At 39.4% G+C, this 72,089-nt stretch overlaps 1 protein-coding gene and 1 pseudogene across 1 annotated transcript; one reads left to right on the top strand and one right to left on the bottom strand.

The window, feature by feature from the left end:
• Positions 1 to 17,984: 17,984 nt before the first annotated feature.
• Positions 17,985 to 19,630, bottom strand: LOC111020777 (uncharacterized; annotated as a pseudogene).
• A 6,553-nt stretch (positions 19,631 to 26,183) lies between these two features.
• Positions 26,184 to 71,796, top strand: LOC111017472 (PH, RCC1 and FYVE domains-containing protein 1). The gene is made up of 9 exons (XM_088125731.1): positions 26,184 to 26,821; positions 29,634 to 29,720; positions 36,016 to 36,105; positions 58,878 to 58,958; positions 59,078 to 59,272; positions 59,356 to 61,494; positions 62,791 to 62,937; positions 70,347 to 70,726; positions 71,330 to 71,796. Exons 1-9 carry the CDS (start codon positions 26,762 to 26,764, stop codon positions 71,460 to 71,462), a joined length of 3,312 nt encoding a protein of 1,103 aa, XP_087981857.1. The 5' UTR covers positions 26,184 to 26,761; the 3' UTR covers positions 71,463 to 71,796.
• Positions 71,797 to 72,089: the final 293 nt, after the last annotated feature.

Raw genomic sequence — 72,089 nt, 5'->3', positions numbered from 1 at the left:
TTTTCGCTTTGGCCATCCTCTTTTGGCTACGAGCTCGGGATAGTGAGGAGGCCGAGCTGTTGGACGTAGACCGGCTCCTCGCGTGCTTCGAGGCGAAAAGGATAGCTAAGAAGCCCGGTCGGTTCTATATGTGCGCAAGGAAAGGCGCAGGCGGTATGGTTAAGGGGCCGACCTCCATCAAGGGATGGGTGAGGAAGTGGTTCTACGCTTCCGGGGAATGGCTCGCAAAGGACGAGTCAGGTCGTTCCTTCTTTGACGTTCCCACTAGGTTTGGGAACCTAGGTACGGAGTAGTTCTTACTTTTCGTAATTTTCTTCTGTCATTCAGGTCTAACTCGGATTTTGTCTTCGTGCAGTTTCAATCCGACCAGTCCCCGAGCTTACGCAAGCCTCCTTCGATACGCTGAAATACTACAAGGAGCGCTTTCCGAGGGGTAGGAAGGTCGGAACCCTGGTGACTGACGAACTGCTGCTTGAGTCCGGGCTGCTAGATTACAACCCTGTGGTTCATCCCATTGAATCCTCAAGGCCGAACTCTGAACTTGGTATGCCGAGCTTGCCTTCCCCCTTTTTCCTCTAACCTTGTGTTGACCCTTGTTTTTATCTCGCAGCCATGGTTTGCGGATTTGCAAGCGGCGTGAAGCGCAAGTCTAAGGGTCGAGCCCATGCTCTTGAGGCCGCCCAAAGCTCGAAACCTGCCACCCCTGCCGTGGCAGGGCCTGCCTCGGAAGATCCAGCCCCGGTGATCGAGCTGGAGTCTTTTGGGGGTCCCTCGAGGGAGAAGCGCCCCAGGGATCAGACCGAGGCGGTGGACGCCCAGACCGAGGCGGCGGACGCCCCGCCTTTGGGCGAGGAGGCGAGGGAGGAAACCCCTCTGAAGCGAAGAAGGAAGAAAAAGAAGGCGATCTCCCCCTCGGAGGTCGGGGCTTGCAGGGTCTTGCCTGCAAGTTTCGCAGATCGGGTGGACAATCCTGCGGCCAGGATGGGCGGGACGTCCGACGTGACGGCACGGTTTAGAATTGAGCCGTCAAGTTCTGGGGTGAGGGACCAGGTGTCCCACATCTCCGCTGCAAGTTTGGACCGCTGCCTAAGGAGGGCGTCCAAATTTGTGAGCGCCCTTGGGTCCGTTCTACAGAGGACCATCGACTACGCCGCCGAGGTAAGACTAGTGCCCCATTTTTGCTTGATTTCGCCCAACAGGTAGTTCGATCTAACTTTTTCCTTGTACCATTTCTCAGGCGTTCGTTGCTTCCATTCAATCGGCTCTGGCTGTAAAGGCCGAGCTGGATGGGAGGGAAGTTCTAGCAGCGAGGGAGAAAGAGGAGTTCTCCGCTGCCTTGGAGGCTGCTTCCTCCACGATGAAGGATGAGCTGCTGAAGGCTCACTCTGAGGTGGAGACTTTGAAGGCCGAGGTGGAGTCTCAGGCCGAGTTGCTGAAGAAGAAGGAGGACAGGCGCAAGGCCCAACTCCGAGCTGCCCACGCTATCACCAGGGGCTTGGAGAGGGAGAAGTTCCAGCTCCTGAAGGAGAAGGACGACATGCTCCAGGCGCTTGAAGCGAAGGATAAGGAGTTGGAGCATGCGACTGCCGAGCTGGAGACGGCGAAGGAGCGCCTCAGCAATGGAGTCCTGCTGGAGGAATCGTTTAGGCAACATCTTGACTTCGATGGATTTGCCAAAGATTTTTCTGACGCGGGCTTCAAGTTCCTCATGAAGGGCATTGCTTCCGACATGCCCGACCTTCAGATCGATCTCAGCGGTTTGAAAAGGAGGTATGCCGAGAAGTGGGCGTCTGGTCCTGGCGGCACCCCTGGCCCCCAAGCATTGGTGGATCAGTATGTTAGGGATCTGGACTCTGACTACTCTGATCCCGAAGAGGACCAGGTCGGCTCCACTCAAGAGGGCGCTCCCCCAGCAGGCCTTTAGGCGACCACCCTTTACAAGGCCTTTCGCTGTTCTCCCCCCCCCCCCTTTTCTTTTTTGTTTGTAAGTGTCAGGGCAGAGCTGCAAGGTCTATAAGCCTTGGCTCTGCTCTTCATTCAATAAAGAGACTCCCATTTGCTTCTACTTTGTTGTTAGCAACCTCTTTTCTTTGCCCTTCCTTTGAACTGCAGCTAATGTCACCTCGCACCTCTTACTTTTGTAGTCGCGCCTTTAATTAACATAATTTGAAAGTTTGAGTTTGAATCTCTTGATGTTCAATACATTGCACCAACTCTGGATTTTTAACATTTCACCCTTAACTTAAAAAGGTAAAAAGGCTAAAATCATAAGTCCGTACCTATTCCTCATATCGTTCCTCGTACCCCCAAGTTCGGAGGCTTGATCATTTTGAACTTTCCACATCGCCCCCTTTGCCTTGAAGGTTTGAATTTTAACTTCGTCAGTGGTTTTGGCATCGCACCTCATACCCTTAGGCTTCGAAGGATTGAATTTGAACCAACTGCTGGAATGCGATCGCGTGGGAGTCCGTGGCCCCCATTTAATTTCTTGTCGAACTCGGAAGCATGAAATTAAATCATCACATTTATTCCGATCATAATGCTTTTGGAACAGTCGTTACAAGTTCATTGAAAACCCTTTTGGCATTTCAAGGATAATAACGCTTCAGGTGTTCCGCGTTCCACGGGTGCGCGAGGACATCTCCTTTCAGATCGACCAATACGTACGTCCCAGGTCGGACTATGCCATTGATCTCAAATGGGCCTTCCCAGGCCGGATCAAGGGCACCCACATGCGTTTGGACCCTCCTTAAGACCAGATGTCCGACCTGAAAGGCCCGAGGTCGAACGCGGGCATTGTAATGTCTGGCCATCCTGCCCTGATATTCCGCCAGGCGTAGCTGGGCCATTGCTCTTCTTTCTTCCAACAAGTCGAGGTTGAGGAGCAACTCTTCCTCATTTGTCGAAGGCTCGTAATGCTCTACTCTGTCAGATGGCATGCCGATCTCAACCGGGACTACAGCTTCGGAGCCGAAGGCCAGGGAGAACGGGGTCTCACCCGTCGACTCTCGTTGGGTGGTCCGGTACGACCATAGAACCTCTGGTAGCTCCTCGGCCCACCTGCCTTTCTTGGAGTCCAGTCTAAGTTTGATGTCTCGCTTAATGATCTTGTTGACCGCCTCCACCTGCCCATTTGCTTGCGGATGTGCGGGGGACGAGCTGAGATGACTCATGCCGAGTTTACTGCAAAAGTCTTTGAACTTGGCGTTGTCAAACTGCTTCCCATTGTCTGTCACTTGGCCTGCGGTATACCAAAGCGACATATGATATTCGTCCATACGAAGGACGTGACCCTGGATTCCGTTATGTGGGAGAGTGCTTCGGCCTCGGCCCACTTGGTGAAGTAATCCACAGCAACCACAGCGAACTTGGTCTGGCCCTTGCCCAAAGGGAAATGACCAATGATATCAACCCTCCACTGCGCGAATGGCCACGGGGCTGAGATGGGGGTGAGCAGCTCGGGAGGTTGGTGGATTATGGTTCTGTAGCGTTGGCAATTGTCACAAGTTCTAACGAACTTCTTGGCGTCCTGGCTGAGGGTCGGCCAATAGTATCCTTGCCGGATCACTTTGGCTGACAGCGACCGGGCGCTTGAATGATTGCCGCACACTCCTTCGTGGATCTCTCTGAGGACGTACAGGCCCTATTCAGGGGTTAGGCATTTCAATAGAGGTAGGGAAAAGCCACGTCGGTACAATGCCCCATCTCGGACCACGAACCGAGCTGCCCGCCTTGCCAACTTTCTGCGCTCCTTGGGGTCTTGTGGTGAGTTGCCCCTAATGAAGTCCGCGATCGGGTCCATCCATGAGGGTTCTGGAGCGCCGATCTCCATCAGATCTGGCTCTAAGATCGAGGGATTATCTAGGATCTCGACGGGGACCGACCTGGCCAGGTCGGTTTCGTACGCCGATGCTTACTTGGCCAAGGCGTCAGCATTAGAATTTTCTGCCCGCGGAATCCGGCTTACTTCGTAAGTTCGAAACTGGGCGAGGTACGATCTGACCTTGCCTAAATACTTCTCCATTCGGGTGTCTTTGGCTTAGTACTCGTCCTTGATCTGGCTCACAACCAGCTGGGAGTCACTGAAGACCTTGACACAAGAGGCCCCCAATGCTCGAGCGATTCGCAGGCCGGCAATAAATGCTTCATACTCAGCCTCGTTGTTAGAAGTCCGGACGCTGAACCGCAAGGCATACTCAAATCGCTCACCCCCTGGTCCGAGCAAGAGGACCCCGGCTCCGCACCCCTTCTCATTGGAGGATCCGTCGACATAGACTGTCCAAGGTAGGTCGGACTCGCTCAGCTCGGAAGGTGGTGTGAGCTCGGCTATGAAATCTGCCGCTGCTTGTCCTTTCAACGCAGTTCTGGGTTCGAACTGGATGTCGTACTCACTTAGCTCTATTGCCCACTTCATTAGGCGTCCGGAAGCTTCCGGCTTGTGGAAGATACTTTTAAGGGGCAAGTTAGTGAGCACCACCACCGTATGGGCTTGGAAGTATGGTCTAAGTCGTCGGGCCGAGGTGACCAAAGCGAGAGCCAACTTCTCCATCTGAGGGTATCTAGTCTCGGCTTCGGTCATAGCCTTGCTTGTGTAGTAGACCGGGTTTTGCCGCGCTTCCTCTTGCCTGATTAGGGCCGAGCTGACGACACTGTCAGACACTGCTAGGTACAATTGGAGCTTGTCCCCCGGCATGGGCTTGGCAAGCAAGGGTGCCGAACGGTGGTAGCTCTTCAATTGCTGAAACGCTTGCTCGCACTCCGATGTCCATTCAAACGACCCTTTCTTTCGTAAGACCTTGAAGAAAGGGAGGCACTTATCTATCGACCTTGAAACAAACCGGTTCAGGGCCGCAATCCCGCCATTGAGGCACTGAAGCTGCTTCAGCGTTTTAGGTGTCTCCATCTCGATTACGGCTTTAATCTTTTCGGGGTTGGCCTCGATTCCCCGGTTGTTTACCATGAAGCCAAGGAATTTTCCCGAGGAGACTCCAAAGGCACACTTAGCAGGGTTGAGCTTCATTTGATATGCCCTCAGGACCTCGAAGGCTTCGGCCAGGTCGGAGAGATGCGACTTAGACTGCTTGCTCTTGACAAGCATGTCGTCCACATACACCTCCATATTTCGGCCGATCTGCTTGGCGAACATTTTGTTCACCATTCTCTGGTAGGTCGCTCCTGCATTCTTTAACCCGAAGGGCATGACCTTGTAGCAATACGGACCTTGGTCTGTTATGAAAGCGGTATGACCTTCATCTGGGACATGCATCTTGATTTGGTTGTACCCAGAGTAGGCGTCCATGAAGGTGAGCAGTTCGTGCCCGGCTGTGGCGTCCACGAGCTGATCAATCATCGGCAGTGGGAAGCAATCTTTCGTACATGCCTTATTTAAGTTCGTAAAATCTACGCACATTCTCCACTTGCCGTTAGATTTTTTAACTAATACAACATTGGAGAGCCACTCGGGATACGACATTTCTCTTATGTATTCAGCTTTCAAAAGTTTGTTAACTTCCTCAACAATTACATCACTCCTCTCCTTGTTTATAGGTCTTCTCTTTTGTTTCACAGGTAGGAATGATGGATCTATGCTGAGGCGATGCGTCATAATTCGCGGGTCAATGCCAGGCATGTCCTCATGGGACCATGCAAAGACGTCCGAGTTAGATCTGAGGAAGTGGATTAGCTCCTCTCTGTCGGTGGCCCCCAGATTGGTTCCTATGCTTACCTGCTTCTCGGGACTAAGCAGAGGAACAAGCTCGAGCTCCTTAGTGGGTGCGGCAAACTCCTTCCTCGGCAGGTCGGCCTCGAACTCGAGCGTCCCATCCCTGAGAGTTTCGAGGGCGCAGACCGATGAGCCTTTGAGTGTGGTGGCATACACTCCCTCGAAGCGGTCTGTTCTCCTCGGACCGTGCCCACGCCATTGGGGGTGGAATACTTCAAAATTTGATGAAGTGTTGAGGGAATGGCCCGAAATGAGTGGATGATGGGTCTCCCAAAGATGGCGTTATAGGCCGATCTACCGTCAACTACCACGAACTCGGCCATTTGAGTGACCCGAGTTTGGTCCTGCCCCAGCGTGACCGGCAGGTCGATGCAACCCTCTGGGATGACCGATTCTCCAGAGAACCCAACCAGCGGCGTCGGGCTTCTCTTCAATTGCGACCTCGTCCAGCCCAAGGCGAGGTAGGTCGGTAAGGACAGGATGTTAGCGGATGCGCCCCCGTCTACCAGCACTCTCCTGACCACCACATGATCAATCGAGGGAGCAATCACAAGGGCATCATTGTGGGGCAGGTGGACCTCCTCCAAGTCTGCACCGTCGAAGGTGATTGGGCAGGTCGGCCCCTGCTCTCTGATGATGCACACCTCGCGCCTGGCTGCCCAGGCTAACTCCTTTCTTTTATGTCCGGATTGACCCCCGCTTGGCCCTCCGAAAATGGTATTGATGACCGCAGGTCGGTCGGTGCGCCGGGGTGGCGTCCTTGAACACTTTCGCTCTTCCTTTTTCTCTGCTGAGCTGGTCCTGGGCTTTCCCACAAACTTCTTAAAGTAGCCGTCTTGAATTAGATCCTCAATTTGGCGCTTCAATTCCCAGCAGTCCGACGTGTTGTGGCCGTGCTCCCGATGGAAGCGGCAATACTTGTCCTTGCTGCGCCTCTCCGGGGCTCCCCGAAGTTTCTCCGGACGCTTGAGTAGTTTTTCCATTCCAGAATCCTCGATGTTCGTTAGGATCTCGGAAATTGGAATCGTGGTTGGGGTGAAGCGCTCGTAAGGTCGGCTCCTGGTAGGTCCGTTCTCCGCCCTTCGATACTCAGCTCGGCCGCTGGAGAAGGATCCCTTGTCCTTGGACTTGGGATCTGCCCTTTCATCTTTCCCACTTCTGCCCCGGCCGATCTTTCGTTCAGGTCGGCCGGTTTTGGTTCGGAGGAGCTCCTGTCCATCGATGACTTTCTTCGCCTTCTGGAGCACCTCGGCGAAGGTGGCCGGGGCCTCCTCTCCAAGTTTCACCGTGAGGGCTTCGTCGGCTAGACCGGTGAGGAAATAGCACATGGCCGAGTCATCGGAGCAGTGTGCAACCTTCAACTGCTCCTCCTGGAATCTGGTGACATACTCCCGTAGCGTCTCACCCTCCTTCTGCCTGATGGTGGCGAGATGGGTCGCTGTCTTTTTGTCATAGTGCCGAGAAGAGAACTGGGCGAGGAACTCCCTTCTCAGTTGAGAGTAGGTCGAGATCGACCTGGCTGGCAGTCTCCGGTACCACAATCGCGCGCTGCCAGTAAGCGCGATCTGAAAGGCGCGGCATTTGATTGCGTCTGATGCCGCTTGGAAGTCCATGAGGCCTTCAAAGACTTCAACATAGTCCTTGGGGTCCTTCGTCCCGTCATAAGGCTTCGCGGTAGGAGCTTTGAACTTCGGAGGGATTGGTGCTTCCAAAACGTCCGAGGTGAAAGGCGATTCTCCCAAGTCGCCATCGTTCAGTGAATCGTCTTTCTACTCACATTTGACCTTTAAGGCCTCCACCTGAGCATCGAGCTCCCCCCTCAGCTGGTCGAACTCCTCCCTTGTGATTATCCCCGCGGGATTGTGAGAGGATTTAGCCTGCTGGTTGGAGCTCCTGTGGGAGCGGGATGGTGACTGCCCTTTTCGGAGAGACGAGCCTCTCTTTCTGTTGAGATGCTCACGGAGGTCTCCCCTCTGGCGAGTGTACCTCTCACTCTCGTTGTCTTCGGGACGTTCTTCCTCGGCCGGGCCGAGGTGGGAACCCCTTTGCTCGCGTACGTCCATGCGCGTCACTCGATTTTCAGATCGGGACCCTGCGCCTGCAGCCAGCACCATTTCGTTATACATTGCCTCCATGGAGCGCATTTGTGTGCGCATTGCCTCCATCTCTCTCTGGAGCGCATCAAAGTTCTCGCTTGTTGGAGCCGGGGCTGGACCCCGGGCGCCCTTCTTAGAGGTCCCACCTCGGCCACGGGTGGCCTTAGACGTCCTCGGGTGCGCAGGCGGTAGGGCAGGCGCGGTGATCCGTGCCGACCTGCGAAGGGGTTCCGTTGCTAGGCCGTCGTGACCTTGCCCTTCTACCGCCGCTGCTCCGGCCTCCCTATGGTGGGCATCGCTGGCAGCTAGAGTCCTTCGATCTGCCGTATTAGTCGAATTCGCTGGTTGAACCATGTTCGCTCACGTGTTGGTTTAAAGGAATTGGGATGACTTAGATTGTCAGTCGTTTTTCCCACAGACGGCGCCAAATGTTTATGCAGAGATGTGCACAACAGTGTGTTCCTGATTGTAGCTCGAACTCGGCCTCCGAACCGACCTGAACACTTGGGGGGACCTGCACAAAAAGGTGAGCACTCCGACGATCAAGTCAGTATAGGTCGGATTCCAAGTTTAGTTCGGAGCCAGAAATCATCGTACCTGATCGGGGAGTGAGGTCCTCTACTTATGGGTGGTGGTCCCGCTAATCTCGCGACGGTTACATTCGGTAATCTCGGGAGCGTCGGTTACACCCGGTGATCTCGGGACCGACGGTTACGCCCGATAATCACGCCGCAGACAGTTGCTCACATCGGCCCCTACCGAGCTCCCCGGTAGGTCAGACCTGGGCCAGGTTCACATCGGCCCTCATACTTAGCTTTCGTCGACGTTGGTGGCAGCCATCTCGGCTATCCGAGCTGGGCATGACTCATGAGCCATCTTGGAGCACCAATAGGGGTCCTCCACGTGTCCAGGGTATTCCCTTCCCCAAACAAATAACATTAAATTTTAGTGGTGCATGTGATTAATTCAACAACTTCCAATATTAAAGAAAAGAAAAAAAAACAGAAAATTTCATATGCTGCCGGCAGAGAGGATTGCCCCCGGTGGGTTGTTCATAGAGAGAGAGGAGAGGGACGCCTAGGCCGCGTGTTGCTCCCGGTAGAGAGGGTTGCCGCGGGTGAATTGTGCATGGAGAGAGAGGAGAGAGACGCCTGGGTTGAGTCGTGAAAGGGAAGAGGAGGTGGAGGGGGGTTGCATAGGTATGAAAGGAGGGAAACGACTACGCTTATAATTAGGTATGAAATCTTAATATCTGTTAAAACCGAACCGAACTCAATAATATCAGCTCGGTTCGAGTAATCTTTATTTTCAACCGAATCAACCTGATTCGATTCGATTCGGTTCGATTTTTGGGTCGGGTCGGTTTCTTTCACTCATATTTTACTAAATGTGAATGATAAATTACTCAAGAAATTTGGTGAGAAGAGCTACGAGATCGACTTCCTACTGGTATTCTTCATCAACTTCTTCATCAACTTCCTCATGACGCTGGTTTATAAAAATAATATAAAATAATAATAATAATAATAATTTTTCAAACATCTCTAAATTAAAGTTTATAAAAGATATTATATAAAGATATTTGGTAATTTAGACGGTTGATATATATATATATGCATATGGAATTTTGTGTTATTGAGATAAATTGCCTGTCAAAAAGGGAACCCAGAGCTGAAGATTTCAACCAACTCAATAGAATAAAAACCACTCATTCTTGAATAAGTATCTCCTTTGTACATTAATTTAATATGATTATTAAAGACTTGGCCAAATAAAAAAGATGAATTTTGCTAATTTTTTTATAACCCTTTAGTTAATTATCAAAGTAGTCAACTAAATTAGTTCAATTGGGGCCAAGTCTATAATCTATTTGGTTGTTTCTTCTTCAATCTTCTTTTTTTTAGAAAAATATATATTTCTAATTAATAACCACATTTCTAGGTCACTTTTATTTTTTAGACAGCGTTATTGAAATTTTAGCCTAAAATTAAGCATGAAAATGGGTGTTAGCTCGATCTAAGAATAATTCAATGGCTAGACATTAATGTTTCTTTGATTCGAACTATCTCCTTTATTTATAATTGCAATGTTGTAAAGAGAAAACAGATTTTTTTTGTTTTTTATTTTTTAGTTACTAAACCACTTGTTTTTCAAACTAGAAGTAAAATGAACTGATTCCAAATGAGTTTTCAAGTAAAAAAAAAAAGTTGAAAACGGTAGCATGAAACCAGAAGCTTTTGTTGTTTCCAAAATTTGTGTCCAATTTTAGAAATGTTTTTTAAAATTGAAATTAATTAGAAACATAAATAATTACCGAACACTTATATTTCTCAAAAACTAGAAACAAATAACAAAACAACAAAAACATTGTGCCAAACGGATTATTTATAACTTCATCTTTTAATTTTACGTAATTTCTTAGTGAATTTTGATTTTTAACCTTGATTTTATTACTCACAATGTTGAAAATTGACTCAATCAAGTTAATGAGTTTTTTTTTAAATAAATAAATTTCAATTTACATATAGAAAAAATGCCGACATGGCCAATCAACCAATAAGGTCACGTCACGGTGGTTGTCACGTAGGAGATATGTAACCATCGGTGACTGTTTAATTTCCCTCCTTACAACATTATTACAAATAGTTGACTTTGACCACCCCACAAAAATAAAATAAATAAATCATATTAGATTTTAAAGTATAAAAAGTTCCAAATATTAGAAAAAAGAAAAGATTTAATTTCAAATTTCACACTACCATTATTTTTGGAAATGTCAAACCATAGTTAATGTATTTTCAAAACTTATTGAAAACATTTTCAATATAGTTTTGTGCAATCTTTAAATAGTGCTTTTTTTTTCTTTTTCCTTCCTTTGATCGGTCTTTTCATTTGTTGTCTTAATAATAAAATTAGTTCACATGGATTATTTTCCACGTTTTATGTGCACTATGTGCACTCTAGGTTTGCCGCTTATAAATTTTAAGTGTCGGCTTAGTATAATTTAATAGATCAAGATTGAATAGTCCTAATTACAATTTATTATAAGTTACGGTAATGAAAGGATTATTAGACTCTTTTTTATTATTTATTTTATAATTGTAGTAACGTTTGTGGAGGATTAAAATGTTCTAAAAGATGTGGCATTAAATTTTTATTTTATTATTTATAATATTAATTAATTATAGAAGCACAATAAATAAACAATTTAGAAGTATGCATGAGATGATGTATCATTTATCAAGAACCACGCGTTCTCATCGAGGATATATATATACTTTATAGATTATAAGTTTGAATATCTTTTCTTTTATTGATAAGGTAATACTTAAAATATATATATATATAAAATCTTATCAAATTTCCTATGACGCAAAGTTACTATATTTTTTAGCTTACCATATTTCTCGGCATTATATCACATGAAACGTAATAAGTATTGGGTACCAAATATGGTATTTTGTTTTAAATAATAAGAATAAATAAGATATTACTTCATAAATAATGCCGACACGCATGTGTTCTAATAAAATAAAACGTTTTTCAGCTTCAAATGATTAATGAATTTATTTATTTTTATTATTATTTTTTTTTTTTGGTCGATGTGAATTGTGAAGCTTCATTTTAGAGCTGCCTTTTTTGTCTCAGAAAAGAAAAAAAAAATAGAGCTGCCCTTTAGGTCATGACAAAAAAATTTAAATAAAGTTGGTTTAAGTTTCATTTGGAGTCCCTCGAATCTTTCATTTTGGTTCCTTTTAACTTACAAAAAAATATTTTAATTTCTCAACTTATAAAATATTCTTTTATCTTAGTTATTGATTTCTCAACTCTTTTAAGTTCAACAATGGCATAATTGAGGATCAAACCATCAATTTTTTGGTGAAATAAGTGTTTTATTCAATATTAGAATGTAGAACATGCTACCTACCACATGATGTAATGAGAAAAGACAAAGACCATGTCAAGTAATTTTCCCTATTAACTACTTCTAAAATACACAATGGTCTAGCTATTGAATTCGTCTAATTTTCCCTATAACTATTTCGAAAATACATAATGGTCCAGCTATTGAACTCATCTAGATACACCTAGATAGCTCAAGAGCCTACTGATAACCTAGATATATAAGGTTGATAACAAAGTATCTTAGAGCAACTTTTGTAACTGCTTATTAACTCATTCTAGAAACGGCTTAATCCTTCGAAGTTGTAGGATCTATGCTATCATTCTTTTATAGATAGACAATTATTTTTCGTACGCAAGTATGCAATTCTGATTCTTTGTAATCAGAGCTACAGGTCGAATTCTTACTGACTTTTGAACGTCGGACCAAATAGCTTTACCTATCCCACCTCGTATGTGTTCTCAAGGTAGTTGAATTTGGGTATAATAGCGTGTTAAAATAATTGAGCAGTGTTTTTCCACCCAAAAAAGAAAAAAATTAGTATTTAATGGGGCCGTATAAATTAGAATATTGCCACTCCTTTCAATTGAAAGGAACACACTATAACACAAGAAAATAAATTAAGAAGTTAATTAATCATAGCACACAATTTGCTGACATACACATGTTGACCTTTTGAGCTTTTTCTTTTAAAATATTTAATCACGTTTTTCATATGAGAGTTGAAATTTAAACAGGCTCGCAACAAAAAAAAAATTAACAAAAAATCCACGTAGAGAAAAGAGGAAAAAATGTTGGGTCTGTCTATAAGTTCCATATTTGAGAATTATATATATATATATATCTTATATTTTTTGTTCGGGTCAGTTGCCACTTGTAATCTCTATATTCTTATATTTGTTATGGGTATTGGCATTTATCCAGATATTAATTTCTCGCTATAAGTATTGGATAATGTCGAAAGGGCTATTTTATCTAATTATCTTTCTAGATAGTTTTTATTAAAATAAATGAAACAACAATGTTATAATAGTTGTTTTTAATCTCGAATGTTGCACAATTTAAAAAAGAAAAATTTTCTTTTTAAATTAAATATAAAAATTGAATTGGACTTCCTCATATATTTGGCTTATGTCAAAACCATTTGAATCAAATGTAGTGATTCAAAGGACTTTCGGGTCCTTCGGAAGAAATTATATATGTATATATTTTCTTGTTATTTTTCACAGCTTATACAAGTAGCAAAAATTACTTAATAAATTATTGGAAAATATTATAAAAATTATCGAAGCTAACGTGTCAAATTCTTTTTTTTTTGTTTGTTTGTTTGATAAAAATGTAATTCTTAACTAAAAGATATTTAATAATTTGATATACTTTCACAAGATAATATATCGTTGGTTCAGTGTCATATCTGTTATGGTTAATTTGATGATTTTTTTTAGTATTAAGGTAGAGATTCTAGCTCGGGAAATCGGATGTCTTAACTAGTGATTTATGTTCATGTTGACCTATTATGGTTAAGTATTGGTTTAAATTCTATTTTGTTTCTTATAACTTTTAGGCTTATTCCATTTGCTACTTCAATTTTTAGAATGTCTACTTTAGTTTCTAATTTTTTTTCCTAAAAAATAATTATTTTGGGACTTTATGTTATTATTCTGCCCACCTAATACTCACCTCAATCAATCTATGTCTATACACATCTTCAAAACCAACACTATATATATCAGGATCAACTTAAGATACAAGCAAGTGAGACGATCTTCTACGTCCTCCAATTCTATAAAGGCTCATATTTTCCATATAATATGTTAGATATATACTATAATATTGTTATCTAATTTTTTTAATTTTTAATTATAAATGTATTTTAGAGTATAAAATAAAATATTTTCCATAAAATTTTTCCCTATAATATTAAGGGTAATTGCACAAACTACCAGTATATACTTGCACCACTAAATTTTTAATTGTAAAAATTAAACTCTCAAACTTTTATAAGTGAAGAAAGATCTTTAATCACTGAACTAATTAAGCTCGTGTTGACATTAATATAGCTTCCTTAAACTCTGCGAAGGTTATGTTACCAGATCTTATTCTTTTTTTTTTCACAATTAAAACTTTTCAAATCCTTTTTAAAAACTATAGGTAGGTTAGACTAATTTTAATTAACTTATTTACTTATTTATGGCCTCCCAACCCACGTGTAATAATCAATTGCTGGAGCATGAATAAAAACTTCAAATTTGTTATTTGCCAAATCAATATAGTGGCTTCAAAGTTTCAACTTTTTTCGGTTTTTTTTTTAGCATTTTTAATTTTATTTTATATTGTTCCATACGTCAATATTTGAGATTTACTTGCTTGATCAATATAGAATATTAATATGTCTACAAGAAAATATGAATCGATATGAAAACCTTAAAATAAAAAAATAGAAAAATTGATTGAATCGCAAAAAGTTAACCAGTTAACCTCGATAAATTTGTTATTAGTGGGAGTAAAAGTAATAAAAAATATGAAATAAGAGAATAAAGGGTGGATATCGACAAATCAAAACATGAAAGAAGCTTCTTCGTATAAATATATTGCTTATATAATATTATTAACTCATATACTGATAATACAAATCCTAGTTCTTGTTCAGGTCAACTACGTCACAAATTAGTAAATATTAGTCATTAAAAAAGATTATTAATGCATTTATCAAAATTTAATACATAATTTTACCTCTCAAAATTAGAAAAATAAAATTTAGATAATATATTCAATATTAAGGTCTTACCTATCAAAATTTTGTCTAAAGCTCCGTATCATCTCGAGCCAGCCTTGTTATCGATCAATTAAAAAATTAACGACAAACTAGTGATAATGACCAAAATGATTATTTTAAAAAAGTTTGTGACTAAAATGAAACAAATTTAAAGGTTTAGGGATAAAAATAGATATTTTTTAAATTCAAGGACCAAGATAAAATAATCCCAAAAAAGTTTAGAGACAAAATGTGACTTAAACCTTAATTATTTAGTTGAGTAAGGCTCATCAATAATTCGTCAATCCGAACATATCTCATTTAGATAAGATATTTATTATCTACTCACCAGATCAACTAAAATATTTATATTTTATTCATTCTCGTATTTCAAAGAAAAATTAAACCAACTATTATGGAAAGAAATTTTCAGTCCAAGTGCAAATTACTTTAATACCCTAGCTACATGTTTGGATGGGTGTGGGTCAAAAATGTCACACTTTGAATTTCTTTTTCAGGTCCCATAAATTCTCCCATTCAATTATATTTATGGTAGTGGGTGTGAGTTCTAAGAAAATAGTATGGTTTTTTAGAGTCACATCCATGGAAAAGTAAAACTTCTTTATATCCTTCCAAAATTTATTGCACATTCTAGAACAACACATTTTATAGGCTTTCTTTTAAGGTCAAACTTACTTTTATTAGAGGTGGACAAATAAATTGAAACCAAAATATTCGAGAGCAAGTTTTAGAAATATTATTACTTCAGCGATAATTGGCACCAGTCTCTGACTAAAAGGTTATGAGTTCAAATCTTTCACCCCTACTTGTACTATGTTTTAAGTATTAGGTGTGCAAGATAAACGATTGATGAGATAGGTAGCACTTTGCATAACTTCTTTTCAAAAATATTTTTGAATGTTTGAGATGAACATAGCTCAAAAATTTCATTTTCCTAACAAATACTAAAGCAAAAATGTTAAGGATCCCATGTTGAAAAGATAAAAAATATAACAAAGATTTATAATATAAGTGAGTTAATCATCTTATTGCCAATTAATTTTGAGATGAACTCTATGAATATTGAAATGGTATTAGCACCCAAAACGCTCAAAATCTGATACTTGCTCTTTCTCTTGAGGTCAGAGATTCAAACTCTCATCATATTTTCCCAATTTATTATACTAAAATTAAGTCTCTTTACATTGTGTCAATTTATAGATTTGGACTTTACTATCTTTTTGGAAAGTTTAAAATGTTTTCATAACCTCAAGTTTCTATTTGATTAGCAAGATTCAAATGATTATTGTATGGTTATTAATAGAAGATACAAAAACCATCAAGCTCCAACCCCCAAACACCACTATAACTATAGAAAAGGAAAAAAAAATTATAATGTTGCAATAATATAGGTCCACTTAGTTACGTTTTTTCTTATTTCTTGTTTTAATTTCCTATTTCTTATTTTTAGTTTATTCTTTTTAATTAGAAAATAATATAATTATGTTTGGAAACTATTTTTTGTTTATTATTATTTTTATTTAAAAAATAAACAAAAATGTATTTGATAACTACTTGGTGTTGTTGTTCTCCACAATTTTAAATTAAAAAAGAAAAGTAAAAGTTTTATATGAAAATAAAATTTTAAATATTCATTATGCATTTTAAATAATAAAATAATATTTTTATCTACATTTTGAAAAAAAATAAAAATGAGAACAATAAATAAGAAACTTGATTTTGTTTTTTCAAAATTGGGTTTGATCTTTTGTTTCAAAATCAGGTTTGATCTAGTAGTTAATAAGAGCCAATGTAAATAGTAAGAAGAAGAATAAGAATATTGTTCCCTATTTTTCTTTATTAAAAATAGAGAAACGGAAACGTTACCGAACAGACTTTAATGTGATGCTCCTTACTTAAAAATAAAATGAAGTTTGGATATGTTTGACTTTCTACTAGAAAGAAAGAGTTGTATAGCAATTTGGTTTTTGGCAATTCTTTTGAAAGATTTGGTTGCCCATATTAAGTTTCCTTGTGTTTATTTTACTTAGAAGTTACAAGTCATCGACTGCTTTTTCCAATTACTTCATTTTTCATGTATTTCACATCACATTTGTCCCTCATAGTCTTCCATTCTAGTTTGAAGAGATATTCTAGTTTGAATAGATGGTCGAAAACTAAGGGCGAGCGGTCTAAGTTACTCGAGCTAAATGAGCCTCTAACAGATTTTCTCCTAACATGTTTCCATTCAATTCAAAAAGTAATTAAATATTAATCGAGAAATTTTTCCTACAACAAATTCAATCCCCTTTCTCGACTCTTACAAATAGGACAGAGACAGGGATAAAAAAAATCCTTGTGGAGATAAGTATGGGAGAAGACATCTCTACATCGCTGACCCGTCCTATTATCATCCCTACTTGCTATGTAGCTGAAAAACGTAAAATGAAAGCTTCTCTCCAAACAATCCGTGAAATTTGAATCTCCAATATTTTCTAGAATTGCATAGCATCACTTTTTAAGATTCCCATTATGCAGTCCCATTAGAGATCACATTGCTCCCACTTATAAGCAAGGATGTTGAAGTATTGGGGCTAGTGCCATTTTCATTTTCATTTCCCCTTGAAGGTGTTCTCAAGGTTAGAAATGGCTGTTTGGGCTCCAAAGAAAAGAAAACTTTCCCTTGATGAACTATAGCATTACCTTATCACTCTTTTGCCTTCCACATTTTGGTGACCCGAATCAGAGGAAGTTGGCCTTATCATTTCCACATAACTTCGTTCTTTCATTGAGCTAATTATGGCTCCATGCCTTCTTTTTCCTTGGCTCCTTTCTCGGATGCATCTGGTTTTTTCGCCCGATCTGCCAAGCGACAAGCCAACTGGTCTCTCCCTGTGACACAAATGGCAAATTCTGTTTGCAACAATTCCAGTGCCGATTACTAGTAATCACCTTTGATAAATAGCTAACAAGTTAGTAACTACAATAGTCAAGGAAAATTAGAAATGATAAGATGTCAATTTAACAGAGTAAGATTTATACACAGCCAGAGGTATACCGAGAATATATATATATATATTTTAATATTAATAAACCGAGCTTTAATTGAGAAATGTGAAAAAATATACAAGGCACGAGAAATTATATGGAGAAAGTAGAAGGAACAGTAATTAACAAGGCTAAAAATGTAGGCGAGAAAGTGGGAAGTATATAAACAAAAAAGACATTAATTTACCCTTTTGGGTTTAATGATAAGTTAATTAACATTGTATCAGCGTCAAAGTTCCTGTGTTCAAATCACATATCAATGCCATTTTCTCTCCCTTTAACATCGATCATATCAATAATTATGAGTTGTTGAGTATTAAGTTAATAATATTAAGCCCACAAGTGAAGAAAAGGGTGAAGAATATGAACTAAAGATTAAATTTCTTGTAAACTATTAGAATCATGAAGTATTCTGTATGGATAGCATATAGCTGAAATGCGTATAGCTGCAGACACAAATTTAAAATCTATCATCTGGCACAAATCCTCTTTATAGCATTTCATCATGGAAACGAAATGCATCCAACATCTGACTTGAGGTTTGTATGAATCATCGTTCCAAAAAAACTTAGCGCTTTATTCATATTGTCATCCTTGCAATATCCATTTACGAGTGTGGTGAAACTATAAAAGTCTGGAAACACATCCCTCTCAACCATTTCATGAAACAATATATATGCGTCAGCGTACATCTTTTTCTTGCATAACCCATTCGAAGTAGTATTGTACGCAACCACATCCATAATACAACCCCGAGCAAGCATATCATACCGCATTTCCAAAGCATCTGAAATGACACCATTTTGACAAAACCCATCTATAAGTGTAGTATGAATTACATTATCAGGCACTACACCAACACTTTTCATTTCTCTAAAACACATTCAAGCCCGATTAAGATTCTCATTCCTCGAAAGCACACCAATCATAGAACTAAAGCTAATTAGATCAGGATGCATGCCATGACGTGACATTTCGTCAAAGATCTCTCGAGCTTTTGAAATATCATCTCTTCAACAAATCTTAACAAGCAAAGTGTTGTATGTAGTAGTATCAAGCCTTAACCCAAGTTGCAACATCTCATTCAAAACGTGCTTTGTGCTGCTATACTTATCTGTCTTGCACATGCCATGTATGAGAGCATTATAATTTAGAATGCATGCTTTCATACCCTTACTAGAGACTGAATTCAATAGCTCAAATGTTTCTTCAACGAGTCCTTCACAATAGTAAGCACTAATTAGAGTATTGTACGTCACAATTTCGGGAAAAATTCCTTTCTTTTCCATATCTGATAAGAACATATTCACATTCTCAATTTTTCGATCTTTATATAAAGCATTGACCATTATATTCAGTGCATAAGTATTCAACTTAATACCCCAACTTCGCAATATATTTCCCAAGCTAAATCGACCCACCCAATCTTCTCAAGACCACTTAGGAGATTATTACAAGCATTTATAGAAACAGAAACTCCTTTGCTCCTCAATATTTGAAATGCTTCGGATCCTTCTCTTAACTTTCTAGTTTGCACATAAGTCCTTACCAACAATTTGAAACCTAAGGAATCAACCCAAAGCTATTACACGTCAAAACTAAAGATTTGACGACCTCAACCCATGAGACACCGCTACTCTTCCTCACCATCCTTAGAATCAAAGGTTGAGCTTCGGAGAGCCTCCCACCGCACACTAAAAAATGAATCATAACACGCAAAGAAAGTGAGGAATGCTCGAAATTCGGCGGTTAGAAGAAACTAAACCGATAAATTGTATGCCCAAACTGTACATTTTCACGATACAGAAAAAGAACATCGACTAACTACGAAGCGTTGAGGCGAAACAGAGAAATGGACAAAGAACTTACCTTATTCTGCTTTAGTCTGAATAGAGTCTTTTCCACTAGGAACAAATTCGAGGGAGAGACTAGAGAAGAGACAGGTTGATGATCAGAAGGTCCCGGATCAGTATGAAGTTGTGATAGCGAATAGATAGAGTGAAGTCTGAGAGGATTGAAATCAGGATGAACTCAAAGTAATGGCTTTGCATATGTAAATGTTAATGTGAGGGTTTTGGTTATGAAAATGAAATTTAGTTGAGGAAGTCGATGAGAAGCCATTTGAGTGCAGCTCGTAACATGGAAAATGGTTCAAAAACTGTGTTGCCAGAGAAACGAGAAGCGACTCTGGGGGTTGAGGCAATCAACTATTCAATTTGTTAAGGCTTAACATTGTTCGAGCAGCAAAGTGAATCAAGTTCCAACTCGGTGAGGTCGGGCGATAGCTCATGTCTCAGGATAAAGGGAATACCTCCACAAGGGGATCAGATACTCAACGTTCAAGTTAGTCTTAGGTTCAACTTGGTATGAGAAGTCGAGCTAAAATACGATACGCTGCAGTCTCCTATTTATAGGTTTTTGAATCTTGACAAGCAATTGAGGTTAGGTGTAACCTACGGGTGATCGAGAGAAGGTACACCTAACTGCACGTCGTTTAATCTGGGGTGACATGTGGTTGGAGGGTTTCCCATGACCTTTTATTCATCTCGTCTCTCCTGGATCATTCTCTTTCGACCCTCTAGGAGGAGACTGCAGACATCGACCCACTCCTCCACGTGGCGTGGTTCTGGTCAACGTTTTCGAACAAACATTTTGGTACTTTCACCTTCAAAACTTTCATTTTCGTTCCTTTGTTGGTGTTTTTTTTTTAATTTTAATCGATGTACTTTCAAAACTTGTTAATACATTTTAAAGAAATTTAGTGAATGAAATGTCATGTTAAAATCATCGAGAGGAAAATAATGATAAATGAACAAAAAAAATAGTTGCTTTTTAAAAGTATAGAGACAAAAACATATATTTTGAATGTATAGGGATTGAAATGAACAAAAGTTTAAATTAGAGAGACCAAAATTGATGTTTTGAAACTATGATTAGGGTGTTCAAAAAATTCAGTTACCGGAAAAACCCAAAAAACCTAACCTAAATCGTAAGGGTTGGATTTGATTGGTTTTTTATAGAATCGAAAATTCATTTTGGTTCTCAGTTTAGACAAAAAAAAATTGGTCGGTTCAATTCGAACCAAACCCAATACCAGCCGCCTCACCCCCTCCTCTCTCCTCCCTTCCCTTCCCTTTGGTTTTGGTCTCCTTATTGCTCCCCCTCCCCTCGTCTCATTCTTTGGTTTCCCCATCCCCTCTTCTCCCTTCGTCCTTCGTCCCCCATCTTCATAAAATGCAAAATTCTCCTCAACTTACGTGCAATCAAGGCCACCTTATAGAAACCTACACCGCGGGAAACCCCAATAATCGAAGTAAGATGCGAGAAAACCTGATCTTCCCCCTTTTCTCCCTCCGCCCTTCGTCTCCCTACTCTTCTCAGATGATGGCTATTGAGGCGTGACGATGATACCAAGTCGAAAATATAAGGGTTGGGATGTTCAGTTCCGTCGGTTCTCTGATTTGACCAACATTTCGAATTGGTCCAAAAAATTCCCCAAACCCAACCCAACCCAACCCGTGAACACCCCTAACTATGATGACCAAAATGAACTAAATTTGAAAAATATAAGAACCAAAATAATATTTAAACCATTTGTCAACCTACTCCTTTGATTTCTCTCTCTAAATAGTTGGATTATCTTTCAATTTAATCTCTCTTATTAAAAAAGTTTCAATTTAATTTTTTATATTAACATTTTCTTAATTATACCCTAAAAGTTATAGAGTACATAGTTTACTGAGACGAATATTGAGTGAGCTAATGTATATTGTATGACAAAAGAATAGCAACAACAAATATAAATAAATAAATATATATATATATATATTTACGTGAAAGTTAGATATAAAAAGATATCAAAGTAGTTATTTTTTAAAAATTAAAGGACTAGAATGAATTATTTTTTCAAAATTACATTATTGAGAGAGCTTTGAAGTTTGAATTACTACAAAGATATTAATAATTTTTTAGTTCAATATAATTAAATACAAAATAAAAAACACTTATTACTTATTACTTCAGCGCACTTAGGAATGCACTCAGCTTATCTCCTCACTGTGGATTTTCTGTTGGAATTTCGAATTGGAAAGTTCAGAAAATTTCAAGACCGTGAATAAAATGCACAAAATCCAATGGTGGGAAAAACACAACACACTCGCACTCAACCTTATTGAGCAATTACTCAATAATTCTAAAAAAGAAGAAATAATAATAATAAAATTGTGGTTTCCAATTTTTCTGTACATTCTCACGCATGTAATTAATTTTCTAAATAATTTTCTCATCAAAATCTTCAATCAAAGGGTGAAGATAAGGGATCCACGTTTCAAAAGAGGTGAAGAATTTTAAGTATCTTGAGTAGTGGACCATTGATGGATGTCATCGTGATAATTGAATGGCAACATGATATGTGAGTAAGCCCGTATTATCATTACCTATACTCTTTGTCACTTTGAGATGCCTACCACCTACAAAGTAGAAGACGATATTTCATAAGAGACAAAAGATCATTGTAACAGTTATTCAAAAAAGATGATGAAGAAAAGATGTGGGCACGTGTTTGTAATTTTTAGTTTAGTAAATTGTAATTTATTGTTTTCATACTTACTAAAAAAGTAAATTGTTTTTACTTTAGTAAAATGTTTTTTACTTTTACTGTATGTTTTTACTTTACCAATGTTGTTTGTCTTCCATGATTGTATATATCATCTTTATGTTAAAAAATATATTCGAAATAGATAAGAAGTCAGTGAATCCTGTCCAGACAGTCAATCCTTATCTTATCTACTACTTTCTCAATTATTGTCTCGAATAAGTGACTATATGGAAAGCCATCAAGGTGTATAAATGATTCAAAATAGATAGGTACTTTCGACCTTCAAAATTTCCATTTTCGTTCTTAGGTATGATTTTTTTTCGTTCATTTTAATTGATGTACTTTCAAGGCTTTTTAATACATTTATAAGAAATTTAGTGAATTACCTGTCATGTTAAAATCGTTGAGAGAAAAATAATAATAAATTAAAAAAAATAGTCACTTTTTAAAAAGTAGAGAGACAAAAACATATATTTTGAATGTATAGGGACTCAAATGAACATAATTTTAAAGTTGAGAGACCAAAATTGACGTTTTAAAGTTATAATGACCAACGTCAAAATATTTTTTTCTTTTTTGCTCTCTCTCTCAATATATGTTTTAGTCTGTGATTGGATTATCTTCTCAGTTTAGTCTTGTTATTAAAAGGTTTCAATTTAATTTTTTATGTTTTTTATATAAGATACTAAAAGTTATAGAGCACATCATTTACTAAGGCGAGGCAAGTATTGAGTGAGTGAATATTATATGAAAAATGAATAACAACGACAAAAAAAGAAAAAAAAATTATGTAAAAGTTAGATAACCGGATATAGATCAAATAGTTATTTGTTAAAAGTTAAAGGACTACGATGAATTATTTTTTCAAAATTACATTATGGAGAGAATTTTGAGGTTTGAATATCTTTAACTTTAACGTGGTAATGAATGTAAAATAAAAAACACTTATTACTTAAGATACACTTTGAATTGCACTTTGTTTCTTTATTAAATGAGTAGTCCAACACGAACCTAAGCATAACTAATTAGAATTGTCAACTTATATATAGGTTAACTAATAAGGCATCCATCAAAATGCAGTAGATTTGAATTCTGAAAATATCAATTACAATATTTTCATTCTTAACGTGGGGAATAAATCATTTATTATCCTTTTACTTGGTTTATTCGGTCAATTTAATTATAAAATTTTTATTTTGATTAAGAAAAACTATATACCACGACAAGTTAATTTCTTTTTTGTAAATTAGATGTTGCTACTTACAAGCAGATATTTTTTCTTTTAATATGAAGACTAATTTTGCGTGTTAGTTTTACTATTTTTACAAGTATTAGTTAATTTAGGTATATTTTTTGGTTTAATTTAGATATTTTATTGCCGAGTTTAGGACACATTTTTTACTTTTTGATTTAATTCGGTGGTTACGACTTAGTATTTCGCTGTTAGATAGAAGAGCATGCAAGTTCATTGTTTTTTTTTTACTGCAACATGGTAGGTGGAGATCGAACTCAACATCTTAATTGGAGATATATGTCAATCATCGCTTATCTATATTCGTTTTGAATCATCTAATAAACAACTTGTTTAGGAAAATTTAGAATTTTAAATAATTGAATCCATTATTTTTCATCATAAGAAACAATTTAATTGATGGTACGAAATTACAAAAAGAGGAAAAACTCTGATTCAATAGAGCTACAAAAGACTTCCCTAATTAAAATACACGCTGAATTTAGAGAATATTTGAATTTCTTTAATATGATATGTTGATGCTATCATATACACGCTGCATTGCTGTTATGTTAATTATGTTTGTTGGGAACAATTTATTGTTTGCTACGTGTCGATATTAGAGATTATCAATTGTAAGGATGATAAGAATAATCAAATAAAAAAATTTGTGGGAAACAAGTTTAAGTTGCTCGGTAACCTATGTTAGATACGAGTCGACCATAGAGAGTATCCGCGGGAGCAAAGGTGACAGACATGTTATGCGACATGACACCACGATCTTAGGTGTTTGGAAGTTCTATTGAAAGCTTGTCTCTATAAATAGAAAATCATGCCTCTCACGCAAGGTATACGAAACAACACTCTCTTAAAAATTGATCGAATAAGTGTACTGATTTGAACATAGGAGTGCTAACTCAACCTTACAAATCTTTCGTACGTCGGTTCATTTGGTCTGAGCTTCATGATCCAAGATTCGTCGTTTTTCCGCACGAAAAATGTCGATGACAAGTAATAGTAACAAAAATCAAATTTCATCCATTTTTTTCTTCGGATACAATTTCATCACATTGGACCATAGACAACTGTTGCAATTTTTAACTTATGCTCAACTTTTGCTATATTTACCTACTAGTTTAAAAAATCAATGTGAAAACTTTTGCTATATTTACCTACTAGTTTAAAAAATCAATGTGAAAATCTATAGTATATATAAAAGGGGTCATAGAGGGAAACTTTTTCTCCCTATTTTGTCCTTTTAGTTTCAACATTCCCATAGATATATTAAGGACAATTTTGTCCTTCAAATATAAAATTTTCTCTCTCCTCCCTTCTCTCCCTCCCATGCCGCTTTCCTTTTTTTCTTTTTTCATTTCATTTAAAATATTTAATCTCCATCATTACAAATTTTACTTTTCTCAAATTAATTTTCTTTTTCTAATAAACTCTCCTTCTTAAAGGTTAGAATATAAAAAATCAGAATATGGAGAGTTTTGTCTCTTTATTTTTATGTTAAAAAGTTATAACTTATTTTGAATTATAATTAATAAGGAATTTCAAAAATTTCGTAAGTTTTTATTTTCTACAACTATATAAAGAGTTTTTTCTTATTCTTTCTCCCAACCTTTTTTTCATCAAAACTTGAGTTTCTTTTCTCTTTCAGTATGTTAATTTTCTCCTTTAGTCAATGTCTTGTATTTTCTTATATTTAGTTAGATTGTTTCATCGAATATTCAACCTTTTTAGTTATTTTTTTTTTCCAAACGACTTAATCAATTAGAAAAAGGAAAGGAAAAATGAGTGATAAGATCGAATCACCGTGAACGGATCCACTTTGGGATGACACTTGATAACTGCAAGGACTGTCTCAATGACTTCCTCCTTCATAAGGTAATCATTGTGTGATGAAAATAACTAGAGCAATCCATCGGAACATGGCTGTGATTGACATTCCCAGCGAACTAGAGCAAGGAATTGGAATGGAACTCGAACATCGCAAAGAACAGCTGTCCTGAACGCATCTCTATCTCTCACTATTTTTTATTTTTTTTGTCATTTTATTTTTCAATGACTCAAATAAGAAATTGAAACAAATTTTTATTTACTTTTATGTATTTTTATGTTTAGGGAAAAAATGAAAAATCCATGAATATGTGTTTTTTTTAGAAATTTTTTTAAGTAATTGAAGAATAATACTTTTAGTCATACTAATAGGTGATGAGAATTATTGAGACGTTGTTTTATGAGATAAACATTAAAAATACGAAAAAACTTGGTGAGGTAAACATTTAGAGATAAAAAAAACCAAATTAAATTATAAATTTTAACTATTTAATTAAATTTTATATTTTTAGACATTGAAATAAAAACTATGAAATTTCACTGGAAGACAAGTGTTTCTTACTAGTATAATAGTAAAAAAGAACTAACTAATTTCAATTTTAAAATAAAACCTTGCACAAAATCATGCGAAACCAAATCACAGAATCCACCATTAAAAGTTTCCAAAATCTCACAAATTTCAACAAAATCTAGTTATAGTGTCTTATTTTTCAAAAGTCCTATCAAACCAAATATGATTAGAAGGTAAAAATTGCAACCCCTAATTAAATTTAGAGTAAACAAAACATCAAATTAAAAAGTTTAGGATAAAAATTGAGTAGTAATTGATTTTCAAAGAAATTTTATTTAAATGTTACATAATTGAAGATATTTTTAAAGTTGAACAACTAAAACAAATTAATAATCTTCTTTTAATGTAGTGACTTTTTGGTTAGAATCCATGAACAGTAATGGACTATTAAACCCCCAAAGAAGAAAAGAAAAGAAAAAAAGATAGATTTTCTTTTTCCACAACTCACTCTAATCTGAGCTCTCTTCAGCCACCATTTTTGCTTTTACTTTATTCCGATTCATTCATCCGCTGCCCTGTCGTCTCCAATTTCATGGAATTCCATTTGGAGCTTCCCACATTGTTGCTCGTTTTCCTGCGCAGAAGCTTTCTTCGAGCTCCACCACGTCTTCACCATCCGATTCCGTGAAGTTTCGCCGCGTTTTTCCATCAATTTGGCTTTTGCTGGAGGATTAACGATAGGGAACAGCTGGGGACTCTCCACTGTGTCAGTTTCCCTCCCTTGCGTGAACGTTTGGAGCTTGTTTTGTAAAGTTGGTGGCGTCAGTTATATCTCTAGCTGGACGGAGTGGTTGTTGTTGTGTTGTGATGGTTGATTGATTGATGGAGTTCTGGCTTTAGTTTGAGGTTGTGGATTTGAGAGGTTTTGTTCGGGAGTGATCGAGTAATCGGACGGGTTAGTGAATGGAAGGTTTTCGTTTCGAAAATGGATGAGCTGTTAGAGATTGGTGCTCACATTTAGGAATTGGCAACGGGACGGCGTTTTCTCGTCCGGGATGGATAGGATGGTTGAGGATCATAGTAGGACTGGCGCCGTCGAGAGAGATGTCGAGCAGGTGCTCTTTCACCTCTCTTTTTTGTAGTTGTATCTGTTTAATTTGAGATTCTGGAAAATGCCTGTTTTGATGCTTATGCCTACTTTTTGCTTTCGGTTGCATCCTTAACCCTCTATTTTCTCGATTATCCTGTCAGATGCCCGCGTCAGTCGCTCTTTTTTCTTTGTTGGTTTTACCTCTTGTTGCTTCCTTTTGTTACCTCTCTCGTCTTAAAACATCTCGTTCTCTAGTTCAGTCAAGTGACACTCCAGCATCAGAATGTGGTAAAGGGTTTTTGTTGGGTGTGTATTTAAATAGGAAGCATGTGAATTGGTTTATCATAAACTTAAAGAAAGATTTTAGAAGTTTGATTTTATTTGCTAACGTTACAAAAGGTAGGTGGTATGAGAGATAATGTTGAACAAACTGACAGGATGAACAATGCCCATGATATGAAGAAGAAATACTAGAGGCACTTTACATGTGTAGGAAAATGATAATGAGGTTTTGTTCGGTTGGAGTATCATAAGCTCTAAGTCTTGACAGTTTAAAGTCTGAGGCAGAATTGTCTTAGTAGATTGTTGGAAAAAGGGTGGATGATGGTATTATTGAAATTTTCTTGTGGGTTGGAGTAAGCTCCACATCTCTCATCTTTGATCTACTAATGACACCTTGCTCTTCTTGATTCTAGACGATAATACAATTGCCAACTGATTACATTGGCAAAGACCTTTGAGTTGGCTTTAGAGTTAAGATTAACCTTCTGAAATTCATGATGGTTGTAGATTAATGAGATGACACTCATCTTTTAGATTTGTGAAGATCTAGGGCCTCAACGTTGGAGTCTTATTGTTTGGTTTTTTAGGAGTGCTTCTTGGGATAGTCCTAAGACAGTTTCTTCTCGGTCCTCAATGTTAGAGAAGATTGAGATGAAACTGGTAAGTGAAGGTTTGACTCTATTTCTAGAGAAGTCATCCCATGCCTTTATTCAGGCGCTTATTTAATCCCACCTATTTTCTCTACGTGTTTTGTGCTCCAAGTGTGGTGGTGTCCAAGATTGAGTGATTGACTAAATCTTAGGATTTTCGGTTTGGAAGGGACTGGACCATGGGGTGCTACTATCAAGTTGATTGGAAGCCTGCTTTCTTCCCTAGTTTCAAGGTGAAATCAGTTTGAACAACACTAGGGAGAGAAATGTTGCCTTGTTAGTGGAAAGAAAAAGAATTTATTTATTTTTTAATTGACAGTGAAGGCAGGGTTTTCTCCTTGGATGTTCGAGATCCTAGTAACAATTGTCAGAATATTACCCCTTCTTGGAATCTGTTGGATAGAGAAGGTTGCAATTCTTGGTTTCTATTGAAGACCTGGCTTTATCCCCGAGGAGAGATTCCAGAAGGTTCCTCCTTGACAACTCAAGCATGTACACAAGTAAGTCCTTTTTCAGTCACCTCACCAAAGGCGATCCAGCTCTCCTCCCTACCTTTGGAAGTCGTACAGTCCTAAGAAATGTAAATCCTTTTTGTGGTCCTTTGTCTTAGAGGTTTAAGCTGAAGTAGCAAAATTCAAAGAAGAAATTCTAGTTTCTACCTCTACCTCTACCTCGACTGGTGCTGCTTTCACAAGAACAGTAGTGAGACTGCCATCTTTTCCTTATCTGTTCCTTCACAGTCAGGCTTTGGGACATTATCTTCAATCCTTTTTGTGGCAGAATGCTCGAGTCATTTGCTGTGGGAGATTTGGTTGGAGGAAAATAGAAGAATCTTTAGCTCTAAAGAGGGAACTTCTGCTCAAATCTCAGATTCTATTTCATTTTCAGTCTCTTTTTGGTGTATTTAAGTCTAAACTTCTTGTAGTTACATTTGACTTCCTTATGCACCAATTGAGGAGTTTCTGAGTAACTTCTTTGGTGTCCCTTTTGTTTTTAGAGAAAGAAACTTATATTTCATTGATGGATAAAATGTTACCAAGGAGGGGAGAGGGGACTCCCAGCAGGCAGGGCAGACTACAAAAAACATTTCCATCGGGCCAAAAGGGTATTTAAGCTATAACCAGATAAGGGATGATTAACATTTGCACCAGTGAAGTAGTAAACCAAACAGATTGTATGAAAGAGTCAAAAGGTTCCATCATGTTCGTTTACAGTGGGATTGTTCCTTTCAAGCCATAGCTTTCATAGGAAGGCTCTAATAATATGAAGCCAAAGCAATTTTCTCTCCTCCTTGAAGGAATGTACATCAAGAACTGTGCAGAGGGCGTCGTATCTGTTTAGTGGTAACACTGTCTGCCAGTTGAATGCTCTTCCAGGATGTAGGACCAGCAGCTCTAGGCAAAGGAGAAGGTGGGGAATAGGTGACTTTGTGTCTCTTCTCACTTGTTGCACATGATGCATTGATTTGTGTCTCTTTTTCTCTCCTTCTTTGATGGTCCCTATTGTAATTTCATTCACATCAATGACACTGTCTCTTATCTAAAAAAAACTGTACTAGTAGTGACGCCATTCTCAGATCTTTGACATTCTTATTTGTCTTTGCTTTTGTAGTGTTCTTATTCTTCATTATACATCGAGTAGGTGGAAGAGAGAGCTAGTATTTTTCCTGGAACTTATCTATGACTTTTCCGTATTAATGCAAAAGCCCATTTGTATTAATGCAAAAGCCCATTTCTATGCTTGGTTAATCAAACTGTGGTTTCCCTTCTGTAGAGTCTCTATATAGATGGGCACACCAAAATTTTATGATAGATTCCCCATACTTTATGTTAACCTTCTAACTCAAAGTTACTTCTGCAACTATGCTAAGTACAGTATATATGCTTTTTACTATACTTGTGACAGGCCATTACTGCTTTGAAGAAAGGAGCCTACTTGCTCAAGTATGGAAGAAGGGGGAAGCCAAAGTTCTGTCCTTTCCGCCTTTCCAATGTGAGTGCAGTCTTCTTTCTCTGGATGAAAGAGAAATGCAAGAGAATATTTATTAAGTGCATAACTTTTGAAATTATTATTTCTTAGCTCTTCGTATTCTCATTTACTTCTTATAATCAATAAACCTGTGGATTTTTCTTGTTGCATATTTTCTACCTGTTTTGTTGATACATTCATGCTTTGATATGATAATTAGTTGTGCAAGGCAGAGTTTATTATGGTCTAGATGGACATTATCCTTTAATTCTGCAGATTTAAGAGAAACAGATGACAAAAATGAGTCCAATTAGTACAAACCTGTAGAAACTAAGGTTTGAGAGAACCAGATAGTTCTTATTCTCATTATTGAAGTCTATATATATAGACAAATATACAAACTTAACCTAATCCTAGAAGGGGAAGGTAAAGGACAAATGAATACATATTATTTACAAAAATGTAAAATATACTAATATATACTCTAACAATTCCCCTCAAGTTGGTGCATATATGTTAATCATGCCCAACTTATTAGAGAGAGAATCTATCCGTGCTCCAGTCAATGCTTTAGTGAAGATATCTCCTAACTACTCTCCAGTCTTCACATATCCTGTAGCCACCAATCCTTGCTGTATTTTCTCACGTACATAATGACAATCAACTTTAATGTGTTTGGTTCATTCACGGAATACTGGATTAGATGCAATATGGAGAGCTGCTTGATTATCACACCAAAGTTTCATTGGAGTGGTGATGCCAAATCCCAATTCAGTCAGAAGCTGATATATCTATACTAATTCACACACTAACTGTGCCGTGGTTCGATATTCTGATTCATCACTTGAACGTGACACCACATTTTGTTTCTTACTTTTCCAAGAAACTAAATTACCTCCAACAAATACACAATATCCTGAAGTTGATCTTCTATCTTCCTTAGAACCTACCCAATCAGCATCTGAAAAACATTCAATATTAAGATGACCATGATCTTTATATAACAAACCACATCCAGGAGCAGCTTTCAAATAACATAGAATATGTTCCAATGTGGCCCAATGGTCAGTTGTAGGAGAACTCATAAACTGGCTCATAATACTGACTGGATAAGCTATGTCAGGCCTAGTAACTGTAAGGTAATTCAGCTTCCTTACTAACCTCCTATACTTCTCAGGATCTTTCAACAACTCCCCTTCTTTTGTAAGTTGTAAATTAGGCATCATTGGAGTACTACGTGGCTTAGCAGCTAATTTTCCTGTTTCAGTTAACAAGTCAAGTACATACTTTCTTTGTGACAAAAAGATCCTCTTCTTGCTCCTTATTACCTCAATTCCTAAGAAGTATTTCAACATGCCCAAATCTTTAGTATGAAATTGACTATGAAGAAAAGACTTGAGTGATAGGATGCCTGATGAATCATTACCAGTAATCACAATATCATCAACATATACAACTAGTAAGATGACACCAGACTCAGATTTTTTATGAAAAACAGAATGATCTGACTTACTCTTTTTCATTCCAAAATTCTCAATCACCTGACTGAATTTTTCAAACCATGCTCGCGGACTTTGTTTCAACCCATATAAGGATTTACGAAGGCGACCTACCTTTCCATTCTCCCCTGAGCAACAAAACCTGGTGGTTGCTCTATATACACTTATTCTTGAAGATCACCATGGAGGAATGCATTTTTAATATCAAGCTGATGCAAGGGCCAATGGTGAATAGATGCCAAGGAAATGAATAACCTGACAGAAGCCAATTTAGCAACCGGAGAAAAAGTATCAGAATAATCAATTCCGTAAGTCTGCACATGTCCTTTAGCAACAAGGCGAGCTTTCAAACGGGCAATTGATCCATCCGGATGAACTTTAACAGCAAACACCCATTTACAATCGATAGGTTTCTTTCCTGTAGGAAGAGACACTAAATCCCAAGTACCATTGTCATCTAAGGCAGTCATCTCCTTCAACATAGCAGCCCGCCAACCAGGATGAGACAAAGCTTCATGAACAGTTTTAGGAATAGATACAGATTCAAGGGATGCAATAAACAAACAAGTAGATGATGATAAATGGTTATATGAAACAAAAGAAGAAACAGGATAAGTACACTTACGTTTACCTTTTCGAAGGACAATAGGAAGGTCATCACTCGTTCCTGGATCTACAGGCAAAGAAGCTGCTGGTATAGGGCATGAGTCCGTAGGAGGTTGCCGACGAGAATAAACTTGAGTAATAGTGGAGAGAGAAAGATCAGGTGTAGAGGGAGATGTATTGCTAGGAAGCTCTTCAATAGAAATAGAGACAATAGAATAGACAAAAAAGGTATCATCTTCCTGTGACTGCTCTCCCTGACTGGCACTCAAGGACGATGAAACAAGAGTATCTTCAAAGAATGTAACGTCAGAAGAGACAAGATATCTATTGAGATCAAGACAATAACATCGATACCCTTTTTGAACAAGAGAGTAACCAAGGAAAATGCATTTCAATGACTTAGGGTTTAATTTGGTGAGCTAGGGGGGCGAACATCCCAAACGAAACAAGCGCAACCAAATATTTTAGGTTTAATAGGAAATAAAGGTTGCGTAGGACACAGAGTACGATAAGGTATTTCACCCTTAAGAACTGACGAAGGTATGCGATTAATCAAGAAGCAAGCCGTCGAAACGGCATCAACCCAAAAGTATTTTGGTACATGCATTTGAAACATTAAGACCCTTGCTGTTTCGAGAAGATGTCTATTTTTCCTTTCTGCAACTCCATTTTGAGACGGAGTATCAACACACGAGGATTGATGAATAATACCATGTTCACTTAAATAGGAGCCAAGAGCACCAGAAAAATATTCCTTAGCATTATCACTTCGTAGAACTTTAAGAGAGCCACCAAATTGAGTTTGAATTTTAGCATGAAAGTTACGAAAATGAGAAAGTAACTTAGAACAATGTTTCATCAAATATAACCAAGTTACACGAGAGAAATCATCCACAAAAGTAACAAAATACCGAAATCCATTTTTGGACTCAATAGGACAAGGACCCAAAACATCAGAATGGACTAATTCAAAAAGAGCATTAGCTCGTGTATTGACTCTAGGATAGGAACTGAGACGATGAAACTTAGCAAATTGACATGACTCACAATCTAAAGAATGCAAACTATGAAATTGAGGACGAAGACTCTTTAACACGGAGAGAGATGGATGACCCAAATGACAATGTTCTTCGAAAGGAGTTGGCACTCGAGTGCAAACGGTGGCTGTAGGTATTTGTGTATCAAACGTGTAAAGGCCATCAGATTCACGCCTTTTACCAATAGTCTTCTTCGTTGTAAGATCCTGAAATAAGCAATAACCAGAAAAGAATAAGACACAACAATTGAGATCACAAGTAAGTTTACTGACAGAGATCAAATTAAAAGAAAATTGTGGCAAATTTAAAATAGAGGTCAATGAAAGAGTTTTGGAGAGATGAACTGTGCCAGAGCTAAGAACAGGAGAAGTGGTGCCATTCGCTATTGTAATATCAGGTAAAGATGTAGATGGTGAAAATGTAGCAAATATATTGGGGTTACCTGACATATGATTCTTAGCACCAGAGTCAATGACCTATTTTGACACAGAGGAAATAAGACATTTATTGGTATTACCTGAATCAAGAATGACAGTAATTGGATTAGAGGATGCTGCCATCAATGACTCTTGATACTGTTGGAATTCAGCAAACTCTTCCATAGAAATCATTACCATTAATTTCTTCTCGATCATAACTTCAACAATATGGACAAAAAAAAAACTGAAGCAGACCAAACCAAATCTGAAGGAGGAAAGGGAATCGAACCAAACCAATTGAGCAGAGCCAAGTGAACCAAACCAATTGAACTGAACAAACGGATCGGACCAGAATCGGTAGAAATCAGACCAAACCGAACCAGATGAACCAAACCGCTTGAAACCAAATAGGTTGAACTGGACCGCTTGAACCGGACTGCTTGAACCAGACCAGGTGTTTTCTGAAACCAGAAACCCTAAGTGCTACCCCACGGCAACCAGAGGGGTGAGGGGTGAAGGTGATTCGTGGTGACGGAAGTGCAAAGGAAGGCGAGACGAAACCCACGAACAGCAATTGGAAAACAGCAGCGTTGGCGAATCAGCAAATGACGGCGGCAGCGGCGGTGGGCGGCGGTGCAGCAGCGACAGTAGGCAGTGGGCGGCAGTGGGCAGCGGCGGTGGGCGGCGGTTGGGCAGCAGCGACAGTAGGCGGTGGGCGGCAGTGGGCAGCGGCGAAAGTGGGCGGTGGGCGGCGGCAGCGGTGGTGTGCAGCAGCGACAGTGGGCGGTGGGCGGCGGCGGCGGTGGTGGGCGTGAGTTGAGTTGGATAGCAATGAACAAAACCCTAATGGACAAAACCCTAATGGGCACAAAACCCTAATGGACAAAACCCTAATGGGCAAGAAACCTAGAGCTCTGATACCATGTGGAAACTAAGGTTTGAGAGAATCAGATAGTTCTTATTCTCATTACTGAAGTCTATATATATAGACAAATATACAAAGTTAACCTAATCCTAGAAAGGGAAGGTGAAGGACAAATGAATACATATTATTTACAAGAATGTAAAATATACTAATATATACTCTAACAAAACCCAACCATGAACTTGGCAGTACAGATGCACTAATGACTTATATATTCAGTTGGTGTTGCTAAGTCTGCATCATGCAATTTCATATAAAAAAAAAGTCTGCATCATGCAGATTTAAATATTTTTTGATATTTAATTAAAATTTGATTTAAAAACATAAATACGAATCAGGATTTTTCCTCCTCTAGGAAAAATGAAGAATAGTGTTTTTAGTATGTGGGGTTTTAAATGTTGAGTATGTATAATCTGATAGCTAGGCGGTTGCTCCCAAGCAACACACGACTTCTTGGTGGGCTACAAACCACAATAAATTATTTTGTAATTACATTCTCTTTATATTGTCAAAGATTGGAAAGCTACTTTTTGTCTAGTTTCTGGGGAGGGTGACCTCCACCCTCACCCTCCCCCTTAGGTTGTGCTTTTTTTTTGAGTTTTAATGCAAAGTGTTTCTTATCCCACAAAAAAAAAAAAAGGAAACATTTCTAAGGCCCGAGGCAACTGTGAGGATGTCTTTTTCTGCACATGATTATCAGGGTGGGATACCAACCCTGATAGAGTTGGTCTTATTTTATCTGGTTAAAAAGTGGACAAGTTTATGTACCAACCATGAGAGGGTTGATCTCATTATTGTGTAATTACAGCCTTATGATGATCATTGATGACTGAATGGAAGACCCTTCTTACTTAGCTTTGGGAGGGCGTTCTCTCTACCCCTACCCCTACCCCCAGTAATTTAAAAAGCACTCTGAGGCACACCCCTAGGTGCTAGGGGCAGTACTTGCGCCTCTCCTTGGAAAGGCGAGGCAGAAATAAGGAGACGGCGAGATGCGCGCATTGAAGCTCTGAGGCGTTCGCGCCTCAGAGCTTCTGTAAAAAAAAAAGGAAAAAAAAAACCAATACCCCTAAACACAGGAACCTTGCATTTAGGGGTTTTTTTTCTAAAATAAAAATCTCAAGGCTGCTGCACAGGGAAATGGGCCTAAGGCCCAATATGTTATTTATTTTTTAAGAATTCCATCTTTCCCACCTGATATTTCTCCAGTAGTCTTCAATTTCTCCCGCAACCTTCCCTCTTTCGTAATCTTCTCCCTCTCTGTCTTTGCGATTTCTCCATATAGGTTTATGTGTATATATATATTTTATGTATTTTTATATATAGTGCGGTTTGCAAAAAAAAAAAAAAGCTCGGACTATTTCACTTTAGTGCATCTTGAGCTTTAAAAAACACTGTGGCTATCCCTAGGTTGTTTTGTCGATTGTTTTATCTATAATACTAAAGAAAAAAAAGATGTTATGTGGCAAAACTCATACTTATGACAATTATGCCTGAAGCTAGGGTTATCGATTCGATGTTAAAGTATACAAAAATGAGACCTGAAAGATGCCTTTCTTTGGTATGTCAACTTATCAAGTAATCACACATTTATTTAGTTCGCATGCAACTGTTTCATTATGATTTACCACTTTCAACTCCTACATACAAGTTCACCTTCATGTATCGCATTCACACTTTTCATGTTAGTATTTGTGCTTATTTATATAATTGTATGCAAGATTGCATATAATTTTAATCTCTTTTCTGTGTGATTAGCCATTGTTCAGCTTGTCTCTATATTTCACTTGCATTTCCTATCTAAGATTCTGAGTATTATCTATATGGTCTCAGGATGAGACTGTTTTGATATGGTTCTCGGGGAAAGAAGAGAAGCATCTTAAGCTAAGCCACGTCTCAAGAATTATATCTGGGCAACGCACTGTAAGCCTCCTATTCTAATAAATATTATCTGCAGAGATTTTGGTGTTATTGCCTAATGGCCCAATAGTTCTTAATGTGATTGTATGTGAGTGACGAAGGTAAGATAGCCTTAGTGGTGATTTTTAATTCTTTATTTGATATAATATTTTTGAATTTTAATTTTTATTCATTGGAAATTGTAAAAATTGCTTACATTGATAAATTTTCAGTTTCAATTTTATGGCTAGATTTCTAGGATGCTAATGAATTGTCGTTATCTTATTATTCCTTACACCTCTTGACGACGACATGGTGTTAACGGGACAAGTTCGTACCTACCAAGACGCAAAGCCTCTCATCGGAACAGTTGCCAAAATGCATGGGAGTTTTCTGCAGGAAGCGGCAGAGCCTTTTTACAAAGGACCCATGGGTACTGGTCCAAGTCCAATCGATATCTGGAGGGTAAAAGATGGATTGACTTGCCCATCGGTCTTTTTCTGCAAAGGATAAGAAGTGACCCATGTGTCATGGGTCCTGTTATCACTCTGCCAAATGGCAACAAAAATACTACAATAGGGGCGCCAAATAGAGACAGTTAGATAGAATCACCTTCTCGCTTCTGCCCCACTGTAGGACACACTCAGAATAGAGGCCAGCGGGTCCTCTCAGAAGCTTGCATGCCCTCTTCATCTTTTTATAACTATAGGGAGCTATCAACCATATCTTTATTTGGAAAAGCAGAGTCCTGGACAAACCGGGTGAACTTGGAGCAATGGTCTTTTCACTTGGCCAAATCGTAGAGAACGACCATTTCTTTGTAGAAGCTAGATTGTCTCCTTATTTATTTCTAGAGGATGGTTCAGTATTTTTAAAGAGGTCCAAGTGGAAAGGCTTTTCAGAATTACGTCGAATCACTTCTCAATGGTGTTGAAGATGGGCCATTAGAAATGGGGATCTTCCCCTTTCCGAATGGAAAACATGTGGTTGGACTTTCCCCTTTTTTTACCTTTGGTTGAAGATTGGTGGTCTAGGCGGCATATAGAAGGTTGGCTAGGCTTTGTTTTCATGGAAAAATTGAAAGGCTTGAAGGTTAGTTCAACTAGGTGGAACAAGGAGACCTTTGGAGATAGTATGGATACAAAAAAATATTCTTGTAGAGAGCATACTGCTATAGCTAGAATAGACAAGTTGGAAGAGGAAGGATCTTCAATGGCTGATCAGTGAAATGAGGCTTAAAACAGAATTAATTGAAGTGGTCTCGAAAGAGCAGAGATCATGGGCTCAAAAGTGTAAGTTGCAATGGCTGAAAGAAGAGGATGAATTTCTTCCATTGTTGGACTTCCTCAAGGGAAAACAAAAAATTCATCTCCTCTATTGAAGCTTCTGATGGTAGTATCTTTTTTTTTATTATTTTTTAATAAGAAACTGAGATATATTATAGACAAAAGAACCAAAGAACAGCCTAAGGACAAGGGACAAGGAGTCCTTTCCAAAAAAGGAAAAAGCTAAGAGAGAATGGCTCTCCATTCCTGTAACATCAAAGAAAGGCTTTAATTACAAAAGAGCTTCCTATTTGTATGACACCACCAAGAAACATTAAAATGAACACTATCACAAAAAAACTCAAAGGACTTAGCCTTATCCTCAAAAGAGTGAAGATTTCTTTCCACCCATAAGTTCCACATGAGTGCTTCGAAAGCACAATCCCAAAGAGCTTTGGCCTTGCCTTTCAGGTACCAACCAGCACAGCACTCTATCAACCAATCTTCCGCCCGCCTAGGTAAACATATGGGAATATCAAAAACCTCGAACAAGAGCTGCCAACACCTTACAGCAAAAGGGCAATGAATGAGCAGGTGGTCTAAGTATTCTGCATCTCCCAAGCACAGACAACAAACAGAAGGGGAGAGATTCCAAGTGGGGCATCTAAGTTGGAGTCTTTATGTTGTATTCACAGAATGGAGAGCCACCGACCACAAAAAAACTCTAACCTTCTTTGGGATACCACTTTTCCATATACCTTTAATGAGAGGGGTGCTCAATTTCGGAGGACTACTTGTGAGCTGCAAAACGGTTGACTTCGTCGAGAAATTTCCATCCTTTTCCAAGGCCTAGGCAACTTTATCTAACCCCTCTCAGCAAAACCGAGTCTAGAGACTGCACCAAAGAATCCCAACTGGCCTATTCTCTCTCGAAAAGGCCTCCCTTGAATCCCAGATCCCAAGCTTGATGCTCAGCGTTGCAACCGTCTTTAACAGAAGCCCCCTTCTTCGATGAAATAACGTATAAGTTCGGAAAGACTTTCAGAAAAGGCTCTTCTCCCACCAAAGTGTCTAGCCAAAACCGAATTCTGCTACCCTGACCTGTCTTAAAATGCATGAATTTATGGAATTGGGCACTGAGCTTTGCTATGTCGAACCAATGTCTCCCTCGGGCAACACCTTTAGGAGCATTAGGCAACCGATCGAAGGGATCTTGACCATAAATACTTGCAATAACCCTTCTCCATAAGGCTGAACTTTCCTGGGTAAAACACCAAAGCCATTTCATCAAGAGGGCAGTGCTCCTTTGAGTAAAAGCATCGATGCCTAAACCTCCTGGCTCCACGGGAAGAGAAGTTTGCAGCCAGTTAACCAAGTTATGACACGGTTTAGAAGACCCTCCTCCCCAGAAGAAGTTTCTCACCACTTTATCCATCTCTCTAGTGATACTCAGAGGAGCTTTGAGAAGAGAAAAGTAGAAAATAGGGAGACTATTTAGCACTGACTGAGCCAAGGTAAGTCTTCCTCCCTTAGAAAGGGTAAGTCTTCCTCCCTTAGAAAGGAGAAGCTTCTGCCATTTATTTAGTTTAAGGGTGAACTTTTCCAAAAATCAATCCTCCTAAAATCACCACCAAGGGGAAGACCTAGATAGTTGATAGGGAAAGATTCCACTTTACAACCTATATGAGCAGCCTTGTTAGCCACTGCTCTCTCAGGAAGATTCAAACCCACCAAAGACGTCTTGGCCAAATTTATCCTGAGTTCCGACCCTTTAACAAAAAGGGAGATGACCTCCCACCATCTATCAAAGTTTCTTTTGTAACTAGGACAAAAAACAATCGTGTCATATGCATATTGAAGGTGAGAAACCAACTCTTTATGTCTACCAATTTCGAAGCCCCGAATGAACCTCTTCTCACAACAATAATGAACGAGACGACTGAAAGAGTCGCCAATTAAGGTAAAGAGGAAAGGAGAAAGGGGATCCCCTTGCCTTAAGCCTCTATAAGCACGAATCTTCCCCCTGGGTCTCTGATGGTAGTATCCTCACCTCAGTAGAAGATGTGGTTCTGATGGACAGAGATATGCTTTTGAAGGTATTGATTGGACTGTCTTACCTTTCGGTTGGAAGCATCAGATTGAAGCCCCTCTTGAGGAATGAGAGATTTTCAAGGCCATTTCAAATCTAGGCAATGTGAAATCCTCTGGTATCAATGGTATGACAAAGGAGTTCTTTAGAATGTGTTGAAACATCTTGAAATCGAACTTGGTTGGGGTGTTTCGAGCTTTTTTTGAGAAGGGTAGCATCAACAAGTGCACAAGTGTGGCTGCTTGAGTCTGCTCATTCCAAATTTGGCTTTAGGTTTAGTGGGGCTGCCTTTGCAGTTTGTAGTGTGCGGTTTTGGCATTTTGTTCTATTCTCTTGTATCTTTTTAATGGTTTTTCTTTGTTGGGTGTTTTTTTTTATATCTTTTTTCCGCTCCCTTTTGGAGTTTTTATCCTTGAACATTTTCTTCATTTTCATATTATCAATGAAAAGTTTGTTCCTTGTTCAAAAAAAAAAAAATATATATATATATATATATATACGCTTGATTCTAAAGAACAAGAAGGCAACTAAGGTGAGAGATTTTACACCGATCAATTTATCATCTCTACAAAATCATAGCTAAGGTATTGGCTGAAAGATTAAAGAAAGTGCTTCCTTTGATTATCGATGACGCACAACCTGCTTTTGTTGAGGGCCATTGAATCCTAGATGCCATCCTCTAGCGGCATCAGAGGCCATAAGGGATCCAAAGGCTAGGAAGGAAAATGGCTTGCTTCTTAAGCTTGACTCCGAAAAGGCTTATGAGAAAGTTGATTGGTCCTTCCTAGACAATTGTCTTATGCTCCAAGGTTTTGGACAGAGATGAAGAAGATGGATTTGAGGCGGTATCTCGATGACTAATTTCTTAGTTTTCATCAACTGTAGATCTAGAAGCAAAATTTTTACTAAGAGAGGGCTTAGACAAGGGACCCCTTTTCCCCTTTCCTCTTCACCATTCTAGGGACTCCCTAAGTCGCCTCATCTAATATTGTAACGTTTAGAACATCCTTAGAGGGCTTTATTTTGGGAAATGCTTGAGTAGAGGCAACTCATCTTCAATATGCAAATGACGTACTTATTTTTGCCCAAATGATACTATGCTTCAAAGTTGGTGAGACTTGAGAGATTCTGAATATCTTCTGTGCAGGCTCAGGTTTATCCCTGAATGTGTCTAATACTTCTTTGATTGATGTTGAGGAGATGGTTCAGCCTCTTGGCTGCAAGGTGGAAGAGCTCCCTATTAACTATCTTGGCTTCCTTCTTGGTGGAAATCAATGCTCTATGGCCTTCTTGGAGCCTTTGATTGACAAATTCAAAACTAAATTGGTAAAATGGAGAGGTTTGTTGTTTTCTAAAGGAGGGAGATTGATTCTAGCCCAATCGATTCTCAACGGCATGATGAAATACCTTTTCTCCCTAATTAGAGCCCCTAGTAAGGTGATCAGCTCAATGGAGAAACTTATGACGGATTTTATCCGGAATTGAGGTGTCTACAAATTGGGTAGCCACTTAGGATGGAGTTGGGCATCCCTTCCTACCCAACACATGGGGTTAGGGGTGTGATTCCTTGAAGAAAGAAATGAAGCCCTTCTCTTAAAAGAAATGACTTTGGAGATTCATCCAAGAAGATAAGAGTTTGTGGAGATGTGTCATAGCAACTATTTATGGGTTGGAGACTCATGGATGGTTGAACTAACCGGCTAAAATTTCAGCTAGAGGCAGACCATGGGTAGACATTGACAAAAACAGGTCAGGTTTTCTAAGTTTTGTTAAGTTTGAAGCTTCAAATGGCAATGTATTAAGTTTCGGAAGATGCCTGGGCTGGAAAGACTCCTTTCTCCTTGCTTTTCCCTCATTTTTATGACCTGTCGTCCAAAAAAGGGGAGTCTATAGCTGACTGGTGGGTGGATGAGCAATAGACTTGGAAATTGGGAATCAGAAGGAGATTATTTGATAGAGAGCTGGCTGGCGTTGGATGCAGTTCAACTTAGTACGGGTCAAGACAAAATTTGGTGGAAGCTGGACTAAAATGGCTCCTTTTCAGCCAAATCTGCCTTCAATTTGCTCACCAGATCTCTAGCCAAATTGAAGTTGAAGCCTCCCCTGGTGGACTACATTTGAAGTTTAAAATCCCCCAAAAAGGTGAAGTTCTTCATTTGGTCTGGCGTGAAGAGGGTTTGTTGTGAAAAAACCTTTGATTCCTTTTTTCCAGAGACACCAAACAAGGGCCCTAACAGCAGAGCCTCAAAAAAGTTTTAGATTTCTCTCCTAGGTGCCCTCCTTCTAGAACTTCCAGAAACCACAAGTCAAACCTGTCCGGAAGGCAGAGTGCTATACTAAATTCTTTCACCAAGAACACCCAGCTGCTAAAGGAAAAGGGACAATGAAGGAAAGTGTGAATTTGAGAGAGTAAAAAATATACTCCTTAATTCAAACATGTAACTTAGGTCTTCTTATATAGGAGAATGACCTACTACAAACAAGGAAAGTAATAAACACCGTAAAGACTGAATATCAACAATAAAGACTAAATATTGACAACTAATATTGACACCTAATATTTACACAAATATTAATAAATCCAACACTCCCCCTCAAGCTGGTTTGAAGATGTCGTCCATAGCCAGCTTGCTGAATAAATTGTCGAATTGTTTCTTTGGAAGTCCCTTGGTTAAAACATCGGCAATTTGCTCTGTTGTCGGAATATAAGGGATACATATTGTACCTGCATCAATCTTCTCTTTAATAAAATATTTGTCAACCTCGATATGTTTGGTTCGGTCATGTAGCACTGGGTTATGAGCTATAGATATGGCAGACTTATTGTCACAATAAATTCGTATAGGTGTCGGCTGAGGAATCTTCAATTCTTCAAGTATCCTTTTGATCCATATACCTTCACAAATTCCATGAGCCAATGCTCTAAACTCTGTTTCAGCACTACTCCTGGCCACTACATTTTGTTTTTTGCTCCTCCTGTATCTAGGTTTCCTCCAACAAAGGAACAGTAACCAGAAGTAGACCTTCTGTTGGTAGTACTTCCAGCCCAATCTGCATCAGTATAAACTTCTACTTGGAAGTGGTTATTCTTTTCGAATAAAATACCTTTTCCAGGAGTTCCCTTCAAATATCTCAAGATTCTGTAGACAGCTTCAAAATGAGTTGGTCCAGGTGCATGCATGAATTGACTTACCATACTTACAGCAAATGCAATATCTGGTCGTGTATGTGACAGATAAATTAATCTTCCCACGAGTCTCTGGTATTGCTCTCTATCTTTGATTTCTTCTGCGTTTGCTGCTTGTAATTTCAAGTTAGGTTCAATAGGAGTTTCTGCGATCCTGCAACCAAGCAATCCTGTTTCTCCAAGTAAGTCAAGAACATATTTTCTTTCATTAACGAATATACCTTTCTTCGATCTTGCGAATTCCATTCCTAGAAAATATTTTAATGTTCCCAAAGATCGAATTCCATTCCTAGAAAATATTTTAATGTTCCCAAGTCCTTGATTTGAAACTCACTTGCCAGATTTTTCTTGAGACCAGCTAGTCCTGCTTCATCATCACCAGTGAGAATAATATCATCTACATAGACAATCAGAATTGAGATTTTATTATTCTTAGAGTGTTTATAAAATATAGTATGGTCAGCTTGACTCTGGAGAAATCCGTAACTCGATATGACTTTTCCAAATTGTTCGAACCAAGCTCTAGGAGACTGTTTGAGGCCATAGAGAGATTTCTTTAATTCCAACCGAGTTCTTTTTCAAAACCTGGTGGCAAATCCATAAAAACTTCTTCCTCAAGGTTGCCATTGAGAAAAGCATTTTTCACATCAAGCTGGTGGAGAGGCCAATTTGAATTAACTGCAAGAGATAAAAGAACTCTAATAGAGTTAATTTTTGCAACAGGAGCAAACGTTTCCTGATAATCTATCCCGTAGGTTTGTGTGAACCTTTAGCTACCAATCTAGCCTTGTATCTCTCGATGCTACCATCTGCATTACATTTTACGGTAAACACCCATTTACATCCCACTGGTTTCTTATCCTTTGGCAATTCTACTATCTCCCAAGTACTGTTTTGCTTTAAAGCATTCATCTCCTCCATGACAGCTAGTTTCCAATTTGGATCTTCTAAAGCTTCATGTATATTCCTTGGAACAAACAAATTAGTTATCCTAAATGTGAAGGCCTTATGACTATTTCATAGTTTTTCATATGAAATGTAGTTCGAAATAGGATATTTGGTACAACTTCGAACGCCTTTTCTAATGGCTATGGGAACATCAAGGTCAGAGACAACAGATGAATTATTTTGAAAATTTGAAGAAGAGGGATTACCAGACAATGTTGAAGAGGGAGGATTATCAGACAGTTCAGTTTCATTTCTCGGAGTCTCAGATTGGCTTTGTGAAGGAGTAACTATTTGATCTTGGTTCCTCTGATTGAATTTCCTTCTAGTATAAAACTTTAATTCAGAACTAGGATTCGCAAAATCGTTTTGTAGTATTTCTCCCCCTGATTGGATAGTTCCTATGCTTGGCATTGAAGGACTAGTAAAATCGAAATAGGTAGGACTAGGAAGGGGAACAGAAATATCCCAAAAATTATCTTCCAAATTCATTTTCTCCCCCTGAAGAGAATTTTGGGTAAAATATGGTTGATTTTCTAAGAAAGACACATCCATACTCATAAAAATTTTTTTTGTCTGAGGATCAAAACATTTGTAACCTTTTTGACCTGAAGCATAGCCTAAGAAAACACATTTAATAGCGCAAGGGTCAAGTTTCGACCTGAAATGACTAGGTGTGTGAACGTAAGTAGTACACCTAAAAACTTTGAGAGGTAGATCAGAATATATGCGGGATGTTGGAAAAATATTTTTAAGTGACTCAATGGGAGTTTTGAAATTTAAAACTTTAGTAGGCATCCTATTTATTAGGTAGGTCGCTGTGAGAATCGCTTCCCCCCATAAATATTTTGGAACATGCATAGAAAACATTATAGCACGTGCTACTTCAAGTAAATGCGTATTTTTTCTTTCAGCAATCCCATTTTGTTGAGGAGTATCCCGACAAGTAGACTGATGAACCATACCTTTTCTTTCAAAAAATTTCCCAAAAACTCATTAAAATACTCAGTTCCATTATCAGAATGTAAAATACAAATTTTTGTTTGAAATTGAGTTTCAATCATCTCATAAAAGTTTTTGAAAATGTCTTTCACCTCAGATTTTTTTGACATTAAATAAAACCAAGACGGCGAGTATGATCGTCAATGAAAGTAATAAACCATCTTCTTCCACTATGAGTACTGATTTTAGAAGGACCCCAAACATCACGGTGAATTAAGTAAAATGGTTTGGAAGCTTTATAAGGTTTTGGAAAATATGTGGAGCGATGATTTTTTGCTAAAAAACAACTTTCACAATTAAAAGATGAACAATCAATTCCCTTAAATAATTTTGGAAACAGATATTTTAAATAGAAAAAACTGGGATGTCCTAGTCTACGATGCCAAAGCATAATTTGTTCCCTAACAGGAAGAGAACTAATACTACTAAGACTCTGAGTTATTTTATTACTAAAGGTACCTTCATCAAAGTAGTAGAGACCATCAATCATCCTACCGCGGCCAATTATCCTCTCCGAGTTCTGATCCTGAAAAATACAATGGGATTCAAAGAAAGTAACACGACAGTTAGAATCTTTAGAAAGTTGGTTGACAGATAAAAGATTACATGCTAATTGTGGAACATGAAGGACAGACTGTAACGAAATGGTCTCAGTCAATTTAATGGTTCCTTTGCCTGCAACATAAGAAAAACTACCATCTGCAATTCTAACTTTTTCATTGGAATATGAAGGAAGGTATGATTCAAAGAGATTAGAAGAACTTGTCATATGATCAGAAGCTCCAGAATCTATAATCCATGGAGATGAGTTACTACACGAGAAAGTCTTAGAATAAATACCTGTTTGTGTCAAGGATACACATGAGTTATTAGAAGGTAAATTGGAGGATAGCAATTTTAGGATTTGATGAATTTGCTCTATACTTGAGTCACCACGACTATCACCAAACATTTCTCTACCATTGTCAGTTGAGATTTGGACCATTTTAAATAAACAACTTGTCCTGAACAACTTTGCCTGAACAAAAAACTGACAACAGAATCACACCACCAGATAGTAATTAACCAAATCAAATTAGGCCACAAATTGATATTAGAAATGAGATAACCATAACCAGGAGAGTCGAACCAAGTCAGAATAAGTTACGGCAGATGAACCAACCCGAACCGATTTGAACCAAAGCCCTGAACAATGCAATACTTAGAAAATCTCCAACGGACAGGATTGACAGTGATTACAGAGGCGGTGGTGAGATCTGCGAGCAGAAGAGGTCGACTGTGAGCAGAAGATGGTGACCGACAAGAGTGCTGGCGGATCGAAGACGGCGAGGATGTGCACCAGGCAGAGATGGGCGATCACGAATACCAGACGAAGGGACGCGGAGGTCGACTGATGAGGGGTCACGTCGCGGTGGATCTGTGCGGATGACGGAGACCGACGAACGACAGGTTGCATCGCGGATGGGAGTAGCGGCGGATCTGTGCGGATGTCACCGGTGCAGGTCGACGGTGAGGACGACGGATCGACGGCAACAGCTGCGTTGTCGTGGGGAGTTCGTCGGAGGTAGACTTACCGGAAGGAGGAATGGATGCCGGCTAGGGTTTTGAAATTAGGGTTTGGTATTTTTGATGATGGCTAGGGTTTTGAGAGTTAGGGTTTACTTCCTAAGCTTTGATACCATGTGAATTTGGGAGAGTAAAAAATATACTCCTTAATTCAAACATGTAACTTAGGTCTTCTTATATAGGAGAATGACCTACTACAAACAAGGAAACTAATAAACACCATAAAGACTGAATATCAACAATAAAGACTAAATATTGACAACTAATATTGACACCTAATATTTACACAAATATTAATAAATCCAACAGAAAGTGTGGTCAATGTTTTCCTCATTCTTCAAACAGAGGATGCAGATTGACGAGAAGATGGTGAAATTAGCAGGCTTCCTTTGAAAAATATCATGGGTATTTAGTCTTCTGTGGGCCAAACTCCAGAGGAAAAATTTAACTTTTTTGGGGCACTTAAACTTACAAAAATTTTGGGCATAGGGGCAGAGAAGGATCAGATGAGAACGAATTCATTGTTAATTGACACATTCAGCACTGGCTTGGAGAGAGCTTGATGAGGAGACTTCCATTGAACCAAATCATGCAGTCAGTTATTAATATCAACCATGGGAAATTCAAGATTATTGGATTAAATTTGGAAGCATCAAGCATCAATCCTATTGCTAGCACTATTGGTTCAGGGCCAAATTCCTGTCCCAACCTCCCTCTTCATGGCCAGGATCACCCACTCTCCTTTTGGGCTTCAATTATCGAACATATGACAACAGGCTTCAGAGTTGGAATCAGTCCTACATCTCTAAACATGGGCATCTTATGAATGATCATACGAACAACGTTATCCAACCTCCCTATATACTATTTAATTTATCTCTGTTTGCTATTTCCTCAAAAGGTGCAAATTCTATTGGAAAAGTTTTCAAGGACTTCTTGTGGGAAGATACAAGCAGAGAGGGAGGGCCTCACCTCGTAAACTGGGAACAATGCAACTGCCTTGTGGATATGGTAGCCTCCGTATAGGAAACATGGAAAAGAGGAAACATGCCCTATTGGCCAAGTGGATTGGGAGGTTTTTTCCCAAGAAGGATGGAGACAAGTCATCGCTTCAAAGTATGTTTATTCTACCTCTTTTTCTTCCTGGTTCTAGAGCTCCTCGTTCATCTAGAGGCCTCTAGATATCTATTTTGAAAGCTGATGGATATTATAGAAAGAAGAGCTCTTTGCGAGATTGGGAATGGTTTGGGAATGGTTCTTCTGTGTTTTCTTGACATGACAATTAGGCTGACAGTCACACACAAAGTTCCCCATTCTTTGTGCCCTCTCTAATTCTCAAACAGCTACTGTGAATGAAGTTTGGTCCTCCTCAAAAGGTTGGAACCTCCACTTCTGTGGGCTGCTCAAGAATTCTGAAACTAATGAATGGGCTTCACTTATCAACATTTTTTTTTTACAAGAAAACAAACTTTTCATAAGATATATGAAAAGGAAGAAAAATGTTCAAGGATACAAACAGTTGATTTAGGTGGAATAAAAATAATTGTATTCCAATATATGATTGAGTAAAAATACATAGCCTTCTTATATAGAAGAAAGGCTTAAAACATAAAAGAAAATAACGATAAATAACACTTAGTTTTGATGGAATAAAAATAATTGTATTCCAATATATTCAAGTAAGAAATACATGGCCTTCTTATATAGAAGAGAGGCTTAAAACATAAAAGGAAATAATGGTAAATAACAATTAACATTTACAACTAATTTTACAGCAAATATTCACAAATAGTAAACCAGCACTCTCCCTCGAGCTGGTTTAAAGATATCTTCCATTGCCAGCTTGTCAATCATCCTGTCAAATTGCACTTTTGGTAGTCCCTTTGTCAACACATCAACAATCTGCTCTATTGTTGGAAGATAAGGAATACATATCACACCAGTGTCAACTTTTTCCTTTATGAAATGTTTGTCAATTTCAATATGCTTAGTCCTATCATGTTGAACTGGATTGTGGGCTATGGAGATGGCAGCCTTGTTATCGCAATAAACTCGTATTGGTGCCTTCTGAAAGACTTTCAATTCTTCTAAGTAACCTTTTTATCCATATCCCTTCACAAATACCAGGGCTAAAAGCTCTAAATTCTGCTTCAGCGCTGCTTCTGGCTACTACATTTTGTTTTTTACTTCGCCAAGTAACTAAGTTACCTCCAACAAATGAACAATAACCAGAAGTAGATCTTCTATCTATTGTACTTCCTGCCTAATCAGCATCGGTATAAACTCCAACCTGCAAATGGTTGTGTTTTTTGAACATATACCTTTTCCTAGAGTTCCTTTCAGATATCTTAAAATTCTATAGTCAGCTTCAAAGTGAACTGTTCCTGGTGAGTGCATAAATTGGCTTACCATGCTCACTGCAAAAGTAATATCTGGACGTATGTGAGACAAGTAGATGAGTCTTCCCACAAGGCTTTGATATCGTTGTTTATCCTTTACTTCTCCTTCTTTTGCAGCTTCCAATTTCAAATTAGGTTCAATAGGAGTCTCAGCTACGTTGCATCCAAGCAAACCTGTTTCTCCAAGTAAATCAAGGATATATTTTCTTTGATTAACAAAGAAGATACCTTTCTTAGATCTCGCAAACTTCATTCCTAGGAAGTACTTTAACATTCCTAGGTCCTTAATTTGAAATTCACCTTTGAGTCTTTTCTTTAATGTGGCCAGTTCTACTTCATCATCACCTGTAAGTACAATGTCATCTACATAGACAATCAAAATTGCAGTTTTATTGTTTTCAGAACGTTTATAGAAGATAGTATGATCAACTTGACTCTGAAGAAACCCATAGCTCATGACTACTTTACCAAATCGTTCAAACCATGCCCCTAGAGATTGTTTGAGTCCATATAGAGATTTCTTTAACCGGCATACTTTGTCATTTCCAAGATTAGCTTCAAAACCTGGCGGTAAACTCATAAATACTTCTTCTTCGAGATCTCCATTCAAAAAGGCATTTTTTACATCGAGTTGGTGAAGGACCAATCTAAATTTGCAGCTAGGGATAAAAGTATTCAATGGAGTTGATTTTAGCAATAGGAGCAAACGTTTCTTGATAATCAATCCCATAGGTCTGAGTAAATCCCTTTGCAACTAGTGTAGCTTTGTATCTTTCAACACTACCATCAGCATTACACTTGATTGTAAAAACTCATTTGCGCCCCACAGTTTTCTTATCTCTTGGCAAATCTACTATCTCCCATGTACAATTCTGTTTTAGAGCATTCATCTCCTCTATAACAACTAATTTCCAATTTGGATCATTTAAGGCTTCTTGTATGTTCCTTGGAATAAACAAGTTGGTTATCCTAGACGTAAAGGCTTTATGACTACTTGAAAGTTTTTCATAAGAGATATAGTTTGCAAGAGGATATTTGGTGCAAGTTCGACTTCCTTTTCTTAAGGCTATAGGAACATCAAGATCAGAAACAACAGATGAGACATTTTCAATATTTGGAGTGATAAGGATGGAAGATTAATTACCTGGAGTTTCAGAATTATCCCTCGGAGTTTCGGATTGGGTCTGTGATGAGTCAGCTATCAGGTCCTCATTCGTTTGATTGAGTCTTCTGTGAGGTATCCCCTCACAAGACTTTGATTGAAAACAAAAAGGAGCCCTAAGGCGTTACAGAGCAAGAACAAAATATCCAGGACACCAAGCACACGAACAACCCACCAATTTGAGAGGGTGGGTATTCTCTCCCTAGGCTACTCAGTAGCACCAAAATACCAAAATGTTCCGATGCCCTCCCCAACAAACTCGTCCCACTTAAAAGGACTATAGGTACCCGTCCTACACTACTCCTAGCCCCCCTTTCTCTCTCTTGGCCGTTATGGCCTACAACGGTTCAGTCTCTAATTACCTCCTTACCCTTACCCTTACCCTTTCCCTTTCCTTTCCTATGGTAAGTATTGATAATTGGGGGTCTAACATCACCCCCCCTCAATCCACACCTTGTCCTCAAGGTGGAAATTCGGAAATTGCCTACACGTCTCAGATGGATTCCCATGTTGCCTCTTCCTCCGAGAGCCCCTTCCAACTGATCAAGGCCTCCTGTTCCCCAGTTGTGGGATTGAGCTGATAGGCGACTACTGAATCGGGTTCCACAATCCACTCGAGTGTCTCCGAAAGCTGGGAAGGTATCTGAGTCGAAGTAGAGGCACTGCCAACCGCTTTCTTCAGTTGCGAGACATGGAAAACAGGATGAATACTCGTGTCTTCCGGTAGGTTGAGCCTGTAGGCCACCTTTCCGATCCGTTGCATGATCATATATGGCCCAAAGTACTTCGGGCTCAGTTTCTCATTCCTTTTCCTACCTAGAGAGCGTTGCCTATATGGTCGTAGTTTCAAATAGACCATATCCCCATCTTCGAATTCCACCTCTCTGCGGTGGCGATCGGCTTGCTTTTTCATACAGTCTTGGGCCTGCGTTAGGTGAAGCTTGAGCTGTTCGAGGATCTCATCTCTTTCTGCCAGTTGCTGATCGAGCGTTGCGTTAGTAGTCCGCTGGTCACCGTAGAGGATCAAGGGTGGTGGTGGACGTCCGTACACCGCCTGGAATGGGGTGTGCCCCAAGGATCCGTGGTACGTCGTATTATACCAATACTCTGCCCATGTCAGCCACTGATTCCAATGCTTGGGGTGTTCATTGCTGAAGCACCGAAGGTAGCTTTCGAGACAGCGGTTAACTATCTCTGTCTGGCCGTCCGTCTGAGGATGGTAGGCCGTGCTTCGCTTTAGCACTGTACCCTGTAACCTGAACATCTCAGTCCAGAAGTGGCTGATGAAGACTTTATCTCGGTCTGAGACAATGGATCTGGGAAAACCATGAAGTCTAACAACCTCACGAATGAACACAGCAGCCACCGTTTTAGCAGTGAAAGGATGACTTAAAGGTATAAAGTGCGCGTACTTACTCAGGCGATCATCCACCACCATGATTGTGTCCTCCCCCTTTGCTTTAGGTAGTCCTTCAACAAAGTCCATCGTCACATCCTCCCATGTTCTGTCTGGCACGGGTAGAGGTTGGAGTAAGCCCGCGGGGGCCAAGGACTCATTGTTTCTCTGGCATACTTCGCACTCCACTACATGTTTCTTGACATCCTCTTTCATGCCCGGCCAATAGAGTTCAGCCGTTAGTCTCTTATATGTTCTGAGAAAACCGGAGTGCCCTCCTAACACGGAGTTGTGATACATCTGTAGGATAGCGGGGATTAACACCGAGGATTTTGATACTACCAACCTGTTTTTGTAGTACAAGGTCCCCTGTCGTAGCTGGAACTTTGACGATTCCTCGGGTTCTTCAGTCAGTCGAGCCATTTCCTTAACAAACTGGGGGTCTGCATTGACTTCTTGTCGGATGGTGTCGATGTCAATTGCTGTCGTGGTTGACAATGAGGCCAATTGGGGTGTCTTGGGCATTCGAGATAGAGCGTCCGCAGCCTTATTCTCCAGCCCCGGCTTGTATTGAATCTCGAAGTCATACCCCAGTAGTTTAGAGACCCACTTCTGGTATTCTGGTTGGACAATTCGTTGATCCAGTAGGTGCTTCAGTGCTTGCTGATCTGTGCGGACAATAAACTTGTGACCCAGAAGATAGGGCCTCCATCGCTGAATGGCTAACACTACAGCCATCAATTCTCTTTCGTACACGGACTTTGCTTGGTTCTGCAGAGATAAAGTGTGGCTGTAGTAGGCTATGGGGCGGCCATTCTGAACCAACACTGCCCCCAACCCCGTCCCTGATGCATCAGTCTCAATAACAAATGGTATGCTGAAGTCCGGAAGAGCAAGAACAGGTATAGTTACCATGGCCCGTTTGAGACTCTCAAAAGCGATCGTTGCTTGTTCGGACCACTGAAACCCATCCTTCTTGAGCAATTGAGTGAGGGGGCTGGCGATTGTCCCATAGTTGGCAACGAATTTCCGATAGTATCCCGTCAACCCTAGGAACCCACGTAGTTCCTTGACATTAGTTGGCATTGGCCAACGCAGCATGGCTTCAACCTTCGCTGGGTCTGCCTCAACTCCCTTCGCTGAGACCCAATAGCCTAAGTACTCAATCCGGTCCACCGCGAATTGACACTTCTTGAGGTTTACAAACAGGGAATTCTCCCTCAAGACATTGAGTACCATGGCTAGGTGTGTCAAGTGAGTCTGCAAATCAGTACTATAAATAAGTATATCATCAAAGAAAACCAATACGCACCTCCGGAGGAAGGGTCTGAAGACATTGTTCATCAGGGATTGGAAGGTCGAAGGAGCGTTAGACAACCCGAACGGCATCACTAGGAATTCGTAATGGCCGTCGTGCGTTCTGAATGCCGTTTTGTGAGTATCTTCTTTGGCCATGCGTATCTAATGGTACCCCGACCTCAGATCAATCTTCGAATATATCCTCGACCCATGAAGTTCATCGAGCAACTCCTCTACCACTGGGATGGGAAACTTATCCGGTATGGTGACATTGTTCAGGGCCCTGTAATCGACACAGAAACGCCAGCTGCTGTCCTTCTTCTTGACTAACAACACCGGGCTCGAGAAGGGACTGACACTGGGCTTGATAATCCCGGCTTCCAACATTTCACTAATCAAGCTCTCAATTTCCCCTTTTTGTGCATGAGCGTACCTATATGGACGAACATTCACTGGGGGTTACCCCTCCTGTATCGGTATTCGGTGATCAACTTCCTGATTTGGCGGCAGTCCTTCGGGTTTCTGGAAGACATCAAGGTATGCGTGGACCAATTCTTCCACTAGCGGAGATATCTTCTCGATTGTTTCCTCGTCCTCGTCGGGGTGGGTTGTGAGAGCCCGCAGCTCCACTAAGTACCCCTTATCGTGTTCCTCCCAGTGTTTGGCTAATCGCTTCACGGAAACCTCCAGTCGTGCTAACGTGGGATCCCCTTTTATCACTATTTGTTTTCCTCGGTCGAATTTCAGGGTGAGTGCGGGCCAGTCGGCTTCCATTTTTCCCATGGTTTGCAACCACTGCATTCCCAGAACTACATCGAGTGACCCTAGTTCCAGAGGAAGGAAATCTTCCTTTACAGTCAATTCTGGTAGGGAGAGCACCACTCCTCGGCAGATTCCATTCCTTTTTACCGCGGCTCCTGAACCCATAATTACTCCGTAGCTCACGGTATCTATCTTGGGTAGTTTTAACTCGTCGGCGAGAGAAAGGGAAATGAAGTTGTGGGTAGCTCCACAGTCTATCAGCACGATTACGTCTTTACCTTCCACTGTCCCTTTGATCTTGATCGTTCCCGGCGTCGAAATGCCTACTATGGTGTTCAGCTGGCACTCTACCAATTTCCCGTCTGCTTCTGAGGCGAGTTCCGGCATGGGTTCTTGCATGTCCTCCTCCATTGACTCAACCAGCTCGTCGTCGTGGACCACAAACACCCTATGTTCCCGATTACGACACTTATGGCCAACGGTGTACTTCTCTTCACAACGGAAACACAGCCCTCGTTCCTTTCGTTTCTGATATTCCGCTTCCGTCAGTCTTTTGTAGGGTATATCTTTCTTCATCCCTTGAACGCTTCCCATCGTTTGACTAGGGCTGGGATTTCGGCCCGCTAGGGTCACTGTGCGCGTGGGTATCGCGTCCTGGGCCTTAGTGGACAACTTATTCGAGATTGGGCCCAGTTTTGTTTTAGCGTTCGGGTTTTGGTCTTCGGCCTCTCTGACTGCCTGGTTTATATCTTCGATCAATTGGGCTTTACGAACGATCTGGTCCAACCCCTTAGGTTCCGTAGCCCTAACTTCAGCTTGGATGATTGGGTCAAGCCCATTGAGAAAGGCACTCTCAAGGACTTCATCGGAGAGTTGTGGGAGCGCCGCCGCCAAGGCTTCAAATTGTTGCCTGAACTCCGCGAACGTACCTTCTTGTTTCAGCGACAAAAGTTTTGCGCATTGCCTCCCCTCTTTTGCCAGGTGAAACCTTTCTCTCAATCGTCCCTTGAGGTCGTTCCAATCCTTGTACTTCTCACAGTTATCCGTGTACCGATACCAAGCTAAGGCGATGCCGTCGAAGCTGATAACGACGACTATCATCTTCTCTTCGTCAGTCAATTTCTGTATCTCAAAGTATCGCTCGGCCCTGAAAATCCAAGCCTCAAGCTCTTCGCCTCCGAATATAGGCATTTCCACCTTCTTGAAGCGATTGCGTTCGTTCCCCTGATGTTCGTGGCCTGTCTCTGAGGTCTCCCCGGCTATAGCCTTCCCTTTCCGGACGGACTCTTCCCGCGTGATAGCCGTTGTTGGGGACAGCGATGATCCCTCGAGGATCTGGGTCATGAACGTTTGCAACGTAACATGGATTTTCTCGGTTTCTTTACAATGCTCGTCGAGTTTCCTATGCACTTCGGCAACCTCCTTCTTCACATCGGAAACCTCTTTCTCCACCGCCTCGCAGCGCGTTTCCTGTTCCTTCACCGTCATCGTCGCTCGCCGTTCCCAGTCTCGTGCCGCTCTGATACGAAGCTGTGAGGTATCCCCTCACAAGACTTTGATTGAAAACAAAAAGGAGCCCTAAGGCGTTACAGAGCAAGAACAAAATATCCCGGACACCAAGCACACAAACAACCCACCAATTCGAGAGGGTGGGTATTCTCTCCCTAGGCTACTCAGTAGCACCAAAATACCAAAATGTTCCGATGCCCTCCCCAACAAACTCCTCCCACTTAAAAGGACTACGGGTACCCGTCCTACACTACTCCTAGCCCCCCTTTCTCTCTCTTGGCCGTTATGGCCTACAACAGTTCAGTCTCTAATTACCTCCTTACCCTTACCCTTTCCCTTTCCTTTCCTATGGTAAGTATTGATAATTGGAGGTCTAACATCTTCTTCTAGTATAAAACTTAAACTTAGGGTTTAGACCAATGTGATCATTTCGTAGTAATTCTCCCCCTGAATGAGAATTTTCTACCCTTGACATTGAAGGACTAGTAAAGTTGAGACTTATAACATTAGGCAGAGGGACAGGTATATCCCAAAAATTATCATCCTCTAAATTTTGTTTCTCCCCCGGAAGATAATTTTGGGTAAAAAAAGGTTGATTTTCCAAAAAGGACACATCTATACTCACATGAAGCCTTTTTGTTTGAGGATCAAAACATTTATACCCTTTTTTCCTAAAATCATAACCCAAGAAAATGCATTTAATAGCCTTACGATCTAATTTTGACCGAAAAGGACTAGGAATATGCACACGTAAGTGGTACACCCAAAAACTTTGAGAGGTAAATCAGAGTTCAAACGAGTTGTTGGAAAATTTTCTTTCAAAACATAAAGAGGAGTTTTAAGCTTCAAAACTTTAGTAGGCATTCGATTTATTAGGTAGGCAGCCGTAAGGACTGCTTCCCCCCATAAGTACCTAGGAACATTCATAGAAAACATTATGGCCCGAGCAACCTCCAATAAATGCCTATTTTTTCGTTCAGCAATACCATTTTGTTGAGGAGTATCTCTATAAGTGGAGTGATGAACAATGCCTTTATTTTTCAAAAACTCATCCAAATGTTCATTAAAATATTCAGTTCCATTGTCAGAATGCAAGATACTAATTTTAGTTTGAAATTGGGTTTCAATCATGTTGTAAAAACATTTGAAAATATCCTTCACATCAGATTTGTTTGTTAATAAATAAACCCAGACAAGCGAGTATGATCATCAATAAAAGTTACAAACCACCGTCTACCACTATGAGTTAAAACTAAGGACCCAAACATCACTATGCATTAAATAGAATGGTTTGGAGGACTTGTAATGTTTTGGCAAATATGTGGATCGATGATGCTTTGCAAAGATGCAATTTTCACAATGAAATTGAGAACAATAAACTCCTTTAAACAAATTTGGGAATATGTATTTGAGATAGAAGAAACTAGGATGTACTAGCCTAAAATGCCAAAGCATAGTTTGTTCTAATAGAGAGAAAACTGTTACTACTAAAGCACTGAGTTATTTTATTACTACCAGAAGGCTCATCAAAGTAGTAGAGGCCATCCAGCATCCTAGCACATCCAAATGCTCTGATACTATATCAATACTCATGGGGTTCCATCTCAAAACCAATTGGCAATGAGAGGAGTAGCCCATGTCTATTATAAACCATTGTTAGGTCTCTTTTCTTTTCAATGTGGGATCCTTAACATGCCCCCTCATTCCTCAAGATTGTGGCTCTTTTGGCTCATCGATCTTGATCGGATTCCATTTTTTGGACCGGAGGCTCATTTGAGCCTTTTGGGCTCTAATACCAACTTAGTTTTGATGGAATAAAAATAATTGTATTCCAATATATTTGAGTAAGAAATACATGGTCTTCTTATATAGAAGAGAGCCTTAAAACATAAATGGAAATAATGATAAATAACAATTAACATTTACAACTAATTTACAGCAAATATTCACAAATAGTAAACCAACACAAACTTCCCAAATGAAGCAAAAAGAAGTAATTCACTTATCAACATTCTATTAGTGCAAAACCTGACAGGGAGCTATTAAAGCATATGAAAGAATGTCGGGATTCACCGTCAATTGGGAAAAATCGGCAGTTTGTGGCATCAATATACATGCTGAAAAAGTTAAAACAGAGGGCTGATTCTTTGAATTCTCAGATTGCTACCATTCCATTCTTATATTTAGGGCTTCCTTTGGGAGACAATCCGAAATCAGCAACATTTTGGAGCCCTGTTTTGGAGAAAATCGAAAAGAAGTTGGATAGATCAAATCGGTTTCAACTTTCAAGAGGAGATCGATTGACGCTTTGTAAGTATCCAGCCTTTCTCTTTATTACATGTCATTATTTCAAATGCCTTTAGGAGTAAGCAAACAAATTGAGAAGAAAATGAGATCTTTCCTTTGGAAGAGTGGCTCTTCAGGGGCGCTGAATCATCTGGTACACTGGAACAAGGTGTCTAAGCTTTTGGAAGTTGGAGGTTTGGGGATTGGAGGTCTTTCCAAGCAGAACAACGCTCTTTTGGCTAAATGGGGATGGAGGTTTGGAAATGAATCTAATGCTTAGTGGCGCAAAGTTATAGTAAGTTTGCATGGGTTGGTCCTCCGGAGGTATGTTAAATGGCTGCCTAAGAAGACCCTGGATTAACATTTCTCGTCATTGGAAGCAGTGGAGTCACTTTGTGGTATTCAAGCTTGGTTCAGGGGATAGTATTCTGTTTTGGTCTCAAAAATGGATCGGAGAGCAGCCTTTCAAGGATAGATTTTCAAAGATCTACCAAATTTCTCTCAATCCTACTGGGTCAGTTGCTGATTTTTGGGATGCCCAGACACTAGCGTGGAGAATTTCTACTAGGAGAGCACTAAAAGATGAGGAATTTGAGGAATTCAGTTCGATGTTATCCTTGTTGCACTCTCATTCTCCTTCAAATGAACCGGATAGAAATTTGTGGTCATTGGACAGTTCAGGTTTGTTTTCTGTGACTTCAATTTGTAAGCTGCATTCTGGCTCCTCTATGCCAAATGCCTTATTTAGAGCTATTTGGAAATCCAAATGCCTAAAGAAGGTCAGTTTTTTTACTTGGATTCTAATCTATGGGAAAGTTAATACAAGTGAAGTTCCACAAAAGAAGATCCCGAGCCTCAGTCTACTGCCCTCGGTTTGTGCTCTTTGTCAATCCAGTGAAGAAAGTTTGGTGCATCTGTTCTTCTTCTGTTCTTTTGCTAAGTATTTGCTGGAATTCTTTATTAGAGAAATTTAACTTGGCTTGGGTCTTTGACAACATGGTGGCAGAAAATCTGGTCCAAACTCTCTCAGGGCTTTATTTAAATCGAAAGGCATCCTTACTGTGGATTAACGCGGTAAAAGCAGTGGTGTATGAAATATGGTATGAAAGAAATCTTAGGATTTATGAAGAAAAGAGGCAGCTCCCTTCAGCTCGTTTCGACATTTCTAGATTTAAAGCCTCGCAATGGAGTTCTTTATCGCCGTTATTTAAATCTTATTCCCCTAGTCTAATTTTCTCTAATTGGGATGTATTTATGGCAGTTTTTTAAGTTTTAGCTTTAATTCTGTTTGCAGTCTTGTTTTCACTCTTTTGAGAGTTTGTATCTTTGAACAATTTTGTTCCTTTTCATTATTTCAATGAGAAGTTTGTATCTGACAGGGAGAGGATCTACCATTTACATGAAAGGGCTTCATTTTTCTTCCCTAAGTTACCACACGGCCGAACCTCCTCTTTTCCAAAGAAAAATTAGTGAAGTTTATCACTGAAATATTGTTCTAGAAAGTAGAAATGACTTCTAAAAACATGTTCCTAGAGACCTATTCAGATTATGGTTTAGGAGCGTAACTAAAGCTTAAATAAGAAATTCCACCTTCGTTTAGAAAATTATATTTGTATGTTTTTGTGCATGTGTTTGTGTATGTTTTTGTGCAGTACATATCCAACGTCTATTAATCTGATTTCAATGTTTATCCCATATATTGTAGTTTTCCTCCCAATATATAATGCCACATGATTCTACATGCCTGAGCCTGAACTTGTAATGCTCCCCCAATGTCTCTATGGACTCTTTAAATGAATGCCGATGTCTGTCTCTCTACCAAGCCACCTCCTTATAATCCCACTTTTAGGGGTTTGACATTTATCCCAGGGCAAGAAATAAACTGTAATCCTGACGTGTACCAATTAACTGTGTTTCTTATTTTTTCAGCCAATATTTCAAAGATATCCACGGCCTGAGAAGGAATGTCAATCATTTTCTCTAATATATAATGAGAGATCACTTGATTTGGTGAGGCATTCCTTCACTTATAGACGCTAGGACTGACCCCTTTCTTATTTTGATGCTCTCAACTGTTCTGTAAGATCTGTTTGTTAAACTATTTGGTTGTCTTGTTTGTGTTATACTAGATATGCAAGGATAAAGATGAAACTGAGGTTTGGTTCAGTGGATTAAAGGCATTAATTTCACGCATCCATAATCGAAAATGGAGAACTGAATCACGGAGTGACGGGATGCTGTCTGAAGTAAATAGTCCTAGAACATTTACACAAAGAAGTTCTCCTCTCCATTCCCCATTTAGCAGCAATGACAGCTTGCAAAAGGTATATATTTCTTTAATATTCCACTTTTTCTTGCAGCATTGTAAAATAAAATTAAACGAATATATCATTACATAAATTTTTAGGAAGGTGGAGAGCAGATTAGACTTCCGAGTCCTTATGGAAGTCCTCCAAAATATGGTCTGGATAAGGCATTATCAGATGTAATGTTGTATAATATTCCTCCTAAAGGTTTCTTCCACTCTGATTCTGCAAGTGGTTCAGTTCATTCCTTGTCATCAGGAGGCTCAGATAGCATGCATGGCCACATGAAAGCAGTTGCAATGGATGCTTTTAGGGTTAGTCTATCCAGTGCTGTCAGCTCATCAAGCCAAGGTTCAGGAAATGATGATTGTGATGCCTTGGGGGATGTTTTTATTTGGGGTGAAGGAACTGGCGAAGGTGTTCTTGGTGGTGGAACTCGTAGAGTTGGAAATACTGTTGATAGCAAAATGGATTCTTTGCTGCCGAAAGCCTTAGAGTCTGTAGTAGTACTTGATGTCCAGAACATTGCCTGTGGTAAACATCATGCTGCCTTGGTGACCAAGCAAGGTGAAGTTTTTTCCTGGGGGGAGGAATATGGAGGCAGGCTTGGGCATGGAGGAGACTCTGATGCTCTTCATCCAAAGCTTATCGATGCCCTCGGTAATTTAAACATTGAGCTAGTAGCTTGTGGTGAATATCATACGTGTGCTGTAACACTTTCCGGTGATCTGTATACATGGGGTGATGGCACCTACAATTCTGGCCTTCTTGGACATGGAAAAGAAGTAAGCCACTGGGTTCCAAAACGTGTAAGTGGACCCTTACAGGGTTTACATGTATCATCTATCTCTTGTGGACCTTGGCATACAGCACTGGTGACATCTGCTGGAAAATTATTTACTTTTGGTGATGGCACGTTTGGTGTTCTGGGTCATGGAAATCGAGACAGCATTTCAGTACCTAGAGAAGTGGAATCTCTCAAAGGTCTACGTACTGTGCGAGCCACTTGTGGTGTTTGGCATACTGCTGCAGTTGTAGAAGTTATAATTGGGAATCCAGGTTCGAATAACAGCTCTTCAGGGAAACTGTTTACTTGGGGAGATGGAGATAAAGGTCGGCTAGGGCATGGTGACAAAGAGGCAAAGCTTGTGCCTACTTGTGTTGCTGCTCTCGTTGAACCTAACTTTTGCCAAGTTGCTTGTGGACATAGTTTAACTGTTGCACTTACAACCTCTGGCCATGTCTACGTGATGGGAAGCCCTGTTTATGGTCAGCTAGGGAATCCTCAAGCAGATGGAAAGCTCCCAGTACGAGTTGAAGGAAAGCTCTCCAAGAGCTTTGTGGAGGAGCTGGCTTGTGGTGCCTATCATGTTGCTGTTTTAACTTCTAGAACTGAGGTTTATACTTGGGGCAAGGGGGCGAATGGTCGTCTAGGTCTTGGCAGCACAGATGATAGAAATACTCCAACATTAGTGGAGGCTCTTAAAGACAAGCAAGTTAAAAGCATTGCTTGTGGCACCAATTTTACAGCTGCTATTTGCCTTCATAAGTGGGTTTCAGGTGTTGATCAATCCATGTGTTCTGGTTGCCGCCTACCATTTAACTTTAAAAGGAAGCGACACAACTGTTATAACTGTGGACTTGTGTTTTGTCATTCTTGCAGCTGTAAGAAGTCTCTCAACGCTTCCATGGCGCCAAACCCCAACAAAACTTACCGTGTTTGTGATAATTGCTATCATAAACTTAAAAAATTTATTGAAATGGATGCTTCATCCCAGTCTTCATTGAGCAGAAGAGGAAGCATTAATCAGGGATCAACCGAACATGCGAATAAAAATGAGAAGTTGGACTCGAAATCTCGAGGCCAACTTGCTAGGCTTCCTTCTGTTGAATCATTGAAGCAGGTTGAAATTCAGGCTTCAAAGAAAAACAAGAAAATAGAATTTAGCAGCAGTAGGGTCTCACCAATTCCTAGTGGAGGCTCCCAGCGGGGAGCTCTTAATATTTCTAAATCTTTTAATCCGGTCTTTGGATCTTCGAAGAAGTTCTTTGCTGCATCTCTTCCTGGATCAAGAATTGTTTCTCGAGCAACTTCTCCAATATCTAGGCGTCCCAGCCCTCCGCGTTCAACTACTCCCACTCCTACTCTCGGAGGACTCACCTCTCCAAGGATTGCTGTGAATGATGCTAAAAGCACGAACAACAGACTAAGCCAGGAAGTTATCAGATTAAGGGCTCAGGTAACCCCTTTATTATTATTATTTTGTTTTTTTCCTTTAGTCCCTTAATGATGTTTATGTGATTTGGTTAGTTAAAAGTGCAACGTGATATTGAAAGTGGCAGTGAATTTTTCCTCGTTCTAATTTGTATAGATATCTTATCACTTGTACATTATTTTACTTTAATTTCATCTTTACGTCTGTCATTTTGTTATCTTTACGGATTATACCTTATCCTCAAGCAGTGATAACAACTATCTATAATACACTTCTATTTAATGTAATTGTATAAAAAAGGCTTTTTTTTAAGAAGATACGAACTTTTCATTGAATATGTGAAAAGGAACAAAAATTGTTCAAAGATACAAACCAGGATTGATGAAGGAATAAAAATTCAGATTGTTTTTTTGTATCCAAGACTATCTTCTTTTCCAGAATAAAGGGATTCCTCATGCTCTACTTACTTTTATTAATATATTATCTATTTTCTATAAAGAATGAAATAATCAAGGGAATTTTCCAATTATAGCAACCTGGGGGAATCTTATAGTCTCCCTTTATTTTTGTGTTAGTTGCAATTTTTTTGTTAGTTGCTGATTGCTTTAGCAAGCAGGTTGATTGATAAGGGGCTGAAAGATGGTGCGGGCCTATCGGCAATATCAGTATTATTATTATTATTATTTCTATAAGAAACAATTTTATTGATGGTATGAACTATAAAATTACAAAAGAGGGAGAAATCCTATCCAAGGGAGTCGCAAAAAATTTCTCCAATTGAATAATATAGAAGAAAAGCTTTAGTGATGAACAATGGGGATGAGATCATAAATTTGGTGACCACTTATCTAGGGTATGAACTATCTTATGGATTCTTCTCTTAAATGTTGGGTTTGGTGGTTGTCTTGCGGGATGAATTGGGGCCTGCATTAGTTGGCTCGAGCATGATTATTTGAAAAAGAGGTCTTAACAAATATTTTCCTACTTTTAACATTAATGCCATGGTATTTTTTGCAATCTTCTTTCACCTCAATTTTCTTGATGCCTTATCCTTGCCCTTATTTTTTTGTATATATATTTTTTTCTTATCAATACAAATTCGTGCATGTATTGTTTGTATACTCATAATCTTCTGGATAGCTTTGAGTCTTTGGTATGTGATTATTTCATTTTCTAGAGGGATGCCATATTGTTTATCTATCTTCTACTTCTTTGTTCGGTTTCACCAATTATAGTCTTGTTCAATAAAACATAAAGGAAGTAATGCACTAAATATTATAATGTTGGAGAATAAGTATGCTTAACCGAAGACTATCTCAGGTTGAAAACCTTACACGCAAAGCACAACTTCAAGATGTTGAGCTAGAAAGAACAAGTAAACAGTTAAAGGAAGCAATATCCATAGCAAGCGAGGAGGCTGCAAGATGCAATGCAGCCAAAGAAGTGATCAAGTCACTAACTGCACAAGTAAGATGGTTTTTTATGAGCTATTCTAATACTACATCAGCTCTTTTTTTATGACTACATAAATTGCCATTATAGCTTGGTTATGATGTGCACGTACATTGGAAGACTCTTAAATGATTGTCTTAAGTATCTATTCAAGTTCAATTGTATATCTATTTTGTTTTGTGTAACATCATATCAGGTTTCAAAATTTTTATTTAAGAATTGTTCACTTTTTTTAATTTTTATTTAAGAATTGTTTCACCTTTTTTATTTTATTATTATATATATATCTTTTAGCTTTCTTCGTTCCCTTCATTGTATTCCTTTTCATTAAATCAATGAGAAGTTTGTATCTTGTTAAAAGAAAAACAGTACAGTGACGTAATGTGCCATGAAAATCTTTTTCTCATTTAAAACCTTTTATCACATTCTTATGTTACATGAAGGAATGTGAACTATTTTTGCTTCTAGGAAAATTCAGTACCTTCTAAATTTGTTAGTTGTCTATTGTTCCAAAGGTGGATGCTGTCTTGCTACGTGCTTAGCTAGAGCACATGCTTCCACATAGACTATGAACATGTCAGTTTGATCTGTTGTGTCTTTAAACCATGCTTCTAAAGATTGCCTCAACTTTGACAGTACTTGAAATGGTTCTAAGTTAAAAAAATTATCCTAAAACGGCGTCAACCATGCCCCCTCATCTCTCCCACCCGCGACCTCCCACCAACCCAAACACCCACCCCTTTCCGGCGATCCACCATGCCTAACCTGAAGCTCCCCCATGGCCACCTTCCCACCATCTCGTCCTGTCACCATTGAGCGAAAGCGTTTTGCTTTAGCCATAGACCATAGATACCGTGGTAGCAGAGTAAGGATATCGGAAACCACAAAGGACCGAGCTTTCTTTATTTCACTACACTGGTCATCTCTTGAATGGCTGAAGAATGTCTTCTCCACCCTCACTGCTCCATTAAACCAAAAGTTTTTCAAGGAAACACGCATCGATGACCAAACCATTTGGGTAGAGAAGACATTCAATAGAAAGGGTACTATAGCTGAGATAGCCAAACTGGACAACAACCGAGGTTTAAACAAACTCTTTATCCATATTGGAGATGAGAGAAAAGGTTGGAAGATTTTCTATAACCTCCTAAATGGTTCAACAGTTCAAAAACAACCCCTGACTCCTCACATTAAACCCCGAACCAACCCCTTTGACCCACCACCACCCACTACTTTTAATCAGCCTCCTACCTACCGTGATGTCCTAAACAAGGGCAAACAGCCAATTGTCGATTTAACACCACACCCACAGCCTAAAAGGACACAGAATACGCCTACATGCGACTATGCGGAAGCTGACCTTCAGCTGGAATCATCTATTATTGTTATGAGGAGGCATTTACATGATGATTGGTTCAAAATTACAAGAGCCCTAAGAGAACACATCAGTTTTTACTGTACCCTTAATCCTTTTACAGCAGATAAAGCTCTACTTTGATGTGAGGGTAGAGAACAGAGCCACATCCTCTGCGGCTTCAAAGACTGGTATAAGGTCGGCAGCTTCCACCTGAAATTTTTTGATATCAGCCAACTTGACCCAAATCTTTCTCCTAAAGTTCCATCTTATGGAGGTTGGATAAAAATTCGGAATCTTCCTCTGGATAAATGGGACAAAGGTACCTTGAAGCACATCGGAGATGCTTGCGGTGGTTTCATCGAAATAGCTAAGAAAACCCTATCGAAACTTGACCTGATGGAAGCAACCATTAAAATCAAGGAAAATCCATTTGGATTCATCCCTGCAGAGGTATGTATTCATTCATCTCCCACAAACCTTACCAAGGTTCAGATTGACCCTTTCTTCCATTCAGAAAATTTTATAGGCTATGCCGCCGGAATCCATGGAGTCATACCCACCGGAAAACGCACTGTTCCGGCCCCTTCTTGCCTCTCCGACGGACTGTTGGGAACAGCACCAGCTGTAACACAAAAAAGGAACTTCTCAAACCTTGAGACAGAAAGTTCTCTGCAGATTGACCACCCACGTACCTGTACTGACACCGATGGGCCCCACCCCCTGCTTCTCTCAATTGCACCAAATGACCCAACATCAAAGACTAAACCAAGCCTCTTGAGACCCGCGCCACCCTACCCACCCTCTGATCATTCACCAATCTGTCCATCCATTAATACGACAGGGCTACCAAACCAAAAAACCTTCCCCTCCCAAGCAAAGTCTCTGTCACACGATCTACCCCCGCCAGCCCCCCAATACCCATTAGAATCGATTATTGACCACTTTAAAGATCTTATACCTATATCACCTCCTCCAATACAGACATCTACTCTCCCCAACCCAACTCTACTACTTGAAGGGCCGAAACTAGCCGTTAACATCGAGGAAAAGCAAACCTTCCTTATTCCAGGTACAAAACAGTCAACAAAATCCCCTGTTCTTCTCTCTGAATCTGAACAAGGTTTATCTAGTCCCTATCCCCTTACCTCTGAACCACCCTCCCCAATCTCCCATGCACATACAACAGATAATGTGGCCCATGCTTCCATGGAGAGCACTGACCAACAACCTTCCCCTTGTTTGTTCGACCCCAATCCACCCTTCAGAGTATCTCCAAGTAGTAGCACCTTGGCTGTATACTATGGGAATGGGCATTGCCAATCCCTACCAAAGTCACAAAGAAGATGCTTACAAACAGAAAAGAGAATCGGGGCAAGACGGAACTAGCTGGACTTTCATCTTCCATAAACTATGATAAACCCTTCCCTTCTCTCACTGCTGGTGGGTGTACATCTACTAAATGATCATTCTCTCTTGGAATGTCAGAGGTCTTGGGTCATGGGACAAAAGAGCTATGATCAAAAGCCTCATTACCAACCAAAATCCTACCATTGTCATCCTCCAAGAAACGAAATTAGAAAAGATTGACCGTCTCTCCATTAAATCGCTATGGAGCTCCCGGGATATAGGGTGGACAGCTTTGGATGCATCAGGCTCATCAGCGGGTATTCTTATTATGTGGAACGACCCATCTTTCCATGTTTCTAACATCACTGCGGACTCTACACTTTAACCATCCTTATCACCTTTACTGATGGTTTTAATTTCTGGCTTACAGGGGTCTATGGACCATCTAGAGATTCTGAAAAGCCTCTTTTTTGGCAGGAATTGACCGATCTCTCTTGTCTATGCACCGTCTTCTGGCTTCTTGGAGGGGATTTTAACTCCATTAGATGGTCACAAGAGAAATCAAACTACCGCCGACCGAACAGAAATATGAGCTGCTTTAACTCATTCATGGAGAACGCAGAGCTACAGGACATCCCCTTGACAAATGGTCTCTACACATGGTCGGATTATCGAGACAGCCCCACCCTTACCTTGATTGACAGATTCCTTGCTTCCATGGATTTCCTCTGAAAATTCCAGAATGCATCGGTTAAGAGATTAAGCCGCCCAACCTCAGATCACTACCCCATCCTGCTCTCTTTTGGCATGGCAAAATGGGGCCCATCTCCCTTCAAGTTTGAAAATGCTTGGTTACAACATCGATCCCTTAAACATTTGATTGAATATTGGTGGATTAATACCCCTCTCAGAGGATGGCCGGGTCACGGTTTTATACAAAAGCTAAAGGGGTTAAAATCAGTTTTAAAGTTATGGAACAAAACCACTTTTGGAAGCATCACACAACAAAAGAATATTCTTCTTTCTGAACTTTCAATCTTGGATAGTATAGAAGAAGAAATGGGTTTCTTGCAACCTGTACAATCCACACAAAGGAGATCCATCAAGGCTCAACTTCTTTCCACAGTGGCAAAAGAAGAATCCCTTTGGAGACAGAGATATGCAAAAACAGATGGCTACAGGAGGGTGATCAAAACACTTATTTTTTCCATAGAATTGTGGCGGCTAAAAGGAGGAAAAACACGATTTCTGAAATCCTCTCTTCCGAAGGCACTAGCCTTTTTGAAGAAAATGAAATTGAACAAGAATTCCTTTCTTTCTTCGACAGGTTATACACCAAGAAGGAAGGCACAAGGTTTCTTCCAACCCCTCTAGAATGGAACCCAATCTCTGCACAACAAAGTGCCTTTATCGAACAGCCTTTCACTGAGGAAGAAATATGGAGAGCTGTAAAAGATTTGGGATCAAACAAGTCTCCTAGTCCTGACGGTTACACGGCCGAATTCTTTAAACAATTTTGGAACATTCTCAAGCCAGACATTATGAGAGTGTTCCAAGATTTTTTTAAGAACGGCATCATTAATGCTAGCCTCAACGAAACCTATATTTGTCTCATCCCAAAGAAAGTGGATGCTCGGAAGGTAGGAGATTATCGGCCCATTAGCCTCATTTCTTGCCTCTACAAGATTATAGCTAGAGTTCTCTCAGAAAGGATGAAGAGTTTACTGCCACATACTATTACCAAGGAACAATCTGCATTTGTGGCCGGAAGACAAATCCTAGACGCCTCCCTAATTGCTAACGAAATTATTGAGGATTGGGATAGAAAAAAGAGAAAAGGAGTGGTTATCAAACTTGATATTGAGAAGGCTTTTGACAAAGTGGATTGGGACTTTCTTGATGAAGTTCTTGCAGCCAAGGGTTTCGGACACACATGGAGAACATGGATTTGGGGGTGTATCTCAACAACAAATTTCTCAATCATTATAAATGGTCGTCCTCGGGGTAAACTTACTGCTTCTAGGGGCCTCCGTCAACGTGACCCCCTCTCCCCTTTTTATTTATTATGATTGTTGATGTCTATAGTAGACTTATGACACATGCAGCAAACATCAAATTTATTAAAGGTTTTGACGTGGGAAACAACTCTTTGGCCATTCATCATCTACAATTTGTTGATGACACCATCCTTTTCTCCCCATATGATAATCTCTCCCTCACAAACATGTTCAACATCATTAGGCTTTTTGAGGAGGCATCGGGATTAAACATAAATCACCAAAAGTCAGAAATTTTGGGGATAAATCTTGGAGAGGATGAACTGACAGCTTTTCAATCCAAATTTGCTTGTAAATTGGGGACTTGGCCGACCACATACCTTGGACTACCCCTTCATGGTAAGCACCGATCTCTCTCTTTTTGGGACCCAATGATTGAGAAAATTCAGAAACGTCTCCTATCATGGAAATCCTCCTATCTCTCCAAAGGCGGTAGACATACTCTCATCCAAGCCACTTTATCGAACCTTCCTACTTACTATCTTTCCCTCTTCCCTTTGCCATCAAAAGTAGCACATACTTTGGACAGCATCTACACAAGTTTTTTATGGAAGGGTAACAAAGACAATAGTGGACTACATCTCATCAAAAGAGACACTATACAGCATCAAATCCATATGGGGGGCCTAGGGATTGCTAATATGAAGCTGAAAAACAGAACCCTCCTTGCAAAATGGATATGGAGATTCACTACAGAGGAAACATCTCTTTGGAGAAAAGTGAACGAGGCAAAATTTGGTAAAGCATCATGGAATCTCAAACCTAACTCTACATCACAACCTTCTGCTAAAAGCCCATGGGCTGCCATTAGAAAGATGCAAAATTTGATTTTTGACCGATTGGCCTTTAAAACCGGAAATGGAATGAATATTTCCTTTTGGGATCACCCTTGGCTGAATAGTTTGCCTCTTAAACAATCCTTTCCCCTCCTTTTTGCTTTGTCAACAAGAAAGGACGCCCCAATCTCTAATATCTGGGACGAATCTACAGGTTGCTGGAATTTGGGATTAAGGCGGAACCTTAAAGATGATGAGATAATTGAATGGGCTGATCTTAATCTTAGGCTATCAGAGATTCATTTAACAACAGATAGAGACGTTGTTTACTGGAAATAGAAACAAATGGTTCCTTTTCCACCAGCTCCCTCACAAAGGACCTCACACATAGCAACCAAGCTCCACAAACTAGCATATACAACATTATTTGGAAAGGAAATTGCCCTAAAAAAGTGAATTTCTTCCTATGGGAACTTAGTCACCGAGCCATCAGTACCAACGATAAGCTACAAAGAAGACTCCCTTTTATGGCTATTTCTCCACAATGGTGTATCATTTGCAAGAACAGCATGGAATCTCAACAACATCTCTTCACTTCCTGTACTTTTGCTTCTGATTTTTGGAATGTCATCCTCTTGGCTTTTGGTTGGTCCACAGCATTACCAAATGACCCTAAACTTCTCCTTGAGGCCACCTTAATGGGACACCCCTTCAAAAACATAAAGGAACAGCTATGGACAAACTTCATCCGAGCCTTTCTGTGGACTACTTGGGGTGAAAGAAATCAAAGGATCTTCATTGACAAGTCACAATCTTTTGAGCGTTTTTTTGATGCTATAGTGTTTAAAGCTATATCATGGTGTAAAACTTCTCCTACTTTTCTTTACTATAGCTACACTTCCCTCTTGTCCAATTGGAAGTGCCTTTTGTAACCCATCTATGGGCTTTTGTACTCCCTTATATGGGCTCCTTGTAATTTCATATATCAATGAAATTGTTTCTTTCACAAAAAAAAGAAATGGTTCTAAGTTTGCAGATAATGTTGTCCAAAGCTTATCTCCTGTAAAATATGAAGCTCCAACTGAAGTACATTAATGTTGATTCAGGCTTTTAGTTGTCAAACCAAGAAATAAAGGAAATGAGAAAACAGAAAATATGAGCTGAAGCAACTGAAATTATTAAAATTCATCCCGCTCATGATTTATACCATAGGTTGATGTCTGTTTCTAATAATCCCAAGGCTAGATTTTGGAACTAAATTACTAAAGATGTAGAGCTTGTTTTTTATTTCTTTTTTCCATTTCTTTTTACTTAGACATTGATCCCATGGTCCTAAGTTTTGTACCTGATTTTCCATCCCTTTTCAATTGTCGATTTTTATATTTGATCTAGTGGAAGTTTAATTCATCATCTTTAATTGAAATCCTCACATGAGCACCACTTCCTTTTCAATTGTCATTTTTTATAGTTGATTTGGTGGAAGTTTAATTCATCATCTTTAATTGAAATCCTCACATGAGCACCGCTTCCTTTTCAATTGTCATTTTTTATAGTTGATTTGGTGGAAGTTTAATTCATCATCTTTAATTTAAATCCTCACATGAGCACCGCTCAACAATTAAGGAATCTAAGGTTGGAGGTTTGAATCCACACCCTCACGTTTATTACTGAAAAATTGAAATCCAAGTTTCCTCGCTGGTGTTCTATTCCTATGAATTATTTATTACGATGAGCTAGGTTACCCAAAATTAAAAGTATCCCCCAAGTAAGTAGCTTGATTGTTTTCAGGACACCTGATAAATTTCATCTTTAATCCCTTAATTTTATCCTAGCATTGATGGAAATTTCACTAGGTGAATACTAATTCTATTATCGGATGGTGAGCAGCTTAAGGAAATGGCTGAAAGGCTGCCAGTTGGAGCAGCTCGTAACGTGAAATCTACTCTTGCTTCTTTGAGCTCCGGTCCAACCTTCAATTATTTGATCAACACTTCTGTAGACCAATTAAGTGGTCAAGCAACATCCTTAGAGAAAGACTCAAACAGTTCGAGCGTCCAGTTGCTTTCAAATGGGTCGGGCACTGCAAATATCCAGTCTTCAACCACAACCAAATTGGGTCAGTTGGATTCAGCAAAGAATGGAAATAGAATTAAAGAAAGTGAATCTCGCCAAGAAGCAGAATGGGTTGAGCAAGATGAGCCTGGTGTATATATTACACTCACCTCACAACCAGGAGGTGCCAAGGATCTTAAGCGAGTTCGTTTCAGGTATGCAATTTTCTTTTACTCAATTATTCACCAGTTTTGATAAAATATTGCAGGAAAATAGCTTGAAACTTATTATAACTAGGTAGATTTTTGTTCACGAAGCTGTTCTCTTTTTTAGACAAGAAACAAAGTTTTCATTGTTTCATTTATAGTTTAAGAGGAAGAAAAATGTTGAAAGATACAGACTCAGAGGGAGAGAAAAAGAACCAAACAGCTACATAAAAAACAAGTTTCCAAATATTACAAGAGAATAAAACATTGAAGAACAGAACACTAATAAGTAATATCTTGACAAGACACAAGCTGAAACAACAAAAAGTTGATTGTTTTCTGTATTTATATAACTAGAAGCAATGTTTTTATTTTGAGAAAGTTACAATACCTATAAGTGTAAGAGTGCATACTCCTGCAACATTATTTCCTTCTTGTTTCAAACTAATAGTCTACACATTGAACTTCATAAATCATAATTAATACCAAGTTCATACACGAGTGAGAGTGTTAAACTTAAACGTTAAGCTTTTAGATATAGTAGTGATTGAATACATTGTGATCTTCTCCATGAAAAACTTTCTGAACTTTATATCATTGTTTCAATGCCAGTCGGAAGCGATTTACAGAGAAACAAGCAGAACAATGGTGGGCAGAGAACCGTGCAAGAGTTTACGAACGATATAATGTACGAGTGCTCGACAAGTCTAGTATAGGCATCGGAAGTGAAGATTTGACTCATTGACTTGTGCAAACAGCCGCAGAAATCAAATCATTTGTATATGGGAAGGAAAAAAAAGGTTTCTTCAATTCCCTGCTCTACTTACTGGGTCATATTGACCATTTCAGATTCAGATTGGATTTATCATTGATAGGTTTAAAGAAATGGACAACATTTGGTACAATTAGAGAGAAAATTAGATGGATTTGATGATTTGGATTTCTTCTTTCTTTCAGGTTTAGTTTTTTTTTTTTCTTTTAATTCTTCCCCTGTATGGTTGTGTGGGGGTTATGAGAAATGTAAATACTACTCTAGTTGCTGTCTATTGATGAAATCAGTTGCAGTATAATTTCTATAAGCGCCTTACCGCCCCTCCCTCTTCCTCCCCCTCTTTTTCTAGCATATTCAAAAATCTTGACTGTTTATATTTTATTCTTTTTTGGAATGTTAAAAACCTTTTTTTTAGCGCAACAAATGAATGATTTAACTTCCGACCTCGAAGGTGTCTTAATTGCTGAGTTAAGTCCATATTGGCCATATGTTAAAAACTTAAAAGCATACAAATTATTTGTTTAGATCAGTCCAAAGGTGTAGAAATTTGTTTATAAGATAAGGTTCTCTTTGGTAATGTTTTTGCTTTTTGTTTTCTTG

This window comes from Momordica charantia (genome assembly GCF_013281855.1).
Source record: "Momordica charantia cultivar OHB3-1 chromosome 6 unlocalized genomic scaffold, Mcharantia_2.0 BLBB01000006.1, whole genome shotgun sequence".
Taxonomy (NCBI): Eukaryota; Viridiplantae; Streptophyta; class Magnoliopsida; order Cucurbitales; family Cucurbitaceae; genus Momordica; species Momordica charantia.
The sequence above is the reverse complement of the archived record's forward strand: the minus strand, read 5'-3'. Positions and strand labels throughout refer to the sequence as shown.

Coding starts and splice junctions, on each gene's coding strand:
- LOC111017472 (XM_088125731.1), top strand. CDS start 26,762: ATGGATAGGATGGTTGAGGATCATAGTAGGACTGGCGCCGTCGAGAGA. Junction 36,106..58,877: donor TTATATCTGGGCAACGCACT/GTAAGCCTCCTA, acceptor TTATTTTTTCAG/CCAATATTTCAAAGATATCC. Junction 58,959..59,077: donor ATGAGAGATCACTTGATTTG/GTGAGGCATTCC, acceptor GTGTTATACTAG/ATATGCAAGGATAAAGATGA.